Here is a 72,089-nt window from a genome sequence, read left to right on the forward strand (position 1 = left end):
GAGGCTCAAAAGGAGGATATATATATATATATATATATAGAAAGAGAAAGAGTAGTGCGTAGGTGCTTGACACCTACTTGAAAATGCTGGCCGTCCATTGCACTTGATGGATGGCCAGCATAAAAAATGAGAAATTTCACCCATATGAGCGCTGCTAATGGTCATTAATGGTGCTTTTTCATCGTCGCTAATGCTCATTTGGCGAAAAATGCATCATTTTGATGCTACTTTTTTTTTCCGCTTGCTGTCCATCAAGCGTCCCAAGGACGGCCAGCATGTTCAGGTAGGTGTTCAAGCTCCTTCTCACTACACTATATATATATATATATATATATATATATATATATATATATATATATATATATATATATATATATATATATATATATATATATATATATGGCCTCTAGCCTTCATGGAATTCTGTCTCTTGTGAAGGCAGCATAAGAAGCGAGGCACGATGTGGGTACCTCAATTTTGGATTGCTCGAGTCTTCTAGTCAAAATCTTTATGGTCTTTTGTTCCACATTAAAATAGTCGACTTTCTATAGAATAGGCTTGCTCTTGGTCTACTTATAACGCTGTCAATGGATTGGACCAATAAGGATCTGAGCCCAATGTGATCCTTATCCAAACCTAACCAGATCCACATTTGAGAATGAGGGTTTTGCGGTTGAACAAATCTTTTTGAGACAAAGGTTAAAATGATGTATCATATGGATCTTAAAGTCTAAACCATGAATTTAACTTCAGGTCTGGGCTAGGCAGACCCCTATACCAATTGCAAAGATCACATATTGTAACATACAATTTAAATTTGTAAACCAATCTTGTTGTTTATCTTTCCTGCTTATACCACAATCAACAAATTGCAAGTCTAACCAAACTATATGCCACATAATTACATTCTTTATCAACTAAATTACATTTAACATGCTTACAAGAAGAGCTTTGGATCAACAAGTGCAGGTCGTCCCTTCCTTAGCTCCTCTAGAATCTCTCTCCATTATGCACCATCTACATCGGATTAGATTGTGTTCCCAGATCAATCACGTCCCAAAGATGCGATTATGGTCTGACTTATAAAGCCAATTTGCGATTTAAGGTCACACATTATCGATGTTTTCTTTCATCCATTCTTCAGTTGGTGGAGTCTATGTCCCTGCAAAAGTTCCACATGAACTTGATTGTATGTTCACAGTCTCGCAAACAGTGCACTGACATGATGTCATGTTGCAACGGATTCGGGCTCAGAAACAAGAGAATTACATATTTCCGTCGGGTTCTGGAACGTCTTTACAGAAAACATGGGACTCTTTTTGAAATATAAAGTGTGAGGTAGATCATAATTTAGATAGAATTTTTTTTCTTAAAAGAATTAAGCCATTGGGGCTTGTTTGTTGCCTCGTCCAAGCTTGGACGGAATGAACGAACATAATAGACAAAATGCATGTTCTGTCTATTCTGTAACAACTGTACTCATCTATAAGGTTTGTTTTGACTGAACCAACGTTTGTTTTACGCTGTGTGGACAGCATGGACACGTGAAAAAACTCCAAATTCCATGGCAATTCTTGAAAGAAAATGCGATCAAAGGAGAATAACTACGAAATGGACAGACAAACCCCTTAATTTATGGCAGAAACCAGAAAAACATGAAGATCCTGTTGGATCACTTTTCGGATCACACAGTTTCACATTCGTCATCATGGTATAAAACACGAAATAAATCATGAAATACAACAGTGTAAATAGCATGATTAACAGACGACAGAAACAACAACAGGGTGCAGGCATGTCAATTTCCACAACAGACCAAAATCCAGACGGCAGCATATAAACACTACAAGAAAATTGTTAATTAGCGACGAAAATTAGCGACGGATTTTTTCCGTCGCTAATTAGCGACAGATTAGCTAGAGATAGAATCTGTCGCTAATTCACGACGGATTAGCGAAGAAACAAATTTTATCGCTAATCTGTCGCTACTTAGCGACGGATTAGCGACTAAATTTTTTGTCGCTACTTTTTATTACAAGAACACCATTTTAGCGATGGATTTAGAGAGGGAACTCTGTCGTCGCTAATCCGTCGCTAATTAGCGATGGATTAGCGACAGTATATATTTCGTCGCGGTTTTTGTATTTTGATTTAGCGACGGCTTAGCGACGGAATGTTTCCGTCGCTAAGCCGTCGCTAAATATCGCGTAAATCCCTAATCTCATCCCTCTTTCTCTTTTTCCTGTTTCGCTGTATTGCTCCCGCCCGCCGCCCTCTCCCTCCCGCCGCCCGTCGGCTCTCGCCACCGTCCGGCCGCCGCCGCCGCCGCCTCGCCGACGATCCTCGCTGCCGACCTCCCTGCTTGGCTAGCGGCTGCGCCAGGGACTCCGAGCATCGGCGACCCGCCGCCGACCTCTTCCTCCTCCCTGTTGTTCCTCTGTGGTTGCTGCCGGGAGGTGTTGTCTCCCCTTCGCCGGCGACTCGCAACCGGCGTCCTCAGCCGCCGACGACCGACGATCCTCCCTGCAGCCACCTCTTCGCCTCCGCTCTGAGTTCCGGCGACCCAGTGGCCCCCGAGCTTCGCTCCAGGTCTCCCCCTCTCTGCTGTCGACTGCGCCGGCCACCGGCGACCTCGCCAGCCGCCGCTCCCCGTGCTTTCCGGCAGGGGGGTCGACCCCCTGCGTTTCCGGCAGGGGGTGTCGACCCCCTGCCGGAAAGGCATGGGGGGTCGACCCCCTGCGTTTCCGGCAGGGGTGGTCGACCCCCTGCCGGAAAGGCATGGGTGGTCGACCCCCTGCCGAAAACGCAGGGGGTCAACCCCCCATGCCGGAACTGCCTTTCCGGCAGGGGGTTTAACCCCCTTCCCTGCCGGAAAGGCAGGTGGTTTAACTGGCTAGGTTGAGATTTAAAATTCAAAAAAAAATTTAATTATAAAAAAAAAAATCAAATCGAAATCAACTGGCTAGGTTGAGATTTAATCAACTGTGGTTAGTTAGAGTATTTCATAAATTTTTATCAATTTGTTAGTTTGTTCTAGTTAGAGTAGTTCATAAATTTTTATCAATTTGTTAGTTTGTTAATGTCTACTGGTAGTTAGTTTTACTTCAATTTGTTTTCTTGAAATCTGGTTAGTTAGAGTATTTCAATCTATTAGTCTTTTATAATTATATTTTTCTTAGATAGATTGGTATTTAATGTTCTAACAATCAGTTAGTTAGATTAGGGCTATTTGAATTCTTTATGATAGTGGTGGTTAAACGGAGTTCACATCTTTTCTAGTAAACTAATTGATTGATTTACTATTCCTTTGCTAAGTAGTTCAGATTAGAAATTGTCTATGACTTTATGTTAGTCGACTGGTTCAACATGTTATAGCTGGTTTGTTAAATTAGCATCTTCTAGTTAGATTTGGCTTAACATATATACTATTTTTCTTTTCTCTTCTTTCAATTAGTTAGAGTTGTTTTAATTTGTTTTAATTTTTTTAGTTAGTGTTTCATCTTGTTTCATGATTAGTTAGTTTGTAACTTAATTTGTTTTGTTTTTGTGCAGATTTTTCAACAGAACCAACTCGTGCTCGGCCACCTGTGGTAAGTAAATGACAAAAACAATGCAAATCGGGTAAATACCCGTGGTGAGTAAGTGATGCAAACGTATCACATGTTATTTAATTTATTGAATGCAACACTTTATTGTTCACACACTCACTTAGTTGTTGATATCTAGGACTGCTTTGTTGGAGTTCGGAGATCATGCTGAGCATGATTTTAATGTAGAAATATGGAAGTGTTCTTATTTTTGGAGTACGGAGTCCATGCTAAGCATGGTAGTAGTTAGTGAGATATTGAAGTGTGTTTGCTGCAGGTACATGTTTGTCATTTATTTGATATGAATGATTATGATGTATTGCAATGTTTGATGTAATTGTATCCATGCTTGCATGTAGTTACTTTCAATTTGATTTTGACTTCCATGTGAAATTTTATAATAAAAGCATGCTTCAAATGATTGTATCATGTCATTAATAGTTTGCACATGAAAATATTAAGTTATCAATGCATGCATCAAAATTCTTGTTATTGTTTGACATAGTATATTGCATGATAAATTTGATATTTTCTTCATCGTCGCATTCTGATTGTTTTTTTCTTAATTCGTTAGGATACTATTCGTAACATCATACGACAGAATGACTGCAAACCGTGAATGGATGTACCGTAGGATAGTGGACAATGAGTTATCGCATGAATATATGGATGGTGTCGATAGTTTTATTGAATTTGCAACAGCGAGTGTCAGTACGGTAGATCCCACAGGTCGGATTAGGTGTCCCTGCAAGATTTGTAAGAATAATCGATTTATAGAACCTCATGGCGTTAGACATCACCTATACAGGAAGGGTTTTGTGAGTGATTATCAGAACTGGGCATTTCATGGAGAAGAATTTAGAAACGATTTTGATGCACGGGTGAATGTGGTGCACGATAATCCATATACGAATTTGATATTTGATGTTGCAGGAACAGAACTAGGTTCTGTTATGAGTTCTAGTGATGTAAGAACTGTCGTAGATGAAGAATCACCAAACGATGCAGCTAGTAGATTTTATGATTTACTTAAAGATGCTGATGAGCCACTTTGGAACGGTTGTGAGAGTCACACTATCTTGTCTGCAGTTCTTCAACTAATGAATTTGAAGTCCGAGTATAATTTGAGTCAATCATGTTTTGACCGTTTGTGCATGATTGTGAAGAGTATGTTGCCTAAAGATGAGAAATTGCCACAAAATTTCTATCTTGCAAAAGTTATGGTCAACGCTCTAGGTATGGGTTACAAAAAGATTGATGCTTGTCCAAATCACTGCATGTTGTATTTCAAGGAGCAGGAAAACGACATATCATGCCCGTCATGTGGGCATCCTCGGTTCAAGCCAAAGACAAGAGGCAATGGTAGCACGAGATCAAAGGAAGTTTCATACAAGTCGCTCCGCTACTTTCCTATCACTCCTAGATTGCAGTGATTGTATATGTCTTCAAAGACAGCTAAACACATGAGATGGCATGCAAATAAAGTTCGCCATGGTGATGTTAAAGATCAAGGAATATGTGATTTAGAAAATGGTCCGACCAAAGTTGTGCAATGCTACAACGGGTATATCGTAAATGGTTATCGATTCCATACAAAAGACTACGGTATAAACAAATCAACGATAAATAGTGGATTGTGTGTCAAGGGTAGCAGCTACGGTGAAAATGAACATGATTACTACGGTGTTATAGAGGAAATAATGGAGTTGACTTACTTAGGCATGAATAACAGGGTTACGGTATTCAAGTGTCATTGGTTTGATCCAACTGCAACAAGACTCGACAAAGCTTCAGGCATTGTGGAGGTGAATCATAAATCCAGGTTTGGAACATATGAACCATTCATATTAGCCTCGCAAGCTCAACAAGTTTATTATACTTCATATCCGAGTATAAAAAAGTCAGATAGAAATGAATGGTGGGCAGTTTGCAAGGTGAAATCCAAACTATACCCCGAGTATGATCAGTTACAAGAAGATGAGTTAGCTGAAGACAGTGATTACTATCAATCAGATGATGTATATGACTTCGCTTATGGTCACGATGTTGCGCATGATATGCATGTCATATCTCCATTGGCTGATGAAACATTCATAGAGGAATGTGATCCAAATGATGTACCAAGTGGATGGGCAAACAATGAAGAAGAAGAAGAAGAAGAAGAAGAAGAAGAAGAAGAAAGTCAAACTAGTGACGAGGAAGAATTCTCAAGCTAGTGAGCAAAATCTTATACTACAAACCTCTATTTAAATGCATTGTAATACTTGATGTGAGTTGTATTGCAATACTTGGTGTGAATGATTAAAAATTTTATTTCAATGTATTGTAATACTTGATACGAATGATTCAAATGCATTGTAATACTTGATGTGAATGATTTCAATTATCTGAATGTATTATAATTTATGCAATTAACGAATGATTTAAATTAGTGCAATACTTGATGTCAATGATTTGAATTATTTGAATGCATTGCAATGCTTGATGTGAATGACTTGAATGCATTGTAATACTTGATGTGAATTATTTGAATGTATTGTATGACATATGTTATTTGTTAGAATATAGTTCGTGGAGGTTATAGTGGTCGCTCATCCAGTAGTAGCCAGGCTCAACCATCATCTTCACGGGCTCCTGTGATAGGTATATCATATAACTAATTAGATGCTTGATTAGTTCAAATGCACATTCTGAGAACTTGGTGTGTATTTTTTTACAGATGATGTTGCGTCTGTACACGACCCACCTACACCAGTTGATCGCACAAGTCAACAGCCAACACAGGAAACAGGGTCTTCTCAGGCTGGCACAAGAAGACTCATTCGAATAGTGTATATCGATAATCGACCGTAAGTATTTTGTTTTCAATTATTGCATATCTTTTAAATATTTTATAGTGAAAATATTTGTAGGCTTCGAATCGCTTTGCAACTACGGTGGAAGAAAATGATGCAAGGAAGGTGTGGCAGAAGGTGGCTGCCAATCGATTTGCAGACATGCTGCACACTATGAAGACTGCAGCAAAAAAAGCATCTGGCGTAGTAGATGATCCATTACTGTGGAAGGGCCATGGTCCTATTACTATCAGGAGAGATTACTGGGATGAAATGTGCGATATGTGGGCGGGAGATGCATTTAAAAATCGCTCTGCGAAGGCTTCACAAAATCGATCGAAGATGCCCGAAGCCCATCTACACATAGGTGGATCTAAGACATTTGGGAGCCACCTAAAGAAAATGGTAACTCATCAATATATAATATTAATTTTATAAGTATTGTTGCAAATTTGTGTACTAAATCTTTTGTCATTTAACTTCGCAGGAAGCAGAAAAAGGAGGCAGTGTACCATATAAGGATGTGTTTGTAGAAACACATAAACGGAAGACCACGGGAGTCTTCGTATCAGAGAAGGCGAGAACGACAACGGTATGTATTAATTCTATTAATAATCATTGCAATATATATGCAAGTCATCATAATGTTATCATTAATTATTAATGAATACTTTAAACATTATTTTGTAGGAGGCATATGAGCAACAAATGGTAGAGCGATATGGCGAAGACGCTACTCAGCATCCATCATTTGATCCTACAGCATGGGTGACTGCAGCAGGTGAACCCAAAAAAGGTCGCGTGTTCGGGTTTGGGAGTAATATGAACACTTCACCAGTTATTGGTTCTTCCAATTACGGCTCACCAACTTCTTGCGCCGACATAAGCTCCAAGCAGCCGACTATTCTTTCCGATGATGATGTACGCGAGATCATTAATGAATCACTGAATAACTACTTCCAATACACCGTCGCCCCCTTTCTCCGAAATGAGATCAAGGCCGCTGTTCAGGATAGGGGATCTTCGATTCCAGGTCCCTCTCAGGTATAATCACATATATAGTTTTTTTGACTGTCTTAAAGCACATCTGAGCATGGTAGAATCACATATAGAGTTTTTCTAGATGCCTTAGAACACATATGAACATGCTATAATCACATATTCAATTTTTTTACTGCCTTAGCACACATATGAGCATGATAGAATCACATATATATATATATATTTAACTTTTTGTCTGTCTTAGAGCACATATGAGCATGATAGAATCACATATAAAGTTTTTTTTATTGCATTAGAACACATAAGCATGCTATAATCACATATTCAGTTTTTTTACTGCCTAAGAACACATATGAGCATATTATAATCACATATTCTGTTTTTTGACTGCCTTAGCACACATATGAACATGCTATAATAACATATAGAGTTTTTTAACTGCCTTAGAACACATATGAACATGGTATATATCATTTATGATAGAATCACATATAAAATTTTTGGCTTTGCCTGCCTTAGAGCACATTTGAGCATGCTATATTCACATATTCAATTTTTTTACTGCCTTAGCACACATACGAGCATGATCGAATCACATATATAGTTTTTTGCCTGCCTTAAAGCACATCTGAGCATGGTAGAATCACATATAGAGTTTTTTTATATGCCTTAGAACACATATGAACATGCTATAATCACATATTCAATTTTTTGACTGCCTTAGCACACATATGAGCATGATAGAATCACATATAGAGTTTTTTTATTGCCTTAGATCACACATGAGCACATGATAGAATCACATATAGTGTGTAATTTATTTCATTATATTTTGTTTATCAATACTGACTGTTCTTTTCTTGTGTAGGCTGCTAGCGATAATCAGGGTAGTGGAGCTGAAGGGACAGATAAAGACAATGAACAAGAAGACGCACAAAATCTTGGCGATGATTAGAGGACTGTGTTGAAGAAATTCTATTTTTTTTATTTTTCCTAATTGTAATTGTTGAATTGTAAATAATTAAACTTCTTAGTTTTAAGGTGGAACGATTAATTATTATAGATACTTGTTATATGAATTTTTTTGTGTGGTTTGTTTTTTATTTACAGGAAATATAAATTGTACAGTTCTCGGTAATTAATTTTTAAATAATTTTTTTTTTATTTTTTTCGTTTTTGCGACGGATTAGCGACGAATGATTCCGTCGCTATTCATATTAATCTAGCGACGGCTTAGCGACGGAATTAAATCCGTCGCCACGCCGTGGTCGCCGTTTAGTACCGGCGGATTGGCGACGGAATATAGCGCTCGTTATTCCGTCGCAATTAGCGACAGACTTGGCGACGGAATTATTCCATCGCCAGTTAGCGTCGAAATATTCGCGACGTAAGCATACTGTCGCCGCGTTGTCGCTAATCCGTCGCTAACATGGTTAGCGACGGATTAGCGACGGAATGTGGTCGTCGCTAATCTACTGCTTTGTTGTAGTGAAACAAACATATGCACAGAAAATAAAGAAAACAACAGGAACATGTTTAGTTTATGTAATAGGCTAAGGCATACGAAAGTACTCCCCTTAGAGAAGATTCGCCCCCACATACTGTGCAGATCAGGGTCCGGCGTCCTTCCCCAGGATACAATAGCCACGACGAACCGAACAGTGCACTGCGGCGGATCGTCCTTCGAAAACAGCCTCTTCGAACCACAGTTGCAGAACAACCCCTTTCGGGATAACTCACAGGAAAAAGAGAGAAAGTGAAAAGGGAGATGGGAAATCGCAGAACTCTTCTTCAGAAAGTCTGTCTCAGCATATCCGTAACTCCACCCCTGACCACGCTTTTATAACCTACAAACGGTTATGAAACGTGGAAGGAGCCCGTTACAGAATCCGAGGGGACGTGATCCGTTAACGGACTTCGAAAGATCGAGATCCGTTACGGAATTCGAAGTACCATAACGGGCACGGAATCCGAGGAGTCGTGACCCGTTATCCATTCCCATAACCCATTACCGAATCCAAATCCAAAGAAACTTTGGGTAAAAAGGTACTTTGTCTTGATTGGATATGGCCCTAAAGGGCCAATTACCCGAACCCGAACCCGAGCCCGAGCCCGGCCCGGCCCGGCTCGGCATGGCACGACACGACACGGCACAACGGGTGCGCGCGCGCGCGTGTGTGTGTGTGGTGGTCATCCCACTCCCTTGTTCTCAGGAACAAGTGTATGAGTTCTCAAGTGGCTTATAAAGCCCACAGAAAACTCAAGCACAAGCAATGTGGGACTATTCCACCTCATCAAGACCACCTCTTTCAAAACAGGCCAGTTTCTCCTTTGAATTCTCTCTACCTTCCTTCTTACACCTAACAGATCCCACAGTCTAACAACAATTTTTGGGTTTCTTGAAGATCCCAGTGTGTGTGTGTGTGTGTGTATATATATATATATATATATATATATATATATATATATATATATATATATATATATATATAGAGAGAGAGAGAGAGAGAGAGAGAGAGGATCAACATTACCACTAATGAAGATCAACAAAATGTTGAACCCATGAACCTAACAATATAGAAAACAAAATTAAAATATAGAAAAATAAAAAGCTAAAGAAAAAGAAACTACAGATAGAACAAAGCCAAGCTCAACCAGGATCCGCTGGATTAGAAGAAACCACCTATGAGTGAACGTTGTTCAGAGGGAAGGAGGTCTCTAAGATGCATACGTAGAATCGCATATACATCAACCACGATTTTATGGACAAGATTATTAAGGACGACCAGAATTTGACGGAAAGTAGCATCATTGCGTGTCATCCAAACAAACCACCAAGTAGTAAGCAGCCACGTCTTCCAGATTCGTCTCCGCCGCTTGCATCGTCTAATTCCAATAGAGCCCAGGAGCAGATCAAGTGCAAAAGACTCCTCTTTGACAATTACGTTCAGAGATCTCTACGTCCTATCAAATAGGGCCACAAAGATAGGGTAGGACCAGAATAAATAAGTAGTTTCTTCAGCAGGTTGACAAAGCACACACCAGCTAGGAAATTGAAAGCCCAACTTCTTTAAATAAATATAAGTCTGAACACTATCATGCAAAATTAACCAAGCCAAGACCCGAGATCTTGGGGAAGGGCCCTTAGCCCATAACACACACTTACCAATCTGCCCCCAGGGGGAGCAATGATCTATACACTTTGTGGGTGTGGAACGCACCATTTGGCATAATCGCCCATTGCAACCACCAATCATAATTTTTCACATCCCCAATTTGATCTCTGAAGAAGGATAAGGCTCTCAGCCACATGCTTCGCAAGTGTGAGATCGCCAACCCCTGGGTTCCCTGACGAAAAGGAGATAAATCAGGAGCACCATATTTATTATGAAGCAAACGAGCACATGGAGAACCTGGTTGATGGGCCATCCAACATTGCTTGGCCACAAGAGCAATACTCCTCTGTCTTTAAGCAAAAATACCTAAGCCAACCATATGCCTAGGTAACACCATTGTTCGCCAACCGATCAAATGATGCTTACTTTGAAGTTGACACCCAGATCAAAGAAAATCCAGATCAAAGAAAATCCACCAATAAACGACAAATCTGCTTCTTCACACCCACAAGCATCACAAACATTGACATGAAGAATTCAAGAATAGAAGAAAGAACATGTCTGATTAAAGTTAGATGGCCAGCAATGCCTTTCACGAAAAAAGCTTGTTTTTCACTTTTTGAATAGTTAGAGCCTAAGCAGCGAAAGAGGGGCATTTTACTTGTAACGGCAGACCCAAATACGTCATCGGCAACTCAGAGATTGCACAATTAAAAATTTGTTGATCCGCTGCAAGCATAGAAGACTCAACATTGAACATAGTAAGAGAGCATTTGCTATCATTTAGGAAAAGCCCAGAAAGAGAAAGAAAAAATTGAAGAATAAGCTTGAATCTAAGCATCTGCTGCACGTTTGCTCACCCAAAAATAATCTTATCATCAACATAAATAAGAATATGATCCAAAAAAGCCAAAACATCTAAAGGATCTATTAGGCGCTTCTCCGCAGCACGTTTGAGCAACACCACGAGACCCTCAGCAATAGCATTGAACAACAAAGGCGAGAGAGGGCAACCTTGCCTTAATCCACTCTCCAACTTGATCTAGCCACCTCTATTGTTGTTAATCTTAATCATGGCTTGAGCATTAGAGACCAATTCCCTCACCTACCCAGAAAAATGATGAGCAATGCCAAAATTGGATAATATTTGAAATAAAAAGGGCCAATGCACATAATCAAAGGCTTTATGAAAATCTAATTTAAGAGAAAAATAGGTCTAACCACTAAGATGTAAGGAGTGAATGACTTCAGAGGCCAAGATGAATGAATGGTAAATCCTCTTATTGTGGATAAAAGCGAACTGAGAGTTCAAAAATATTTGGTGAGCTACAGCCTTCAACCTATTAGCCAACACCTTGGCGATCATCCGATAAAGGGCACTCATAACAAAAATCAGGTGAAACCTAGAGATATTAGTGGCAACATCATCTTTCAGAATTAAAGAAATAATTGTCAAGTGGGTTTGAATAGGCAATCTGAAGTTACGATAGAACTCATCAAACATGTTAATAACATCAAGCTTCACACAAGACCAAAATTTTTTGAAGAAATCCACATGAAACCCATCAGAACCTAAAGCTTTCCACCCCGACAAACCTTTGATAGCCCTAAAAATCTTATCTTTAGAGAATTTCATTTGCATAATTCTGGATTGATCTTGCTGAATCAAACCAACAGAAACAGGACCAATGACACCCTTTGCAATAAGTGAAACAGAGTATAAATCTTTAAAATACTGAGTGACCACTGAAATAATGTGTTGATTAAAGTACAAAACACTCCCAATGGTGATTGATGGGATGACATTCCTCCTATGACGATGAGAAGCATATGAGTGAAAAAATTTAGTATTATTGTCTTCAGCCGCAAGTCATTTCACCCTTACTTGCTGCTTCCATGTAATTTCCTCCTTGACCCTCCAGTTCTTCAAAAGCGTTGATAACTCAATAGATCTGGCCTGCAAACTCTGCAGGTGCAAATCAGATAGAGACTCTGAAGAAGACAGTTTGATACAACGATCAAATCTCTTGCTCTCAAGCAGCCATTTACTGAAATTTAACTATATCTCGATTATGGAGTAAAGCTTTGATATCCTCAGCGAGACGAGACCGCTTCTCATGACACCGGATAGCTGCCCACTGCTCATTGAAAGGATTGATCCAAGAGTTCGAAATAATTTTGTGAAAGTCTGGCTCCTGGAGCCATCATTGTTCAAACACAAAACGCCTGACAGATTTAAAATCATCCCCCCAAAGAGTGATTAACTGACCATGGTTCAAAATAGAAGGAGCTAGCAATACACACTTGACATCGGGAATGATATCAAGCAGATTTGGAGTGATAAAAACCCTATCAAGAACTCTGCAGCATGGGTTAATCTGCCTATTCGACCAAGAGAAACGCTCCCTGATAAAAGGAATTGGGTAAAGGTTATGCTGATGAACAAAATCTTGAAAACCTCGCATAGATGGATTGAGAAGCACAGGGTTATTAGAATCCTGAATAGACAAAAGGCAATTAAAGCCCCCCATAATAAAATGGTACTCTCTGTTTGAGACAACGATCATATTTAAGTTGTTCCAGAAAACAAGCCTCATGATGGTGTGATTAGGGTCATACACAACAGTGACCATGACTCTTCTGCCACTGTCTTACAAAGTGAAGGCAACAGACAATGAAAAAAGACCCATGTCCAGCTGAAAAATATTTAAAGACTACTTTCCCAAAATAAGGATACCACCGGCATGGCTGACCGCAAGCTTAAAAAAGTAGTCAGCACCCCTCCATATACCAGAGGCAACAAAATGAGAAACGTCGTCCATCTTAGTTTCACAAATAGTAATCAGGTCAGACTTCTCCTGTCTAACCCAATTAGCCAAAAACATACGCTTAGTGGGGCAATTCAAGCCCCTGATATTTCAATAAAGAGACTTTATAACACACAATCAGGAAAAATCTGGGGAGTGTGTGGCCTCACCGACCTTCATGGAGACCTGCCATCGAAAGTTGTAACATTGAGTGGGTTGCTCCTCCTGCTTCTACTACCACTGCTAACGTGTCGGTGCCAAACAACCCCCGCACGCTTAGTATCCCTCAAAGAACCAGAAGAATCACCCCTCAGACTGGAGACAACACCAGTTGAAGGACCTAGGGAGCTACCTAGGATAGTAGAGACTACCGAAATGGTAGATACCATATCGACAGTTATATGAAGCAGCTGCGACGAGGAGAGAGAGATATCAAGCATCTAGGTTGCCTCTTCAACCTCAACACCCAAACGTAATAGAGGAGGGCACTACCGAGGAAGGGATGGAGCGGAAGGGAGAGCCACACACCCCGAAAAACTACACACAGAATCAGTGACGGCAGGGGCAGTAGTAGTGGCCTCAATGACGACCGACGAGAAAAGAAAAGGAACTGATAGGCCAATAATCATGCATCTGTGAGCCTCAGTGGAACGAGCACTAAACATTATAATGTGAACCACCATATAATCAAAATGCCTGATTGGAAAAATAATGAAGGACGAGGGCAAAATTGACCATTTCCCACCTTTTATATGATTGTCCAACCGAGCCTCCAATCCACCTCGAGATGGGGCACTAGTCATGTAAAGCATAGAGTCACTGACAGAGAAACCATGATGGGCAGGAGCATGGGAAATAATGATGGACTTATCACTAGTAGGATAATAATCAAAATTAGCTGCGACAGATTTCTCAGCCCCCCCCCCCCAGCAGCACGTTCGACAGCTGTTGAAAGCGAGATACGAGAAGTCGAACAAATGTTCTGGGAGAGAGAAAGAGAGAGAGAGAGAGAGAGAGAGAGAGACCAGGGACTCTTGCCTCGACACCCGCGTGCAAGAGAGAGTGAGGAAGAGAGAGAAACAAAATATGAGAGAGTGTCGGGGGACACCTCTCCCCGACTTTTTTTTTTATATTACCATTCCCCGTCCCTGTTCTTTTCCGCCACGTCCAATGTTTGATGGCAACGGCCTCCCGCACACCGTGCGAGACAACCCCTTAGCCTACTTAAACCATGGATCACTGAACTATGTGAACCAGAGCTTTGTGCCAACTGTGCATTTGTGACACTCTTTTCACATACTTGACCAGCATCATCCATTTGCTAGGCATTGACTATTGAATCATGTTTTTTTTATTAAAAAATCTTACTTTTTTTAAGAGAACAGTATATAATATTAATATTAATAGGAACAATTTAGTTAGGTGGCATGTGATGAGGTATCACACCCCTACAAACTAAAAATAGAAATCAAAATGCAAATCAGAAAAAATGTTACAAGAGGACTAGTGTCCAACCTAACAGCGTCCAACACAACACGGGTTCAAAGATGCTGGATTTTTTATCCAAACCAAGACCATGAATCAGCCTCAACTCACAGTCCAATTTCCCCCTAACCATTTCGAAGAGCGATCTGACCATTTGTGGCATACCTTTTCCTTAACCTCCCAGCGCAGTTGGTATAAAATGCAATCTAGACTACAAGCCTCTAGAAGATTTGTTGATTCTTCTCTAGCCAAATGAGCCTCTAAGCTGTTAATATCCAAACATGCCACATGAACTTTCATCGGCCTTTGAAATTCATGTGGGCTTCAATCAATGCCTCCCTTGGAAAGGATATTTTATCCCAATCTATGAAATGATCTTTTCATGCTTGATGCAACAAGGAGCCAATACAAATGCAAATTCAAAAGAGGTGGGATGTGGTCTCTTTTTCACAATGACAAAGGGAACAACGCTTAGCAAGGTGAAAACCCTGGCTTTTGACTCTAATTTCTGTGTTAATCACAGCAGGGAGAAGCATTCAACCCATAAGAGATCCTTGAAGTGGGAGACCCGCAGCCCATAAGGCTTTCTTCAGAAGTCATGTTGGTGCCGGCGTGCCAAGGGACTGGTACATAGTTGATGTCTTAAGGTCACCATCACTAGCGAGTGACCAAATCACTGTCCTCTCATTGAGATAAAGATCTTTCAAACAATAAGTCCATGAGTGTTATTCATTCTTGAAAAACAGAACCCGATGGTTTCCTTCTAAGCATAATATCTCACATCTCCATTCTATTTGACCAAAAAACACACACTTTACCGAATTTTGGCTCAAGTTGCTTCATATAAGAGAGGAAATGAATCCTTTAGTTTGGATGTCACACCACACATCCTACCAAAATAAGGTTTTCACTATCATTTCTCACCTTTATCTCAATCATCATATTGAAGTGATCCATAGCCACCACCCATTCCTTCCAAATCCCAAAGCCTTTTTTCCATTTATGATTTTCGAACTAGTTCCACAACCAACCAATCAAGTCATATTTTTTCAAGAAGACTAAGCTAAGTTTGCCTTCTCTCCTACATAACCTCCATAGAGGGTGATGTTGAATCTTTTCAAATTGTGTATTCTCAAACCCTCAACATGTAAGGGTTGGGAAATAAGCGACCACTTAGATGAGTTCCTTAGACTTTCCTTCAATCGACCCATGCCAAATAAAATTTTGAAATAAAGTATTGAGACATTTTTCTACCTTCTTAGGTATCTTAAAAATTTGAAGAAAGTGTATCATTGTAGGAGAGATGTCAAAACGAATAAGATTAATTTTTCCCACTCTAAAGAGAAAATTGGAAGAGTAAGACTGATTTTTTGGCAAATCTTATCTTTCACCTTACTCCAATGTGATTTTTTAGAGACCCCCCCCCCCCCGAAATGAAGTGGAAGGCCCAAATATTTCATTGGTAAGGAGCCTTCCTGAAAATTAAAGATTGTCGAGGCAAGCCTTTATGAGTCTCCAATATGGTCATTGAATACTAAGATTTGGCTCTTACTTTCATTCATATGTAGGCCTAAAATCTTTGAAAAGCATTTAAGAATCACCCATAAAACTTACATATTTTCCTCTAAAGCCTCACCAAAAATCAACACGTCATCCGCGAAGAAAAGGCAAGAGATTTTTTATCAATTTTGACACTTTACATTCACGGAATTACACTCTCCTCCTTTGCACTAGATATCATCATTGTGAGTGCTTCCATAGCCATAATGAAAAGAAGAGAGAAAATTAGTCTCCTTACCTTTTTTTGTGTTTAAAAAAGTCATTGTTTTCCTCATTCATTGTTACCACAATCGAGGTTGAAAAAAGTAACTTGTCCGCCCATTGCCTCCACTTCTCACTTAACCCCATATATTGCATACAACATAATAAGAATCTCCAATCAAAGGAACCAAAAGCTTTTTCGAGGTCAATTTTTAAGACAGGATTTTGTACATGTATACTTGATTGAGTGGATAATCTTGTATGCTATAACATGCACATCATGAACCCATCGATCGGGAATAAATGCATTTTGTGATTCTGAGATGAGTTGTCATATAGCTCTCTTGATTTTTTTGGCCAAAATCTTAGAGATGATCTTAAAAATCATGCCCACCAAAGAAATTGATATAAAATTTTCAATCTCAGCAGCTTGTGGATCCTTAGGAATGAAAACAAGTGTTGTTTTACCCATGACTTCAGGGATCTTTGCATTGAAGTGAAAATCCATCATCATTTAAAGTAGATCGATTTTCACACTCGCAAATAAGTTTGAAGAATTCAATAGGAGAGTCATCAAAACCCGGGCTCTTTCTATTTGGAATTGATCAAATTGCATTCTTTATCTCATCTAAAGTAAAAGCTCTAGAGATGGACATCCTTTTCTCCTTTGTTAAGGATTTGAAAGTCAAGTCAAATATATCATATTCCACCATCACCACACTTAAAAAGCACATTTTGAAGAATTTGGTGGCACTAGGCAATATATATGAGCCTTCCTTTCACATCCTATCAATCATGAAGGATGAAATGCCATTCATTCTTCTTTTTATATAGGCACATTGGTGAAAGAAGTGGGTATCCAACTCTTTCGATTTGAGCTAATGAGCCTTCACTCTGAGCTTCCACTGAATGTATTCCCTCATCCTCCACTCTCCAATACGATTAACACGATTTTATCATTCTATTTTCATATTTGCACTACAAGAAAAATGTGGATTAGCGACAGACGCTATCCATCGCTAACGTGTTTAGCGATGGATTAGCAATGAATTTGCAACAGAAATCAGTTGTCGCATAATTCTAGTCGCTAAAATGCGACAGAATTTATCTATCGCCAATCCATCACTAATTAGCGATGGATCATGTTTGTCGCTAATCCATCACTAAATAAGGACTAATTTGGTTTTGCAAAGGAATATATTTCGTCGCTAATCCGTCGCTAAAATTTAATGACGAATACGTATCCATCACTAATGTCTATCGCCAATTTAGCAAGGGATTAGCGACAGATTAAATTCCATCATAAAACACTAACTGATTTAAATTGGCGATAAATATTAGCGACGGATAATATTCGTCGCTAATCTATTGCAAATTTAAAAAAAAAATAAATAAATATGAATATCAAGAAAAATTTCTCGTTATACAATTTATATAACCTGTGTATAAAAAACAAAGTACACATAAAAAATATATATACAAAGCAGGTGAAACAAATTTAACACAAGTTATAAGTTAAACAAATTTAACAATCCAGTACAGTCATTGCCAAGTTCTAATTAGTTACAAGTGAACATATACTAAGAGTTTCATTTGAAACAACAATCTTAGAGAAACAAAATAAACACATGAATCTAATCCTCGCCAAGATTCGAAGCATCACGATCTGCCCCTCCATCCATGCCTCCATCAGCTCCTCTACGCTGATCATCTCCAGCATCCTACAAGAGAACTGAAATATTAGTATTGATAAATAAAATATAATGAAATAAATTATATGCAATGCACCTAATCTAATGCAATCAAAGTAAATGGTTGAATGACACATAGACTAGCAATAAAGTGAAGGACAATAACAGAATTCAGATATGTGTTCTAAGACTGACAAAAAAAATTCATAGTGATTCAATCATGCAGATATGTGTTCTAAGGTTGTCAAAAAAATGTCACAGTGATTCACGCATGCATATAATGTTTATAAAGATGTCAAATAAATGTGTTATGTATCACAATCATGCATATATGTGTTATAAGGCAGTCAAAAAACTTTTATAGTGATGAAATCATGCTTATATGTGTTCTACAGTTGTCAAAAAACTTTTATAATGATTCAATCATGCATATATGTGTCCTAAAGAAGTAAAAAAAAATCATAGTGATTCAATAATGCATATATGTGTTCTAAGACAGTAAAACAATTTCATAGTGATAAAATCATGCCTATGTGTTCTAAGGTTGTCAAAAAACTTTCATAGTGATTCAATCATGCATATATGTGTTCTACGGTTGTCAAAAAACTTTCATATTGATTCAATCATGCATATATGTGTTATAAGGCAGTCAAAAAACTTTCAATATGCTAATATCATGCTCATATGTGTTCTAAGGTTGTCAAAAAACTTTCATAGTAATTCAATCATGCTCATATATGTTCTAAGGCAGTCAAAAAACTTTCATAGTTATTTAATTATGCATATATGTGTTTTAAGGTTGTCAAAAAGCTTTCATATTGATTCAATCATGCATATATGTATTATAAGGCAGTCAAAAAACTTTCATATATGCTAATATCATGCTCATATGTCTTCTAAAGTTGTCATAGTGATGAAAGAATGCTTGTCTATGTTTGAACTACAAAAATAAGAGCATATGAGAAAGTGATGCAGTATGTATTACAAGATGTATTTCAGTAGCTCGAGTATGCTTCCTCATCACTTGTTTGACTTTCATATTCTTCTTCTTCTTCTTCCTCCTCCTCTTCGTCATCTTCGTCTTCTTCTTCATTGGGCGCCCATCCACTTGATATATCATTTGGATCACATTCTTTCATACATGTGTCATCGGACAATGGAGATGTGACATGCAGACCATGTGTGACATCGTGACATAAGAGAAGTCAAACATATCATCTGATTGATAGTAATCACCCTCTTCAACAATCTTGTCTTCCTGTAACTAATCATACTCGGGGTGTAGTTTAGACTTCACCTTGCAAACAACCTACCATTCATTTCTATCTGACTTCCTTGTATTGATATATGAAGTATAGTAAACTTGTTGAGCTTGCAATGCTAATATGAATGATTCATATATTTCAAACATTGATTTATGATTCACCTTCACAATGCTTGAGGCTTTGTCAATTATTGTTGTTGTGGGATAAAACCAATGACACTTGAATAAAGTTTCATTTTTATTTAAGCCTAAGTAAGTCAACTCCATTATTTCTTCTACAACACTGTAGTAGTCAAGTTCATTTTCACCGTAACTGCTACCCTTGACACACATGCCACTATTCATCATTGACTTGTTTACATTGTAGTCTTTTATATGGAATTGATAACCATTTACGATGTATCGATTGTAACATTGCACAACTTTGGTTGGACCATTTTGTAAATCACATATTCCTTGGTCATTAACATCACCATAGCGAACCTACAAGCATAAACAATGACTGTAAACACGACCAATTAAGTAACATATTGTTGTTTGCATGGAAAGAATGCATGTCATCATCCTTACCAACTCTTTCAACCATGCCACAAACTTATTTTCACATTCTTTTTTTATTTCTGAATCAGTGAGATGAGAAAGTTCTCTTTGCAACTCCAGATCAAATTGTCTGCACTTAACAAATAATTATATTACTGAGCCACTTGCATAGAGAACTTAGTGTAACATATTATGTATACTTACTCGATGTAGGGGTTGATCTCTGAGCAGTTAAAAAGGATATAGATTTGTGTTACGTCTTGCTCTCAATCTTCCAAGAGTCTTGACCGACAACTGCCAAAGGCATTCCCAAGCGGTTTAAATATAGATAGTTTGTCAGCCACAATAACTTGTTCTCCATCATCATTATGATGTAGGCAAGTGTAACGTGTTGGAATGTGAGGCTCAAAGTACATAGATGAGAAATTTGAAATATCGCTTCTAAAGTAATATACAAGTTATCATAAGCATTGTAATTCTTAATTATTAATCCACATTATAATCATTACTTTGTAGGAGTCATACGAGCAATAGATGATAGAGCGATATGGAGATGACTCCACTCAGCATCTGCCTTTTGATCCTACAACATGGGTGATTGCGACAGGTGAACCCAAAAAGGGTCGTGTGTTCAGGTTTGAGAGTAATATGAACACCTCACCAGTCGTTGCCTCCTTCAGTCATGGCTCTCAGACTTCGCCCATCAGCATCAGCTCCAAGCATCCGACTGACCCGCCTAATTCTTGGGATGGTGTCTGTCAGCTTGTTAAGGATACAATGCATGACTATTTATCAAACACATTTTTTTCACATGTATCACATCCAGGTTATGTCGTATCAATAAGGTCGGCCAATATGGTAGTTCCCAAAATATAGATTTCTTTGTCCAATTGTGATCCTTCTCAAATCCAAGGAAAGGCCTCGCACTACAGACATTTGTCAGTCTATATGAAAAGTATTGCAATCGTCTTAAAATCTCTATGCCAGACAACCGTGTAGGTGGACCTTCTATTTCAGTTGTGCCTGCTTTGAACGCATTCCTTTGTCGTCGAAACGGATGGTCATTGGATAGAAATCGATGATGACAATCAAACCAACACAGCTTCCTTCCATGCATTAATCTAAAAGATTTTGTATCCTCCATGCACTACGGACATGCCAACCTCCCATGTGGGTTCCAACCAGATAACATACCATATGCAGGGAAATCGCTAATTGTCCATAGAACAACAACCATTATATTAAAATTTTGTTTTTTCTTTGGGCATCGTACGTGAGAACACTGTCATCCCATAGTATTTTCAGTTCATCAATCAATGGCCTTAAATATACAACCAGATTTTGGCCCGAAGACGTTAGGCCAGGGATCAATAGAGACAAGAAAAGATTTTGACGCTTTATACACAAGCCTCGAGGAAGGTTGTATGGGGTGACAAATACTGGCCAACACGAGTATGGGGTTGATCTATCCCCAAATAGATTAAATTCATTTGTACATAAACTAAGCCTAACATTTCTCACTTCCATTACAAATGTCTGATGAGTACGATCAAAGTGCTTCTAAGCTTCTGCGTCAACAAGATGCATGATCTTGTCTTCATCATGTCAAACTTTATTTGCATGTCATCTCATGTGTGTAGCTTTCCTCGAAGACATATACAATCGTTGCAATCTAGGGGTGAGAGGGAAGTAGTGGAGCGACTTGTATGATACTTTTTTTGACCTCGTGCTATCATTGCCTCTTGTCTTTGGCTTGAACCGAGGATGTCCATATGACGGACATGATCTACTATTTTCTTGATCTTTGAAATACAACATACAGTGATTTAGACAAGCATCTATCTTTTGATACCCCATACCTAAAGTGTTGACCATAACCTTCTCATGATAAAAATTTTATGGCAATTTCTTAGCTTTGGGCAATACACTCTTCACAACAGAGCACAGACAGTTAAAACATGATTGACTCAAATTATACTCGGACTTCAAATTCATTAGTTGAAGAACTGCAGAGAAGATAGTATGACCCTCGCAACCATTACACAGTGGCTCATCAACATCTCTAAGTAAATCATCAAATCTACTAGCTGCATCATTTGCTTCTTCTTCTTCTACCCCAGTTGGTACATCATTAGAACCCATAGCAGAACCCAGTTCTGATCCTGCAGTATCAAATATCAAATTCATATATGAATTATCGCGCACTACATCCACCCGTGCGTCAAAATTGTTCTAAAATTCTTTACCATGAAGCGTCCAATTCTGATAATCACTCACAAAACTCTTGCTATATAGGTGATGTCTAACGCCATGAGATTCTACAAATCGATTATTCTTACACATCGTGTAGGGGCACCTGATCCGACCTGTGGGATCCACTGTACTGACACTTGTCATTGCAAATTCAATAAAACTATCAACACCATTCATATATTCAAGCGATACCTCATTATCAACTAACTTACGATACATCCATTTCACGGTTTGCAGCCATTTTGTCCTGTGATATTACGGATATTATCCTAACCAGTTAAAAGAGAATCATAAGAATGCTATGATGAAGAAAATATCTAATTTTTCATGCATTTATGGTAAATGTAATGATTTGATATATCACACACACACACACACACACACACACACATATATATATATATATATATATATGATGTTATTCAATCACAAGAACTATGATGCATGCATTGATAACTTAATATTTTTATGTGCAAAATCATTCTTTTGAAGCATGTTTGAAGCATTGATAACTTATCATTCATTTTCATGTGCAAACTCATTCATAAGACAATATATTCATTTGAAGCATGTTTTCATGATACAATTTCACATGGAAGGCATAATCAAATTGAAAATAACTTTATGCAAGCATGGATACAGTCACATCAAACATTACAATACATTCAAATCATTTATATCAAAACAATGTCAAGCATGTACCTGCAGCAAACATACTCCAATATCCCGCTAACTACTACCATGACTAGCATGAAATCCGAACTTCAAAAATAAAAACACTTCTATTTTCATACATTAAAATCATGCTCAGCATGATCTCCGAACTCCATCAAAGCGGTCATAGATATCCACAACTAAGTGAGTGTGTGAACAAAAAAGTGTTGCATCCAAGAAATTAAATAACTTGTGATGTGCTTGCATCACTTATTTACCACGGGTATTTACCCGATTTGCATTGCTTTTGCCTTTGCATTTTTTTCTTATTTCTTTTTGCATTGCATTTTTAATTGCATGCGATGCTTAGAATTAAGCATCGCTCAATTAGCTCAACTACGTACTTGCAAAACACAAATATACAAAATAATACAATATAAAACAATTTACTCCCTCGCATCCCGTAAGACAGGGAGACAAGGAGGAGGCTTGGCCCCTCGCTAGCGAAAAAAGAATAGGGAGGGGGTGGAGCCCCTCCCTCGCATCCCGTAAGACAAGGAGACAGGGAGGGGACCCAGCCCCTCCCTAGCGAAAAAAGAACAGGGAGGGGGTCGAGCCCCTCCCTCACATCCCGTAAGACAGGGAGGGGGCTCGGCCCCTCCCTGGCGAAAAAGGAAATGGAGGGAAAGAAAGGGGCTCGTCGGCTGACAAAAAAGGAAAGAGAGATGGGAGTCAGGGGTTACCTGAAAGGAGCCGACGTTGGTGTCGGCAGACGAGAGAGATCGGAGTCAGGAGAGGGAGACGGGGTGAGGTCAAAAGGGGGTAGCCGGACGGGGCTCACCGGCCAAAAAAATGATGAGTGCGAAAGAGAGGGGAGCAGAGGTGAGAGTGGGACTGAGTCGAAGGGGGAGGTCGGCGGGCGATGGGCAATGGGCGATGGACGACAGGCGAGGGATGAAACTAAAAGGGAATGAAAGGGGCTCACATTAGGGTTTTACAGGAGAAATTAGTGATGGATTAGCGACAAAAAAAAATCTGTCATGAATTTGTCATGAATTTGTCACTAATTAGCGACGAAAAATTTTTGTTGTTGATCCGTCGCTAAGTTGCGACGGAGTTTGAGACAAAATTTTTCCATTGTGAATTCGTCGCTAATTAGCGATAGGTTCGCTACAAAAAAAAATTTGTCACTAATTTTGTAAATAATTTGAATGTTAGCGACATATAGTTTTCTCTAGCTAATCCATCGCAAATTTGTGATGGAAAAAATCCATCACAAATTTTTGTCTCTAATTAGAGTTTTTCTTGTAGTGTTGAGGCCACCTCCACGTCCATATTTTCTTCTTATCGATGTTGCATGATCTTCAATTGAGCCTCCCACTCATTAATATCTTTGAACTTAGCCAAATAATGCTTTATGTTCCATTCAATAAGCTTTACTTCTCACAAAACTAAGTTTTGCATTGATCATTTGCCCGACCCACCCACCCACATGAGGAGCCAAATTTCACCATTTGGACAAGAGCTCCAGGAAGCCCGACTCCCTTGTCTACCAAATCTCCATATGAAATCATCTATTTCGATATCCACTCCCCTCTCCTCAAGATAACCAAATGGTAGTGTGATCCAAGACCAAGATCAGGTCCACCGCAGCCCGGATGTCATGAAGTCATTGGAGCATTGTGCAGAGACCAAGAACTTATCAAACTTCCTGATTATCAGCACCACCCTCTTGTTTGGCTACGTGAAACATGACCCTTTCATGGGTAGGTCCGATAATTGGGACTCCTTCAAAAAATTGGCAAATTGACGCATATTCCTAGTATACAATTATGCGCAATTGGAGTCCTCTAAACAAATAATAGAATTAAAGTTGCCACCAACACACCATTCATTCATCATGGAGGGTTTCAATTCTTCTTTTATTTTGTGCAACTCTTTTCAAAATTCCTTTTTTAATGCACTTGTGCATGGCTCATATACCGTTGTTAGAAGAAACTCTTTATGCACTCCCAAGAGAGAAGAGTACAGATATGGAGAAGCTTTCAATATGAACTATGTTACCATCAAAGCCCTCCTTCCAAGTCATCAAAATACCCCCAAACCGGCCAACCGACGGATGATTGACAAAAGAACAATGCCTCCAAAAGTCATCCATGAATTATCTATCCATCTCTAGCATCTTTGTATCTTGAATGCAAATCATATCCGACTTTTTTTTTAGCAATCAAGTTTGATATATGTAGTTGTTTTTCTCACCCACACAACCCGTAGGTGTTCCACATCATGATCTTCATAATCAATAGAGCTTCTTATCGCCTCACCAGCTCAAGGTAAGGTGGATCTCGATCTTAAGGTCACCTGTCTTCTTGCTTCCTTCATATCCAATAAAATCAATGAACATGAGGGATGCGCCAATTTCAGCTTGATGGTGTCGAGGACCACCTTAAGCATGCAATCATCATCGAAATTGTCCATTTGTTCAGCCACATCCGACTCATGGGGCGGTAGCAGCCCTTCACCACAACCATGGACGATGGGAGAAGATGGATCAACATCCAACATGTGAGGCAGGTCTGGTCCGTTCGATCCAATGTTGATAATCAGGTCTAACCCATCAGATCCATTCTACAGGACCGGGTCCAGGCACTGGATCTAGCCCAAGTCAATCCAGATGTCTGAAACTAGAGTCATTTCAGGTTTTAGGTCCAGATCAGTAACGGCAACAGCAGGTCACAATGTTGATTTCACTACAAGAAATCTGTGAATTAGCGATGACCTCAATCCGTCGCTAAACAGTTTAGCGATGGATTAAAGTTGGCATAGCAACAGATAGCTTCCATCGCAAAATTATAGTCACTAATTAGTGACAAAAACTATCTTTGCAAATTTCATCACAAATTTGTGATGAATTAGCAAATGCCATGATTCGTCGCAAGGTTGTCGTTAATATATGAAGATTTTGGTTTTGCGACAGATTAAAATTTGTCGCTATTGTAGTGACGGACTTAGCGATGAATTAAAATCCGTTGCAAAAACATTGGCCGATTCACATTTGAGATGGATTAATATTCGTCCCTAATTCATCGCTAAATTGGACGCTGGTAGTAAATAGCGACGAAAAATATTTGTCGCTAATCCATCGCAAACAAAAAAAAATTTAAAAAATTGTTTAAAACATAAATATCAAAAAAATTTCTCGTGATACAATTTATATTTCCTGTGTATAAAAAACAAAGTACATATAAAAAGCAACTAAAACAATTTATTGATCCACTATAATTTTTGCCAAGTTCTAATTATTTATAAGTCAACATTTACATTTTTGAAACAACAAGAAGGTACAACAAATTCAACACATGAATCTAATCATCGCCAAGATTATGTGTGTCATCTTCTTCATTGTCTCGATCTGCCCCTTCAGCTCCTCTACGTTGATTATCTTCAGCAACCTACAAGAGAAAAGAAATGTTAGTATTGATAAATAAAATATAATGAAATAAATTATATGCAATGCACCTAAGTTAAGGCAATCAAAGTAACATGAAATCTAACGACATGCAATACATCACATGAAACTTTCATACCTGAGAGGCGCCTGCGGATGAAGTTCCCCTGTCCCAAAAAAAATTGAACAACTCATTACGGACAACGTCAAAAATTGCTTCATGTAAATAGTCACGCATTGTGTCCTTAACGAGTTGGCATACACCATCCCAAGATTTAGGCGGGTCAGTCGGATTCTTGGAGCTGATGCTGATGGGAGAACTCTGTGAGGCGTGACTGGAGGAAGCAACGACTGGTGAGGTGTTCATATTACTCTCAAACCCGAACACACGACCCTTTTTGGGTTCACCTATTGCAGTCACCCATGCTGCAGGATCAAAAGGTGGATGCTGAGTGAAGTCATCGTCATATCGCTCTACCATCTGTTGCTTATATGACTCCTACAAAGTAATGATTATAATATGATATAATAATTAAGAATTACAATATTTATGATAACTTGTATATTACAATATTTATTAATACAATAAATGCATACAGTTGTCATTCTCGCCTTCTCTGATACGAACTCCCTCGTGGTCTTATGTTTATGTGTTTCAACAAACACATTCTTGTATGGCACAATGTCCCCTTTTTCTACTTCCTGTGAAGTTAAATGATAAAAGAGTTATTTAACAGGTTTGCAACAATACTTATAAAATTGACAATATATAGATTGATGAGTTATCATTTTCTTCAGGTGGCTCCCAAAAGTTATAGATTCACCTATGTGTAGATGGGCATCAGGCATTTTTGCTCAGTTTTGTGCAATCTTTGCTGAGCGGTTTCGAAATTCATGCCCCACCCACTTGTCGCACATTGCATCCCAAACATCTGACCTGATAGTAGGAGGTCCATGGCCCTTCCACTGCAGTGGATCATTTATCCTGTCAGATGTTTTTCTTGCTGCAGTCTTCATATTATGCAGCATATCTGCAAATCGATTGGCAGCCACCTTCTGTCATACCTTCCTCGCATCATGCTCCTCCATCGTAGTCGCGAAGCGATTCGAAGCCTATAAATATTTTCAGAAAGTTAGTAGACATAATTATAACAAAAAATTAAATATGAAACACATTAACTATGAAAAACAATTATATACCATGAATGAGGACCACAATCTGTCCAACACCTTCTTCAAGTACTCTTTTCATTGAGCGACCGGTCTTGGTAGATGTTGAACTAGTGAATTCCTAATCTCTCGTATTACTTTTTGTTGCTCAAACCTTGCACTGCACATGAATTGGTATACATTAACTATCAATATACAATATTTATAAGATAAGTATAGGATAAGTGAAAATGAAATACTTACGGTCGATTAGCGATATACACTATTTGAATGAGTCTTTTTGTGTCAGACTGAAAAGACCCTACATCCAACGTTGTCTCATGACTTATATGAAAAGCTGATGTAGGCGGGTCATGTGCAGGCGAAACATCATCTGTAGAAAAATGAGTTAAAAATTCACAGAACGCGCATTTAAACTAATCAAGTATATAATTAGTTAAATGATATACCTATCAAAGTAGCCCATGAAGATAAAGGCTGAGACTGGATACCACTGGGTGATCGACCACTGTAACCTCCACGAATCATATTCTAACAAATAAAAAATGTCATGCAATATATTCAAACATTGCAATACATTCAAATCATTCAAATCATTGCAATAAATTTCAATACATTCAAATCATTCAAATCATTCACATCAAATATTGCAATACATTCAAATCATTCAAACACATTACAATACATTCAAATCAAATCATTCACATCAAATAGAAGTTTGTATTACAAAATTTATTTTACTAGCTCAAGAATTCTTCTTCATCACTTGTTTGACTTTCATATTCTTCTTCTTCCTCCTCCTCTTCTTCATCTTCTTCTTCTTCTTCATTGTCCGTCCATCCACTTGGTATATCATTTGGATCACATTCTTCCATGAATGTTCTATCGACCAATGGAGATATGACATGCATACAATGTACAACATCGTGACCATAAGGGAAGTCATACATATCATTTGATTGATAGTAATCACTCGCTTGTGTTAACTTGTTTTCCTGTAACTGATTATACTCAGGGTATAGTTTGGGCTTCACCTTGCAAAATGCTCACCATTCATTTCTAACTGACTTCTTTGTATTTGGATATGAAGTATAGTAAACTTGTTGAACTTGCGAGGCTAATATGAATGGTTCATATGTTTCAAACCTTGATTTATGGTTTACCTCCATAATGCCTGAGACTTTGTCGACTCTTGTTGTAGTGGGATCAAACCAATGACACTTGAATAAAGTTACCCTATTATTTATGCCTAAGTAAGTCAACTCTATTATTTCTTCTATAACACTGTAGTAATCATGTTCATTTTCACCGTAGTTGCTACCCTTGACACACACGCCACTATTCATCGTTGATTTGTTTACACCGTAGTCTTTTGTATGGAATCAATAACCATTTACGATGTACCAATTGTAATATTGCACAACTTTGGTCAGACCATTTTGTAAATCACATATTCCTTGATCTTTAACATCACCATGGTGGACCTATAAACATAAACAATGATTGTGATCACGACCAATTACGTAACTTATTGTTGTTTACACAGAGACAATTTATGTCATCATCTTTACCAACTCTTTCAAGCATGTCACAAACTTAGTTTCACGTTCTTTTTGTACTTCTGCATCAGTGAGATGTGAAAGTTCTCTTCACAACTCCAGATCAAATTGTCTGCACTTATCAAATATTTATATTACCGAACCATATATGCACGTCTAGAACATAAAAGGATATAGATTTATGTTGTGTCTACATATACTTACTCGATGTATGGATCGATCGCTGAGCAATTAAAAAGGATATAGATTTGTACTGCATCTTGCTCTCAATTTTTCAAGAGTCTTGACCGACAACTGCCAAAGGCATGCCCAAGTGGTTGAAATATCGACAGTCTGTCAGCTACAGTAAATTGTTCTTCATCATCGTTACAAGGTGAGCATGTATAACATGTTGGAATATGAGGTTCAAAGTATATAGATGAGAAATTTGAAATCTCTTCTAAAGCATACGCCTCACAAATAGAGCCCTCTTTTTTTTTAGGTCAAACATGCATCTGTCAAAAATATACATCTCGGATTACAATAAATTTCTCAATAGCATTAAAGAGACAAATATAAGAAAACATATACCTTTCAAATGGGTACATCCATCGATATTGCACAAGACCACCAATCCTTAGTTTATATGGCAAATGTATGATCAAATGTTTCATAACATCGAAAAATACTGGTAGAAATATATTTTTTAGTTGGCAAATAGTAGTGACGACAGAATCCTCGAGATTCTTTACCTCATATACTACAACTTCTAGTGCGCACAATGTTCTAAAAAATCTACTCAACTCGGATAATACCCCCTATATAGGTTTGTCTAACATATCATGGAATGCTAGGAGAATCAACCATTGCATGATAACATAACAATCATGGCTCTTCAACCCATATAATGTTAGAGACGTATTCATCTGGAAATCTCAACTGTCTCAACGATTGGTATACTTGCTTTACTTGATCTGGTCCAAGCACATACCTTGCCTTTGGTTTCAGTGCTTTGCCATTATACTCTTTGAGTTCCAATTTTGGTCTTTTACATATTACTTTTAAATCCATACGAGCCTTCGGATTATCCTTCATTTTTTCTTTGGCATTCATTACCGTATTGAATACATTATCAAACACATTTTTCTCCACATGCATCACATCCAAATTATGTTGTATCAATAAGGTTGGCCAATATGGTAGTTCTCAAAATATAGATTTCTTTGTCCAATTGTGATCCTTTTCAAATCCAAGGAAGGGCTTCGCACTACGAACATCTGTCAGTCCATATGGAAAGTATCGCAATTGTCTTAAAATCTCTATGCTAGACAACGGGAGCTCGACGGTCGACGGGCGGGCGATAGCAGAAAAAGAAAGGAAAAAAGGGCTCGCATTAGGGATTTACGAGAAATTTAGTGACGGATTAGCGACGGCCAAATTCCGTTGCATACTTCATCGCAACTTTGTGATGGAGTAGCGACATAAAATTTCTGTTGCTGAGCCATCGCTCATTTGCGACGGAGTTTGAGATAGAATTTGGTCGTCGCTAATCTGCCGCTACCTCGAGACAGATTCATGACGACATGTTTTCTGTCACTAATTCTACAAATAATTTGAATGTTAGCAACGAATATTTTTCTCTCGCTAATCCATCGCAAATATCTGTCGCTAATTGGAGTTTTTCTTGTGGCGTTTGTTCATCCACTCGTAAGGTGCCATTTGAATTGAAGGAGTTTGGAACTGTTGGTGAGAGGGAGAGACGAGCAAGGAACAGTCCCACATGCCTTCCATAAGTAAAGTTGTGATTGGCCTTCCCCAACTGCTAATAATGTGCATGGAATCCAAAGAGTTCCAAATAATGGAACCGCTTTTCAAGGGATTGTCTTAAACGTGATTGGCTCCCAAAAAAGGGAGGAGGTTATGCATGTTATTCCCTCAAGGAGTAATGACCAATGTCTGGTCATTGAGAAGGGTGAACCGCCCCCGTCCAATTATGGTGGCTCCTTATATGACGCACCACCATAGAGGTCCCAATTCTGGTCGGACCAACGATTGGCTCAGGAATCCGACTGGTGGGATTCACTGGCAAACCAGGAGAAGACATTGTTCTTATTGGAAACACTTGATCTAACCAAAATAGATGATTGTGTTGGATTATAAATCTACCAAAACAACATAAAATAGGTGAACCAAACGATCGATAGCCCTCTCCATGGGTCCGACGAGCAAAAAAATTAGGGAAGGGCCAACGGTCCCTTCCGTCTGATTAGCAGGTAAAGGATGGGCTTGACGGCCCTCCTGTTCGGCAAGCCGAATGGGGGGTGAACCTCTTTGTCACCCGACAGTGATCTGGCATTCAGAAGTGGGAGGGTGGACCGGTCGTCCCGCCTATCTGAAAACCCCCTAAGGAAAGGGTCGAATGACCCTCCCTGTGTCTGGGCAGATCCAAATGGCACGAGAAGGTTCAAGTGACCCTCTTCTGCCTGCACCCGATGTCGATCATGACGGATCGTCGTCCCAAACAAAAAAATGCAAAATAAATCATAAGATTGTATCTTTCAACGATTCATCGAGAACAGGTAGCTTTGATACCAATTGTTGGATTATAAATCCATCAAAAACTGAAGTAGGATCGAATCTATGTTTTTGCAGAGCTGTTGAAATAAAAAACAGAAATTAAACTTAAAGCGGAAGCTATACCTGAATCCATAGTGCTCTGGTTGATTGTTGATGGGTATGATCTTACATAACCTGTATATTTGGCCAAGATTTGGGGACCATAACCTAATGTATTTAGGAGTCTGTCTCCAACTCAACCCATTATAGAGTTGTAGATAGAGCATGTCTCAACATAGTGTTTTATACCATTTGAGATACCACAGGGTTTATCCGGATTAGACCAGATGAATCGGGCCTAAACCTAAGACAGACTTACGATGTGTGGTTCAGCGTATATAGGCCCACACGATTTTCAAACATATTGCACTTTCTTCTTCCTTGTGAGGGGCCTCATCGCCATTGCCGATGTCATGTACTTCTTCATGACAGGCCCTGCTATCATTGTCTGCCCCTTCGTCTTCATGATGACAATCATAGCTTAGCCATGTTCGCATAAATATTCATAGTAGGGTTGTCGAGCTGATCTGCTGCAGGTGTCTAATCCAGCAGGTGTCCAGATAAGAGAGGAGGCCCCTTGTTTTGGTTTATTGCAGACACAACACTGTTGTCGTCTTTGAAAGTTACCTATTGGCACATTCCTCCAAACATTTTCTGGAATTGGTGCTCTAACAAAGACTTTTCCTTGAAATACGACTTCATTTTGCTTTCTCTATCTAACACATGAATTGAAGAGTTTTTTGGAAAAGAACTAAACTGCAGCATAGATTCTATCAATGGCTTTTTCTAAGAATCCTCATACTTCATCCCCACTTCAGAAAACCTCTCATCCATCATTGGCATGAGGTCTTTAGCAGACCCCAGAAACAGAGAACTGAATACAACTGTAACAGCTATCTTCCCATTGTTCCCTTGAGTGCCCAGCAGGACCACTCTAATTGTGAGATTCTCATCCAGCTTGTGATAAATGTTTTCCCAACTATGAACAAGTTTGATTTCTTATGTCTCCTTAGACTTAAACACAATGCACATAGTAACAAGTTCAAAAACATAGACCAACCTGATCTTCCATGAAGTGATCACACAAAAACTTTGAGCTCCCACCTCCTCTGATAGCCCAAAATAGATCCTCACCCATTGAAACTCTATCAAGAACCCTTTCAAGGATGTCGACGATTAGAGCATCGACGACATGATCAAACGTGAGGCCAAACTTCTTCGACATCATGTTGATCCCACCTCTGATGATGTGCTCGCCGACACCAATCATGGAGTAAAGGCGATCAGGGAATCCATGGGCTCTGCTGTTGATTTTAATCTTGTAATATAGCTCACCCAGAGTTTCAACACTTTCTACCCATGCAGTGTAGTCCACTTTATCAACTTGAATGTTTATGAGGTCCATTATAACAAATGGAGTTTCTGAGGCATAGGAAAGGCCCTCATAGTCATGACCACCACTTCTAACTCTAGTCTGGATGTTGTGCTCTTGGCAACACAAGACAGAGGCTCGGATCTGAGACTCAATTTGGGGTGGCTTAAGTGTTGCAGATGATGAGAAGCGAAGGTTATGAATGGAAATGTTTAGAAGAGATGAGTAGGGAGTGTTGGGGGTGTGGAGGATGCCATCAATGAAAGTTGGTGGGATGGGGTTCTTGTGGATGAAGCAGGAGAGGAATGATTCTGTGTCTAGGCTTGTTGATACAGAGAAGAGAAGGAAGACAAAGAAGATGGCAATTGCTAAGGATGTCATCTTGTACACAGTGAACAAATGGCCCCTAAGACTTTAAAATGAAGGTATTATTATATATATGGAGGTAGGAGAGGAAGGAGACTTTGTCTAGTATTTAACAGGAGGAACAGAGAAGAAGAGGAAGCCAGAGAGGGTGACAATTGTTGTTGCGAACTTTTCCCTATCATATATATATATATATATATATATATATATATATATATATATATATATATATATATATATATATATATATATATATATATATACCGGGAGAAAGTGTAGCTACACAACATAGAGTCTTAATTTTAGATCTTAGAATTAGACAATGCCGCAAAAGGGATAGACATAGGATAGATCCTAGAATTAAGTTGTGGGCACTGAAAGGAGCTAAACAAGGAATGTTTGTAGAGCGGGTAGTTAAGGAAGTTGATTGGTGTCTCGAGGAGGATTCAGAATCTATGTGGAATAAGATAGCGGGTGGCATGAGAAAGGTGGCTAAGGAGGTATTGGGTGAGTCTAAAGGCGGTGCACCGCTAGGTAAGGATACTTCGTGGTGGAACGAGGATGTCAAATTAGCTATTAAGGTTAAAAGAGAGTGTTATAGAAATCTAAGTAAAAGTCGTGATAATGAGAATTTGGAGAAGTATATGACAGCAAAGAAGGAAGCTAAAAAAGTAGTTCGGAACGCAAGGGATAAGGTATATAAGGAGGTTTATGACAAGTTGGATACCAAAGAGGGTGAGAAGGATATTTATAGGATTGCAAAAATGAGAGATAGAAAATCGAGGGATCTGGGTATGGTTAGATGTATCAAAGATGAAACGCAAAGGGTTTTAGTCAAAGATGAGGAGATTAAGTAGAGATGGAAAGATTATTTTGATAAGCTATTTAATGAAAGTCATGCTCAGGATCTTGAAGACTTTTTCATTCCTTTTCATGAGATGAATCGTGACTTCATGTGCAAGATTCAAAAGAAAGAAATTGCAGAGGCTTTGAAGAAAATGAAATCAAGAAGGGCAGTTGGCCCAGATGGTATACCTACCGAGACTTGGAAATGCTTGGGAGAGAAAGGTTTAGAATGGTTGACAAATCTTTTTAACAAGAGTTGGTGGACAAATAAGATGCCTAATGAGTGGAGGAAGAGTACTTTGGTGCCTCTATATAAGAATAAGGGTGATATACAAGATTGCACAAACTATCGTGGTATAAAACTCATGAGTCATACTATGAAACTTTGGGAGAGGGTGATTGAGTCTAGGTTGAGAAAGGTTGTCATGATATCGGAGAATCAATTTGGTTTTATGCCTGAAAGATCTACTATGGAAGCTATACATCTTCTTAGACAACTTATTGAGAGAAATAGAGAGAGGAACAAAGATTAGCATATGGTTTTTATTGATTTGGAGAAGGCTTACGATAGAGTACTTAGGGACGTTCTCTAGTGAACAATAATGAAGAAAGGTGTTTCTCTCAAGTACATTAGTATAATTAAAGATATGTATGAAGGAGTAGTAACCAATGTCCGCACTTGTGGAGGGGTGACAACCAATTTTCCTATAACGGTTGGGTTACATCAAGGATCTGCTTTAAGCCCTTTTCTATTTGCTATAGTGATGGATGAGCTTACGAGATCAATTCAAGAAAATGTGTCGTGGTGTATGTTGTTTGCTGATGATATTGTTTTGATTGATGAGTCTAGAGCTGGGGTTAATGCTAAGTTAGAATTATGGAGACAGACATTGGAAGCAAGAGGTTTTAAGTTGAGTAAGAGTAAGACAGAATACATGGAATGTCGATTTAGTAAGCAACGAAATAGAGATGGGAGTGTAGTGAAGCTTGGTGAGCAAGAAATACCGGTGGATGATTCTTTCAAATATTTGGGATCTATCATTCAAAAGTATGGAGAAATTGATGGAGATGTAAATCATAGGATAAAGGTTGGGTGGATGAAATGGAAGAGTGCAACTGGAGTGTTGTGCGATCGTAGAATGTCATTGCGGTTGAAGGAAAAGTTTTATAGGACGACTATTAGGCCCGCTTTACTATATGGTACGGAATGTTGGGCTGCCAAGAGACATCATATTCAAAAAATGAGTGTAGCTGAGATGTGTATGCTGAGATGGATGTGTGGAAATACAATAAAAGATAAGATTCGGAACGAGGAGATACGTAAGAAGGTAGGCGTTGCACCCATTGAAAATAAGATGAGAGAGAATCGTTTACGGTGGTTTGGACATATTCGACGAAGGCCTAATGATGCTCCAATTAGAAGGATGGAGAAATGAGAAAATATATTAGTTAAAAGAGGTCGGGGTAGGCCTAGGAAGACATGGATGAAGGTGATAGGAAAGGATATGAATGCTTTGAACCTCACCGAGGACATGGCATTGGATAGAAATGAATGGAGGACAAGGATTCATGTGGAAGACCCAGAATGATTTTCTTTGTTGGTTCATATCGCCGACCCCAATTGTTTTGGGATGAAGGCATAGTTGTTGTTGTTGTTTTGTTGTATATATATATATATATATATTATGGGATCCATACTACACTCGATCCTAGTCGTCCAAGCAACAAGTAGGATCATTCCAAATTCTCATATTTATGTGGATTAATCCCAGCCGTCAAGATGCATCAGTTGGAGGGCTAGAATCAGCATATATAAATCCTCTGACATCATATGTCAGAGTACAGGGTTCTTTTTTGCCACCTTATATGCGTACACAGATCTGGTCATCCAGGGTCATTCGACGATATGCATCGTCCATCTGTACGTTCTGATGCTCGTCATGTGGCGAGCATCAGAAAGGGTTGACGGTGTTAACCCTATTTCATTAAAAAAAAACTTCGCCTGAACCTCCTCCCCCACCTCTCCAGCACCTCCTCCGCCACCGCGTCCACCTCCTCATCACCGACGTCAGGGAAAGCTCCTCCATCGCTACTGACGAACTCTCCGCCCTCTTCGCTCTGGACGCCTTCTCCCCCTCTCCTGCCACCGCACTCGATGATTCTCCTTCCTCCTCCTGCTCTTTCTCTTCCTCCTTGCACGATCGACAGAACGTCGGGATTACGACGTCAAAGAAGCGATCGTCAGTGGCTTCCTGGCAATAGGAGCATACCGGCCGCCAGAGGTGCCAGGCGACGAGGAAGTTGGCGTTCTGGACCCTCGCATCACAGGACCAACAAAGGAAGGCAGAGTCTGGGCGACAGAACACCGCAGCCTTGCCGAAAAGCCCCGTTCGTCACTAGATCCGTCGGGAAACCGGGTTCCGCGGTCGTGGCTGTTGCGATAAACCGGAGAGCAGTTTCTCGGCCAGGAAATTTTCGGGTAAGGGTTTTTTCCTCCAGCCACCACACAGCCCGTCCAGGCCACGCTTGGCCCGAGCACAGCAGTGGCCTTGCCGTCCGGGCCTCCGGCACCCACCTCGCCGACTCACAGGAGCTCGCCGTCATGGGCGGCACCGGCAGGGTGGGACGTATTTTTTTTAAACCAAATAGGGTGAACAACGTGATTTGCGCTGTTATCCCTTTCTCAATCAGACCGTACAGATCGACTGTCGTATTCGTCTAATGACCAATGACCTGATCTGTAATATTGTATACAACAGAGGCAGGGGCGGCTCAGGAGAAGTTGAGGCCTTAGGCAAGCTTCCAAATGAGCCCCTAATTTTTTTTATTATTATTCTTGTTTGAAAAATCTACAAAATCAGTTCTTGCTCACAGAAGAAGCAAATTTAAATTGTAGACTATATACGAATAAGATTACAAATTAAAGAATAAGTAAAGATAGCGTGATGCAAGCATGCTAAATGAAACATGTTAAATGGGTTCTTCGGTTTTTTTTTTTTAATTCTGACCATAAGATGCAATCCACATACTTGATTTTCCAGGGATCAGCTCTTGGAGCATCTCAAAAACGTAAATTTTTAATGTTTCAAATATTATTTTTTTCATTGAAAACACATAATTCAGGTACAAATTCCTAGTAAATTGGCTATGCCAAACACATCTAGGGTCTTAGAATCACCAAAAAAAAGCACAGGGAAAGCCGAGAAAACCATTTACAATGTTTAGTTTGGCATGTTTGCATCACTCAGTAAAGATATACAAAAAGTGTCATTCTCCTGATTTAGTTGACTACAAAACTGTAATATTCTCGTTAAAACAAATCATCAAAATATTTTCAGAACATCACTTTAAGGACACGTGTGAAAGTGATAAAAATGTAGGAAAAGCGAAGGTAAGAAGAAAAAATGTACTGATTTTTTTTACTGTTTCAAATGAGAATTTTTTTTAGAAGTACAATTTTTTATAATAAACATTTCTCTACCTGGGGAGTCGAGGAATGTCTTACGAAAGAAAACATTTCACGTTTGTAGAGGGATTGATTCAAGCACTGTGATGCTGGCCGAACTGAGCGAGGAGGGAAGGGGTTGGTGGTAGAGGGATTGTTTCAAGCACTGTGATGCTTGTCGAACGAAGCTAGGAGGTAAGGGGTTGGATCACCAATTTGAAATCATTGCAACTCAAGTTTGAAAACTTGACAGGCATCTTGAGTCATGAGGCAAACAACTTGCCTTAGGCGATGAGCTACATAAACCTAGCGAAAGTCTATTCAAGGCACTGCATATCTTCATACATGCTTAGCACAATGAAATATAGAAGCGACAGTATCGAATGGGCCAAAAGCAGGGCGATACCAAAGTCTTTGGCGATCCAAGTCAACGACGGACAGGTGCATTGCCTTCCTGTGTCAAGGGTCGATAGAGCCAGCTACACGTTTGAATAAGTATCACATAAATTGAAATAAGAATCAAGTTCTTAAGATCCACCAAACGAATGGTATATCGATTTTTTATACTTGTGGGCCGCTCAGAGCGCAGTATACGCTTCCATAGGTAACCCTCCAGATGGAGAAGATCTATGGGCTCTCAGCCTAAGCCTGTTGCTAATATAACATACTGAAGCTCTCTAGCCTAGAAGAATCATTGTCGCTCGAAATATACTTGTCGAGCCTCTCGCAAGGGTTGGGCGACAAGAGCAGCGTCCCACACATGGTTGACATGCCCATGAAGAATTTGCATACTCATGAGCACTTTTGTACCGTTCGATGAAATACTCACGAGATATAGGGGTTGCCACTCTGGACCGCACGGTGGTGCACTAATAGAAGTTAAGAGAAAAGTCTCCTATATAGGTGTTATGGGTGTTGACCCTCTGCCAATAGGAGGAACCCTAATATCCCTTTGAAACACATTGTTTTTGTTCTCAATGAAGTTTTTCAATATAAACTTCGTATTTCGTCGAAACAACTACAACGAGGTTTTCCTCACATATGAATGTGTGAATGAGATTTCGATTTTGACTTGGTAATTCTCAAAGTACAAGAAAATGTGCGAATCCAAAGTTCGGGTGGGCTCGCATAGGCATCGGCATGGCACCTCTAGATGAAGTCGCTCCTTTCTGTGTTTTTATTTCACGACGTGTTTCTCACCTATGATTGAGAGGAAGAATACTTGATTGTGGCACATGATTCTGCATGGAAGGCTTCTGTTTGCGGATATGAAGTTGAAATTGGCCACAGGTGACGTAGCACCCTTGAAGTGTGACACATGGCTGCGGGTGGCCGAAAAGGCTTCTATAGCACGGAGTATGAAGCTGAGCAGATGCACTTGAGAAGTGATGCACATTAAGGCTTGCTTGCTGAACTGCTAACGAGCAATATAGCGTTACCTCGTGTTACCGCCATATGCTATAACCAAGGCATGGGCTTTTCACTTAGCAACACACATATCACCGTAAGCTCCACCGCACCCCCACACACGTATACCACTTTCGGCCGGTGATGAATAAAGTTTGGCACAGATCGGTAGAGGCACTTGTGGTGGCCCGCCAATCGCCGCTATGCTTATTCCTCCTATTCAGCTGTCACTCGGATTCTCAGTCTCTTTGCCAAACCTTCATCCCATTTGGCGATCTATTGCCATCGTCGTGGTAGGTGTTTGTTTTTTTGGGTGTGTTTGTTGTGGAGATTATCTTCGTCTAATCTTAGATGGGTGGTGGTGCTTCATTTTAAGGATTTCTGCTGGTGTTTTTCTATTCCAATGCAATGGTTGTTGGTTATTTTGTTTTGCTTCTTTTATTGATTTGCCATCTTGAAGAAGTCTCCTTTGGTGTTTGTAACATGCTTAATCGAGATCGCCCAATTTGTCTGATCGGATCATTACTGTGTGAGAAAATCATTGTGTGAGGTATGTTATAAACGGTGGCCATCATGCTTCAAATTTACTTTAAACATTGGGTGGCACTTTTGGTCCCATTGATAGTGGCATTCTTCATATCTGACGGTTCGGGTTACGTTAAATGATTTCTTCCTATTCGGCATCCTTTTTTTCTTTTCTTTTTTTCTTCTTCTTGGAATTTGTTGCTTTCTACTATTTGCAATGGTAGGCTGGGTGGTGTTTTTTGAAGTTTTATGGCGAACCGGTGCTGCGGCCTGGACGTGTCTGCCGTCAAGGTCTCTGCAGCCATATAGTGGAGAAGCTCCCAAACAGAGCATAACAGAGTTCAGACCACAACCACATTTGTTTGGAGCAATAAACACAAATGGTTTGTCCAAAGTAGATCAGAATCAATTCAAATTAGCCCAACTTATTCTGGGTCTACAAATATTGATTCCTTGCATAAATCATATCAGAACCGATTGGATGTACTCTTGTCAACCCTTAAAGCATGATCAAATTCTCCTAGGATTGGCAAAATGCAACAGGATATGCAGTTTCTAGCATCTTTCAACTCAATCCATCTTCTTTCCTATTTTGTACACAACAAAGACTCCATTTGGGAGACTTGCATTGAGGTAGAAATCCCATTTCTCTGTATTCTCAAAATATAGTGTTAAGGATGGAGTTGCCAAATACATCTTGTGAATGGCATTGAAATGTGGTCGGGAGCTGCCAATTTGATTCCCAAGGGAGTGTTTTGGCAACACGACTGCTCCCAAACAGACGAGAGAATGAGAGAATCGGAGGAAACTGCAACACACCTCTATTTCAATCCTCCAAAACAGAGAGCCTAAAAGGCAAAATGATCAACCATTCATGCTGAACAAAACCATCGATCATTTATTCATATCTTGCCCAATTGTTACCAACATTTGGACCTTCATCATGCTAAGATCTACTTTCACTACTGTTATTAGTGTATTTAAATGGTGGTTTAGCTGCGGGCACAGTGAGAGATGGTTTTAGCAGTGTTGGAATGTTGTGTTACACTTGATCATATGGAAGACATGGGCTGTCCATAACAAGGTCTTACGCTAAGATCTGCATGTAAACTCTTAGGTGCTGAGAATAATCCTTCGGCACTCACGTACTGATAACTTCAGAAAATTTAATTGGAGTATGGAAGACAAAGTGTTACTCAGATTATGGGTCGAGGGTGGCCCTTTGCCTGAGAGAGTTATCTATCCTGTGTGCAATGAAATTGTAATAGGTTTCGCACGCAAATAAAATTGGAACAGCAGTGGGGTTGTCATTCTGCATGCTTCTGGTATCACACATGAGGTTGCAGTTCTACATGGTTTAAACAGGTCACTTCCAAGTTTCTTAGGCCGTAAATGCAGGTCACTGTTATGTCTAAAAGGAGTTGGCTGACTGCAGTGAAAGAAGGTCTAGAAAGAAGAGGTCCTGTAATTTTAGAGCTGTCTGTGTTTGTGAATCTGTTCATATCAGATGGTTGCCTTGTATGAGCAGTGTGCTATGTTCAACCTGCGCATTGATCAGGGAGACGTGGTATTGGAAAGACAAGCGGGATTGGAAACCAATCGACATTAATGATGCTCGTAACCAGTTCGTGTAACCACTTCATGTATTGCCATGATAATAGGAACCACTCGGAAAGATGCGCTCTTTAGCATTAACAAATTGAAGAAAAAAGGAAAAAGATTGGGCCAATAAATAAATATGAGATTCAGTATAAACAGAAGAGTCTTCTACAATGTGACCCATTAAACCCATTCCATAACTGAAATTTTGCCCCACAATAATTTGCCAAAACTCACAGGGAAGCAACATGAGAGAAGAAAAGAATGGATACAAACTAAAAAGTGTGAAAAAGTCCACCTGGACAAGACCTTGAGTTGTCATCGTGAAAATCAATCGTTTAGCTGCAAGTTATCTATAATCGGTCATCTCTTCTTGTCTGCCGATTTTGTTGTAGGCAGAGTTCCAAAGACCCTATCCCACAATGTAGAAGTGATTCCAAATCCCCGGTTCTGAATTCTAAAATGATGATTCAAATGATATTTCTGCAACACCAACAAAATTTGACAGATCAACACAGTGTCTCTTTTCCTTGTTTTTTCATAATATACTACAATGAAAATCAACAAAAGTTCAGAACTTTTAAAATGAAACACAATCTAGATTGCTTGGTGTTGGTCCAGGTTGGTTGCAAAACATTAACTGCAAAATTTGGTTAAAGGCTGTGACAAGAACGACAGAATGCAGTCAATCATAAAAAACCCAAATGGGAAACAAATTACGATAGACCAAACAAGGCTGGGAATTGGTTCCTTGAATCTAAATTCACAACTTATTATGATTCAGAATTCAGTCCTCGAGTCACCAAGTCAGATTAAACCAGTAGAACTAAACGGTGATACAAGAAACAGAATCCATTTGCTTGTTGTTTTTCAATTATTTTGTCTCCAAAACCCATGTCTATTGAATAAAATCTACTATGTAAGATATGAATTTGTGAAACACCACATAATTATTATGTACCTTCAGATTTTTTACCAACTCATTTGAAGGCTGACCATGGTGTAGGTAGTAGTGAGTGATATCATACATGACATAACCAAGGAGACCGCCTCCGAATAAACCAGGATGAGTGGTAGGAGTTGATATAAGCTTAATCAGGTTCCAGAACTAAGAAACAAGAGAAGCAAGTAGGTTAGTGAAGAATAAAAGCGAATAAAGAATGAAAAATGGAAAGAGAAAAATGGTATGCACCGGGAAAAGTAGGATAGCTGTTGCTGCTGGAGGGAAAACGAGGCGAAGACCATCCATGGGGTGCTTGTGATGGCAACCATGGATAAGATAATGTAGAGTGTTTGCCCTGCGTGCAGAACAAATTTCAAATAAAAGGACCTCCATATAAAATTTAAGCCATTGCATGATACAAAGAACAATACTCACCAGTAGCTTTTTGTCTTGATGTGGAAAAGGAAGCGGTGCAGTGTATACTCCATAAAAGTCCACAGAAATACTCCGGCGATCACCAACGAAGCTACTTGTAATAGTGTGTGCCCCATCCAAATTAACTTCATTATAAAATAACATACAAATGGAAGCCAGACAACTGGGATCACCCACCATACTGTCCTTGTCAAGGACTGTTTTCAAATGCCAATACGTTAATGAAAACATTAGTCCACTAAAGTGCAGTCCTATATTATTAGAGAGAGAGAGAGAAGCACCTCCATGATATCATTTTCAAAAAACCGAGGGCCTTCTGCACTAACAATTGGCTGGTGAACCCATTCCTCGTAAGCATCTCCAAGATGGCCAACCTTCGAAAGATTGAATGGGGAGCTTAACAGTGTATACAGTAAGAGTATCTTGAACAATAACAGAGACAAGTCTCTCTAAGCATATCAGTAAAAGTGCAACTGATAATAGATTAAAAGAAACAAAGCAGGACCAGAGGCGGAGCCAGAAATCCAAATTAGGGTGGGCACAAATGTGTGTGTGCACGTGCAGTGTATATATATATATATATATATATATATATATATAGAGAGAGAGAGAGAGATAGATAGATAGATAGAGAAAGAGAGAGAGAGAGTGGGTTTCGGGGAGGCACACCATTCGGGTCAGGGTGGGCACCAGGCCAGTATGTGGCTCCACCACTGAGCAGGACACACACACATAAAAGCTGCTGTGCAAATTTCATGGCCAAATGGCCAAACAGAACAGGTTTAAGATCTAGGCACATAAAAGAACAGACGATTATCTGTTGATAATAGTTACGTACAAAAATTAGCACTTTGGGAAACAAGACAAGCAATTATTTGTGAGTCCAAACATCCTGGAGAAAGGAGCATGCTGATTTGGAGAGTATACTCTGCATAATGAATAGCCTGTTCAGTATGATGGATTATACTCAAGATGGAGAAGTAAAGCTACTGTTGTGTGAATTGTTTTTTTACATGCAAACATCAATATCATAGTCTCCCAAATTGCTATTCCAAAGAAATGAGCCCGCCCAGAAGCAAGCAGCCATGATTATTTCCCCCCTTTTTCTTTCATGAATTTTGAGATGTCAAATGTGTTAAAAACATCAGGTGTTTAACATGGATAGTGAAGGTGCAGGTTGAAGGGATTTGATGGGAAAGAACTAGCTTATGGAATCATAAGATTGGGAGAAAGAAACATACATGTACAGGAAAAAGAAACTTGGACACTGTAAACTCTAAAAGAAAATTGTTGGTTGTAGTTACTGGAACATATAGGGAAAAAGTCAACACCATCTAGTGCAAAAACCAAAGAGGATGAATGTAATTAAAAAAACTAGCAGATGACATGTACATTTAAACAAGCTATAGATACTAAGATATTATGTTTATGCAAAAGCTTCAATCTTCAGGTGACAAATCTTAAGCCTTGTCACTTTTGTCCTTGTTTGGAATTGTTCTTTTTGCTTTCAGAAGGAAAGTTGGAAGAGACAGAATCCCATGGGTCAAATGCTTTAACACATCGAGGCAGTATAAAAGTCTCTAAAAGGAACATCATCTAAATAGCAGGCAACTGACGGAATAACAAAAATATATTTGGCAAATATATATTCTTACCTGGAAGACAAGAGGCTTATTCAAATCTACAGTGAATCCCTGCGCAACCATCCTCTGAACCTTGTTATGTTTCTGGAGCCATGTAGAAAATTAGACAAAGTTATGCACAGCAAAGGTGCACAAATCCAATGCAGAATTTAAATAAAACTGCAGCAGGAATACAACATGCTTATTAGGATACATGACTATGTGGGTGGATTACATAAATAACATTATAGAGTTAGGTTTATTGTAGTTGGAAGGGACATAATTTTAGAGTTAGCATGGATGTTGTTATTGACTTATAGTGTCACTTATCCTTCACCTAAAACACGGAGCCACATAACAAAACCCAAAACTAGTTTTGGATTGATGTTTTTCTTTTCTGTTTTAAGGATCCTTGCATCTTGGGTTGGTCTAAAATCATAAAGAACAGAAAATGCTTTCCAAAGTTTGCCTTAACTATGAAGATTAACCAGTTCTAAAAGTTGTTCTTGAGTTGGTCCAACTACCACTTTGACAAGCTAAAATAAAGTCTTTAGGATGGTAAAGTTCATTATCTAACTGGTTACACCATTGTAAATTATTTGGTTCATTTGCATCCTTTTCAGCATTGGCCTCAAACCCTACTTGACTCCATTCTAGCCTCAGGAAAATGAATCCTGTAGATTGCCCACATCAGTTTCTGTGAGATGTGGTATGTCATTTAAGATCACGTTCATGAACATGCCTTGCAACCACACTATAATATACTTGCTCTTATGCATGTGTGAATGTGCCTGCACATTTAGCTACAGTGACATGTCATGCAGACAGGTTTCCAGTCTAGGAGTGCGCAAAGCTTGGGTTGGCTCGGGGTTCAGCATGAGACAAGCCCAGGTACCAAGCCTAATGTATAACACTAACAAGAAACTGAAACAACTTGGGGGCCCTTTCCCGTTGTATAGGGCTGCAGCTTGTCTGTCAAGGCAGCCCACATGCACATGTGCCCCCAAAATAAATTTGTACCAAAACCAGAATAAGAAATCTAGTCAATCTAAATGAATCACCCCACAATAAATTGGCAAAAGGGTTGAGTGCGATAGTGAAAAATATCACACCACAGGGCACAACAATTTCCCGCTGGAGCAGTTATTTACAGGCATATAAAACAATTGAATTTGACATGATAGCAGCTTTCAGACAAAGAGAAACACTACCAAACGCATGGCCTGAAAGTCAGAATGCCAGTCCTCCCTATCCTGGCCGAATGTATTCAAGATATTTACCATGAAAGAGTATATATAATAACCAAAAATAAATGCTGCCACTTTAACAGAATTCTCAAGCTACACAGATTTTCTCTTTATTCCTTCTTCTTCTTCCTTTTTCCACCCTCTTTGTGGTGGGCATGTAATTGAAGATCCACACCAACAAAAATATATTATGGAAAAAAATGTCAATCTTACAACGCACAATCGTAACGCTTGAAATTTGAAATTTGCAGAGCGTGTTGTTCCAAATACATTCTGATTTTACATGAAACAAGCGGAAACCTTTTGCCAATAATGAAGCAGAGACGCCTAAATTTTAACAGATGGAGTTTCAATCAAAATTGAAGACAACATTCTTTCGTCTTAGAGAAAGAAAACTGATTTAAAATAACAATAAACAAACAAAGAGGAAGAATGCAACCATTACATAACGAAACCTAACAAAAACATAAGGGAAAACTCCTTAAATTTCACAAAAAAGGTGGAGAAAACGTTCATACTTCGTAGATCAGCACCATGCACAACTTTGCACATTTCTCATGCCAAATCCCCATACAAAACCTAACAAACCCATCCACATTGTCGAGATACACCGAAAACCTAATCCCTAAACACAAAATCCACCCAAAAGCCCAAAGAAAAAAAAAACTCAAAAACGCTCGATTTCAGGGAACAAAGCTCCGATCTACAGAGGAAACACGTATTTTGGGAAAGACGTACAACTTTCCGATTAGAATTCCATACATGCAATCAATTTTCACAAAAAAAAAAACGTGCATTTCCACCATGAATCCACCTAAAAACGAAGAAAAAACACAGATTTCGGGGATTCTGGCAGGGAAACCCCGAAAAAATGGCAAGAGAGAGAGAGGAAGAGGTAAGACGAGCAATGCAGAGGGACTAGTACCGACCTAGAAGAAGGGTTTCTTCCGGTGACCCGTCCGGAACTCCGGCAGATCTGAGGAAGGGAAGCGGAGAAGAATCGAAGACGTCGTCCTCTCCTCTTCTTCTTCTTCTTCCCTCCCCCACGAGCTCCACCGAAGAAGAAGAGGACCCGGTTAACGATAACCAACGATTCCTTTGGAGAATTGTAGGAGAGCGGCCTCTTCGTATCATATATAAGCACTACTAATTTACGAAAAAGCTGCCTGCCGTTGCATCGGATACGGCTCCAATGATTACGCATCCATTGTCGGTAGATGACCAAAATACCCTTATTTTGCCGTTCATGCTAGCTACTTTTTTCCGAAAATGCCGCTCAACTTTACAGAAATGACAGTCATCTCCAACGCCGTGCGAAAGTAGAAAACCAAAACCCGGACCACCGCGGGTTCGCCTGCGTGTGGTTGTCAACAGGGATGACAGTGGACCAGGAAAAACCGGGGCCGTGCTCGTTAAAAAAATTACTATTATACCTTTATACATATTATAAAATCTTATATAAATATATATATATAAATATATATATTCTTAACCCTAATATAAACTCTTTCTTAAATCTCTATGACAAAATGATTGAAGAAATGAGACTTCACTGAGGATAGAGGGCATAAAAAACCATGCATCGATTAAGGCGAGAATGAAGGGCAAAATTTTAAAATGGAGTAGAGGTGGAGATCTTGCCCCCACCTTTGCCCGGGTTCACTGTCATCCTTAGTTGTAAAGGTGCCGAGATGAAGGCACCGAATCAAACCCAACTGGCGCATGGGTGTATTCATCGCTTTCAAAAGTGAGTCTCGTAAGGCAGGATGGTCACGAGGACCCCTACCCAAGGGGTTTTCTCGCTTCAACGAAGATTCTTCATCATACAACAACTACACCTTCATCCCAAAACAATTGGGGCATTTTTGTCATTATGTCATATGAGATAAAGTATATTCACTATATCAATAGGGGCATTTTTGTCATTATGAAAACTCAGATTTTGGTCTAGTAAACCAACATTTGGATATTTAGGTAATTCCACCAATGAAATCTTCTCTTGCGGTCTTGCCACTTCGACGGACTAGGAATCCGGGCAGCGCCAGGTTGAACAACGGCTATTTTTGGTATCACCGGGTCGGGTCCAGGAGGGAACCATATGAGTTAGTATCTGGATCCAAATTCTACACGTTAACAGTCGAGTTAAGGGTGAAAATGGATTCGCTCGATGTGGCTAGTCCGAGTCCGATTATGAATTTTAAATAGCAATCCAGATCCAATTGAGAAATAGATCTATTAAAATGGATTTGCAACTTGATCCGAATTTCATATGGTGGTATCAGATCCGGTGAATATAAAGTTCAAGGGTCTATGGTACGTGTAAGAAAATTAAACAAACATGTCAGCTTTGGACTGGATTCAAATATAGATCCGAGAATTTGACAATTCGGATCTGAATCCTCATACAGATATTGTCCGACCAGATAAGCCTGAATTGGATACAAAATTGCATTGGAGTTCTATTCAAAATCCATATTGAAAAAACTATACATCGGATTTGAATCCAAGATTTGGGAGTATCCAACCCACGAATGGTGCCACCACTTTTTAAAATGAACCGAATATCTTTTTAATCGCTGTCAACTACCCATCCTCCATTGGTTCTGACCATATCCACCTAGCTACGTCAACTGCTCGGATCTAACCATTACCAAATCTGATCTGATCATATCTAACCTAATCGGATTTGGATTCAGATTCAGATTCAGAGATGAATGAGAAAAAGTAAAACCAAATCCAGATCCAGCTAGTCTAAAACCTGATATTTACACATAATCAAATTCAAATCTTAGTCAGATTCAGGTTTTAATCTTACTTGGATTCAGATTTCAATAAAAAATAATACTGAATCTGAATATGATTTTTATCATATCCGAATCTGACTACCAAATCCGACTAATTAGATTCTGATTCGGGTCGGATATTGAGTTACATCTCACCGGTTGACATCCCTATATCTACCCATTTTCATTAAGGAGTGCATATCCTTCAAAGCTTGCTGTGATCTGTATCTTCCAGATGGATCCCACGTTTTGTTTTTTAGAGCTGTTGATGCCCCAGAAGAACGGCATCTAAAGCTTGCAAAATAAATGACTGAAAAAATAGAACTTGGAATCGGATCTCCCTTTTGCAAAAAGGTGACTCGGACGAGTCAAGGTTTTTATTTATTTATTAAAAATATATAACAAAATCATATATTATGATTTTATGCCAAAAAATCAAATAACCTAAGGTCTCAAATCAATCATAAAGTCTAAAAAAAAATAAATTTTGCTAAATATAATTCATACTTAGCTAATTTTAATATCTAAAATACAATATCATATATTTATTGCATATGCATTCATAATAAAGAATCAATCAACTTTCTTAGAAACAGGCAAAGCAAGAAAAACAAACATAAAACCCATAAATTTAACATGAATCGGACGAGTTATGGCTCATTACGAGTTAACCTCATTTAAGCTCGATCTGAGTTGACTCGACCGAGTCCCGAGTCAACTCGTTGAGAAATCCAACTATGGATCATGAACGGCATTAGAGCGAACGCTCATAGATTACCTTCAGGGCTTGCTCTGACCTGATACGCATGGATCATATTCAATTGGTCTATAGAGCAGACCTTGACCAGGCTATGGGCTGCGAGAGTGCCTATAGTCGTCTTAGGTAGGGCTGTCAATGGGTTGAGTTTATAGTGGGGTACCGATCCGATCCGAATTCAAATTCCTGGGTATGGGCGCATATGCCAGTCGAGTTTGAGTTATATTTTTTGTTGGGTACCGGACCTGGCCCAAGTGTTTTATATCTATGTTAAGTAAAAGTAAACTTATGAAATTATATGGATCCAGGTCTGAGATTTTATTTTCATGACTTGACTAAACCGATCTGAACACAACACTTTGTTATTTGGGTGTGTTGCTATACAACCCATGGTGACAAATATCGCGCTATTTATGAAAATCTCGTAAGAAAAACTGTAAAAGTTTTAAACGGCTAAATCTTATGAGATTTACAAAATCTCATGAGATTTTTTTTTGACAATTTCTCGCAAAAATATCGCAAGATTTAGTAAATCTTGAGATATTTTTGCCGATGTTTTTGTCACACTTTTTGTTCTCTTTTTTTTTCACGATTCTTTCAAAATGCACAAAGCAAAACTTAATGTTAGAAACCCTAGTTACTAACTTACGAATACAATTCATGAATTTTGCAACCAGCGAGGGGTGACTGCAACCGGCGACTATCGAAAACTGGCCGGTGCATCTCTCTATCACACTCTGTCAACCGGTCACTGCAACAAGGGGTATCTTGTTCCCATTATACTTTGACAAACCATAGAAGACCACCCTCCCAATATTCAGATTCAAACTCATTCTCACAACATGACTGGCAGATCATGTTAGATAAATCGTGTGGGCTATATGACATCTCATGTGTTGGGCTATATGACATATGTTTAATCACACATTATAAATTATCTAAGGTTAAGGCTTATATAAAGTGATCTTATACGGTTGAGCTATATGACATCTCATAGAGTATGGTTATATTATGTGTACAGACCTCAAGTGCCCTCATTTGTCAATTTTTTATTTTATGATGGGCTAAATTAGAAATAGATTATAAGCTTATTGCAATTAGGTTATGGTTTCCAAAACCATATGAAGTGATTGTTCTTTTTTGCCTTCTCATCAAGAAAGAAAATTGTTCCTCTCTCATCAAGTTTAGAGAAGAAAATGCCGCATATAGAGGTTCTAGAAGATCAAACCCGTGAAAGATCCACCAAAGCATCAATGGATTCAGGTACTCTTCTGCATCAAGTTCTGTTTCTGATCTTTTCAATAATTTGGCACGAGCAAGTTTAACGATCAAATAAAGTCTTTTCTTATATTTTAAATCCAACAATTGGTATCAAAGCACCTTGTTCTTATTGAATCGTTGAAATATTTAGTTTTACCATTGTTTTTCTCATTGGGATCAACGATCTATTACGGATGATTTTTGTCATAGACACTGTTGGGTGCCTACACGGTTCTTGAGGAAATGAGAGGGACCCGATCCCTTTTTCCTGAGTTTTCCTTTTCGATCAGTGGTAGGCCATGGGCGGAGAAGGGTCGATCGACCTTCCTCATGCCATTCGGATACTCTCGAGCGGGAGGGAGGGTCATTTGGCCCTTCCCTTTTTGGGTCACCGAACATGATGGGAAGAAGGGTTGTTTGGCCTTCCCCTTTGGGTCGCAGGACAGGCAGAAGGGCCGATTGGCCCTCTCACCTCTTTTGGATCGTCAGATAGGACCGAAGAGGAGGGCTGACCAGCCCTCCCCCTTTTGTTTGTTGGACAGGATGGTTTCAAACCCTCCCTCTTCTAGTTCATCAGATGGGGGTGGTTGCCCATTCAGATCGTCGGACGAAAGGGGTCACCAATTCAATTTGTCAGACGAAAGAGGTCACCCCAGTTCATCAGACAGGGGTGGTGACCCATTCAGATCGTCGAACAAAAGGGGTCACCCATTCAGTTTGTCAGACGAGCTGGGTCACCCATTCAGATCATCGAACGGAGGGGGTTCGCTCATTCAGTTCGTTGGATGGGGTGGCCCTTTTCAGATCTTTAGATGGGGGGTATCACCACTAGCTAGTCGAAAATCAATGGTGGTTTGGGGCATCCGATTCACCCCAGCCACCGTCGTCGGGTGGTTTGGGGCCGACGATAGCTGGGATCTTGTGCAGCCTCCACTCAGGTTTTAGGTCGAGTTTGGCCTTCTGGGTGGTGTCAGGCCATGTTCGGCCTCTCGGGTGCCTGGTCGAGATCGCCCTCTTCCCATGGGTCAGGATGGCTTTGGCTCCCCAAGAGGGCAGAGGGGCCGACCCGGTTCAGTCCCCATCAGGTTGAGGGGACCGAACTGGCTCAGATAGGGTCCAAATCCATGTCGGGTCAAGTTTGACCTGACTCGCGGGTCAGACCTAGTTAGACCCAACTCGATGTCCTAGCCCTATACTCGTTTGATCTAAGTTGAGGTCTGACTTGTACCAGGTCAGGCATGTTTTGACCCACCAATTGGGTATGGCCCCATCTCGTGGGCTGGAACCTCGCATATGCCTTAAAACTCGTAATAAAAAAATTTTAAGGATATTTTTTTGATTATTGGATTCAGGGCCATTAAGTATGCATTTTGGGTCTCTTTAAAGGGTTGACTTCAATTATTTTTTAACCTTATATGGATTATGGCTATATTTTTTTGTTCATATGCATGTATTTACATATTTGAACGGTAGTATTCTTTTTAGAATAAGAGTCTGATATTCTAAAATGAGTTGATTGAAACAACATATTACCAATGTAGATTAACTTGTTTGGGATATTGAGATGTTATTTAGGTTTCATACGAATAGTGATCGCTCCAAAGGAAGATTACTATTTGGTCGAGCTCAAATATATATATTTTCAGTAATAAATATGGGATGATTATTAGTTTTTTTATGTGAATAACGAGTTGGTCCAAAGAAAGGCTTGTTGCTTGACAAGATTAATTGTTTATATTTGATTACTGTGATAAAGAGTATCACTTACAAGTTGACATTTCTGTCTAAAGATTAAATATCAATGTTGTGTTGGGTATCTTGTGATGGGGTTTACCATAATTTAAATATGTCAGTTTATGTTAATGCATGTGGATTTGTATGTTAATTGTGAGCTTATTATGGTTTGTTTTGTTCTTAATTCTGTTAATACTTCTGCTTCTATGATATCTGCAAATATCAATTCAATCTATTTTTTAATCGCTCTAATTTCAAAAACTTGAAAGAGAATGTTATGATTGTTCTTGGGTGTATGGATTTGGACCTTGCAATTCGAGAGGATCAACCATCTGCTCTTATAGATAGAAGTTTCATTGAAGATAAAAAAAACTATGAGCTATGAGATTGATCCAATCGCATGAGTATTATGATCATGAAACGTGCAATTCCATAAACCTTTAGGGGCACTATGTCTGAAGAGGTTAATACTAGGAAGTTCTTTAAGAAAATTTAAAAAAATTGTTTTGCTAAAAATGAAAAGGCTGAGACAAGCACCCTTCTTTTGAGTCTTGTTTCAATAAGGTATAAAGGCAAAAAGAATATAAGGGAGTACATTATGGAAACGTCTCATCTTGCTTCAAAACTAATGGCACTAAAGTTAGAGTTGTTTGAAGACTTACTCGTGCATTTAGTTATGATATTCATTTTCATACAATACAGTCAAGTTAAGGTAAGTTATAACTACCAAATGAATAAATGAACTCTTAATTATCTTATTTCATATTGTGTGCAAGAAGAAGAAAGGATGAAGCAAGAAAAGACAAAAAATGCTCACTTGGCAGTTACCTTTAAAGACGAATTTAAGAAAAGAGAAAAGAATAAAGAAGCTAAAGTAGGCCCTCAATCGCAGAAGAAACAGAAGAGACATCAGAATACAAAGTCCAATTGTTTCTTTTGCAAAGATGAGGGTTACATGAAAAAGAACTATACCAAATATCATGCTTGGCGTGAAAAGAAAGGTATCCTCCTTACTTTGGTTTGTTTTAAGGTTAATTTAACTTCTTTACCCAAACACACTTGGTGGATGAATTCTAGTGCTACCAATCACATAAGTGTATCTATGCGGAGTTGCCTAAGTTGTTGAACGTCAATTGATGCTGAAAGATTCATATATGTGGGTGATGACAAAAGTTGAGACAATAAGGACCTTTAGGTTATTATTAAAGGCTGGTTGTTATTTGGATTTGAAAGAAACATATATTGTATTGTCATTTATATAGAATTTGGTTTCTATTTTTGCATTAGACAAATCTGGTTATTCTTATTTATTTAAAAATAGTCAGTTTAAATTATTTCTTGATTCAAATCTTATTGGGACTAATTTTTTATCTGTGGTTGATAACATATATTTACTTAATATTGTTGCCTCATATCATAAAACCTTACATTCAAGTTCACGTGGTACATAACAAAAATTAGCCAATGAGAATTTTGCTTTATTATGACACAAGCACTTAGGTCACACATCTAAACAAAGAATTGAAAGGCTTGTGACAAATGAAATTTTTGATTCTCTTGATTTCACCGACTTTCAGGTTTGTGTTGAGTATATAAAAGAAAAATAAATAAACATAAGGAATATAGGTGCCAAGAGAAGAAAAAACGTCTTAGAACTAATTCATACAGATACTTGTAGGTCATTTCCTATGGCTTCTTAGAATGATCAATAATATTTTATTACTTTCATAGACGACCATTCACATTATGGGTACCTATATTTAATTCATAAAAAGTTTCAATCACTGAATATGTTCAAATCATTTAAGGCTGAAGTTGAAACCCAACTTGACAAAAGGATTAAGGCCGGCAGATCTGACCATGGTGTTGAATACTATGGTAGATATGATAGATCAGGTAAATAACGTCAAAGATCCGTTGCTAAATTCTTAGAAGAATATGGTATTGTTCTATAGTACACCATGTTAGGCACTTCTAGCATGAATGGTGTTGCTGAGAGATGAAACAGAACCTTAAAGAATATGGTAAGGAGTATGATTTCTTATTCTACCTTACTAGAGTCCCTCTAGGGAGAGGCACTAAAGACTGCAGCTTATGTACTGAACATGATACCAACTAAAGCAGTAACCAAGACCCCATATGAAATATAGACAGACAAAAAGCCTAGTATGAAGCATTTTCATATTTGGGAATGTTCAGCTGAGACTAGGCCATATAGGTCACATGTAAAGAAACTGGATTCAAGAATGGTTAATTGCTATTTTGTTGGGTATTCTGAAAGATTTAGGGGTTATAAATTTTATAATCATTTGAGTAAGTCATTTTTTGAGATAGAAAACACTTGTTTCTTTGAGGATGTTGAGTTTGGGGGGAGTGATAAGGTAAAAGATATTGCTTTTGAAGAAGAATTTATTTTTCTTCCTACAATTGTTGTTGACAGTGATTAGATTTCAATTTCTGACATTGTTCAAACAAATCCAGAAAAAGGCAATGTTCATAATGTCCTTATCCAAAATCAAGTTTTTTTCTCTTGGAATACAAACTCAACAACCTCAAGAAACACCTCAAGTAATACCAAAAGTAACTCAAGAACAAGTGTTATTAAGGAAATCCACTAGAGAGAGGAGAAGGGCAATTACAGATGATTATATTGTTTTTCTCCAAGAAAATGAGGGTGATATTGGCTTAAGGAAAGATGATCTAATCAACTTCTATCAAGGTATACATAGTTCTAACTCTCAAAAGTAGATAGATGTCATGCATAAGGAGATTAAATCCATGAAAGATAATGGCGTATGCGATCTTGTCACATTACCTAAAAGTGTAAAAGACATTGGTTGCAAATAGATATTTAAAACCAAGAGGAATTCAATGAGTAATATGAAAATATATAAGGCCCGCCTTGTTACAAAAGGATTTACTCAAAGGGTAGGTGGTGTGAGTTTTGGAAAATGATTTTTAAAACAATATTTTATGTAAAAAACAAGTGTGAAAGCCATACATCAAACAATAAAAACCAGCTCGCACGAGTGGTGGAGTCTGGGTCGATCTCAGGGAACGAAAAATACTCATATTCAAACACACAACTAAGCTACTTTTTATTGCCAAAATAAGAAAAAGAATTAATTAAGTAAATAAATCACTAAAGAGTACTTCCCTACGCAGAGGGCTTAAACGAATAAAAGAATAAAAAGGCTTTATTACAAACCCAATGAATTAAATTAACTAAAATGAAAGCCTATTCTAAAAGAAAAAGAGAAAAATAGTCTTCAGTGTCGAGGTATTCTTGCCCCCCTTTGAGACTTTGTTTTTCTTATTTGCATATCACTTTGTGGTCTCTTAAGGGGTTCCTTGAGGGGCCTTTCTGAGGGTTGGAGAGTCCCTTGAGGGAACCTTTAAGAAACCTTAGAGGGTTTCTCAAGAGCACGAAGAGGGTTTTACTACACATTTATCCACTTCCTAGCAAAACAAAAGAACAAAACACACAGCAGAAACAATAAATCTACGTGAAAATCAACAGGAAACATGACCAAAAATCACAAAAACAGGAATTAATAACAACTATCTATGAAATAACTAATAACAACCAATACTAAATGACAAAATAGCAAAACAGATTTAACTAACTAGAATTCAAGAACTACTTTTAACAAACTAACAAGCTAACTAATGAATAATCTAACTAACTCAAGAAATTTAGAATTCAAGAAACAAAAGTGAATTAAAGAAGCCAAGAAAGTACCCAGCCGAACCCGATAACTAAGTAATTAAACTAGCATTAACAAGTGAATCTTATGAACAAGAACTAACAAGGTCGGCTAAATGAAACTATAAAATCGGCTAATTTAAATCCATTAAAACTAATGCTAATTTTCAAGAAAGAAAAGAAAGAACAAGAAACTAACTAATAAATAATAGAGTAACCAACAAACTGTTGAAACTCAATAAAACACGTTACATAACTACGTTTCTAATGAACTAAATAAAGGACTTAAGCAAAAAGCAAGAATCAGCTAATGATTAAACAAACTATTAAAAACAAACCACCAAAACAACTAACGTCTAATGTAGGAGACTACTCACAAAAAAAAAAACTTAATAAACTAAAACTAAAACAACCAAAATAAATGCTGAATACAATAACAGGCCGACTAATAGAGAAATAACCAAAGCAACAGATGTTGATTCAGAAAAAGTTAACATGCTATACGCACAAGATTAAACCGACAAAAAAAAAACGATTAACAAAACCAACAGAAAACACTATATGCTGGAAACGACTAACATGCTGAACAAAAACCAGAATCGGCTGATAAAAACTATGCACTCAACTACCTAACTGGCAATAACACTATCCTAAATAAATTAATCTAACACTGCAGCCAAACGCAATGGAAATCACCCACCTGTGTAAAAGAAATTCAAATGAAATAGCAAACCAAAAACCGGCTATTCTAATTCACTGCATGTGCATGATAAATAATAAATAATAATCCTAAAGCAGATCACGTGAATTCAATATAATGTAAACTAACTAAATAAAAAACTATCCTAAGCTACAGCTACACACACTTTATGAAATAAAGTTAACTACCAAACAAACTGAAACTTAGGAAAAGATGGAAATGGGATAATGTTTAATAAACTATTAAAATAAACAACTCAAGCAATTGACGTCTCATGTCATCAGACCTAATGCAATAATTTAAACAACTATTTGCTGAATACGTCTAAGAAACTAATGACTAAATTTTTTTTTTAAAACAAAGCCACGTGCAATAAGCAACCTAGCTAACAAAGAATGACTTACCAAAAGAAGACAAAGACACTAACAGACGATATATGCAAGATTTAAAAAAAAAAAATTAAAACATTGTTGAGATTATTAACCTAATGCTACAACACGATTCAAAGAACCGGAATTAAACTCTATCTAACTATGACCCACATGTTAACCCTAAAACAAAAACGCAGAACTTAGGATAAATATTTTTTTTATTTTTTTTCAGCAACAACAAAATATTAACACGTAAAGAGAAAAGGGAAGAAGAAGAAGATCACTTATAAGTGCTTTCGATGGATTGGTTGAGAAGAGATATGGCTCTTCCCCTTGTGCGACACCTCTTGGCGAGAGAAAAAGGCTACCGGCGAAAAGAGAGACAAGAAGAAGAGGAGGAAAAGGACAAGATGGTGGCAAACCGGTGGAGCGAGTGAGGGAGAAGAGAAAGGGGAAGGAGAGGAGAGAGAAAACAAGGGGGCATCAACTCCAAGAAAAGGAAAAATGTGTTCTCAGCCCTCAACATAAACTATTTATATTAACTAATTAGGTTAAACACATTTTTCAAAAAGAGTTGGATAATTTTTCAATATTTTTAAAAAAGGGTCTTTTGAAAAACGTGTTTCCTAAAACACACATCCCTAAACTAATTAAAACTTTTACTTAAACCTTTCTAAACTAATTCAAACATTAATTAAAAGTTCCTAAACTAAATAAAACATTGAAAAATGCAGGGCAAGTTTTGAAAAACATAATTTTCTGATAAATTCAATTTCAATATGATTTATCGAAACTAATGATAAAAATGAGTTTTTAAAGTGATTTTAACACAGATCATGCATAAAATAAGATGAATAAAATGCAAATATATATGCATGATCAGTAGGCATTGATTATACAGAGACTTTTTCTCCAATTTCTACGAAAGACTCTTTCAGAATAATGATGGCATATGTGGCTCATTTTGATTTAGAGCTGCATTAGATGGATGCAAAGATTGCATTCCTTAATGGTGACATTAATAAGATAATATATGTGGTGTAACCAGAATATTTTATTGCAGGCGATGCAAAGAAAATGGTTTGCAAATTAAAGAAATCCATCTATGGACTTAAGCAGGCTTCTCGTCAATAGTATCATAAATTTCATAAAGTTGTGCTCTTATTTGGTTTTGAGATTAATGTGGTTGATGAATGCATATACAATAAGTTCAGTGGAGGTAAATATATTTTTTTAGTTTTATATGTCCATGACATATTATTTGCTAGTAATGATACGGGCACATTCCACGAAACCAAGATATTTTTGACAAAGAAATTTGAAATGAAAGACTTGGTGATGCCTCTTTTGTATTAGGGATTCAGATACATCAAGATCGTTCTCGGGTATTCTTGCATTATCAGAAAATAACTATATCAAAAGGATTCTTGACAGATTTAACATGAAGGATTGTAAACCAGGTGACACCTCTGTTGCTATGGGAGACAAGTTTAGTCTTGATCAGTGCCCTAAAAACTAGTTTGAAGTTAAGGATATCAAAAAGATTCTCTATGCATCTGTTGTTGGGAGTCATATGTATGCTTAAGTGTGTACACGTCCGGATATAGCATACATTATTGGGATGTTAGGCAGATATCTAAGTAACTCTGGTATGAATCATTAGAAAGCAGCCAAACGGGTTATGTGATACTTGTAAAGAACAAATGATTACATGCTCACATACAAGAAGTCAAATTAGTTAGAGATTATTGGGTATTCTGATTCTGACTTTGCCGGATGCCAAGACAGTTGCAGATCCATGTCAGATTATGTTTTTTTATTTGTCGAAGAAGTTATTTCTTATAAGAGTGCCAAGTAGACACTCATTGCATCTTCTATTATGGTAGTAGAGTTTGTAGCCTGTTATGAGGCATCCAATCATAGAATATGGTTACACAATTTTGTCACTAGGCTGCGAATTTTAGATAATGTTGAAAGACCGCTAAAGTTATTTTATAGCAATAATTCGACAGCACTATATTTCAATAACAACTGGAGCTCGTCGAAGTCAAAGCATATTGACATCAAGTTCCTTGTTGTTAAAGAAAAAGTGCAAAAAGGTCAGATATCTATAGAATATATTGGCACAAACTCCATGATTGTGGATTTGCTTACCAAAGGTTTATCACCCAAGGTCTTTCACGAGCATACTGCTCGAATGGGTATTATATCATGTAATGATATGTTGGTTTAGTGAGAGTTTGTATTTGGATGTTTTATGATATAATAAAGTTTTATTTTACTACTTCAATATAAAGTTCATGTTTCAGTTTCATTTTGTGCTCATTTATTATAATCTCACTAAATAATAAGGTAGGACCAGTTGAAAATAGGCATGTTTGGATCACATTACATATAATTTTTATGTTTCACATCCATACTTGAACTATGTTGTTGGTTATGTCAATATACATGATCATTGATGGGTCTAATTGCGATGTTTGTAATGAGGACCGCTTTGGTCATATATTGACATGATCAATGGACCAGATTATTAGAGATGTCATCTAATAAGATAGTGTTTTTGATCTCATAAGATTATAATGTGTGATTGTAAGGTAACATATGTGGCTCAAGTGGGAGGTTGTTAGATAAATTGTGTGGGCCTGCATATGTTTAATCACACATTATAAACAGTTTAAGGTTAAGACCCATATAAAGTGATCTTACATAGCATAGAGTATGATTATATTATGTGTAGAGACCTCATGTGCCCTCATTTGTTAATTTTTAATTTTATAATGGGCTAAATTGAAAATAGATTATAAGGTGGTTACAATTAGGTTATGGTCTCCAAAATTATATATAGTGCTTGTTCTCTTTTGTCTCCTCATCAAGAAAGAAAATTGTCTCTCTCTCGTTAGGTTTAGAGAACAAGGAAAGACCACATATAGAGGTTCTGGAAGATCAAACCCGTAAAAGATCTACCGAAGTATCAATGGATTCAGGTACGCTTCCGCATCAAGTTTCGTTTCTGATCTTTTCAAATTTTTTATCATGAACGAGTTTAACGATCAAATAAAGTTTTTTCTCAGATCTTAAATTCAACACATCATACTCATTATCCTGATTATTGAACATACTGGCCTGGAGCCTCCTTGTCTCCTGTGGCAGAGCTCAATAGATAACACAACATTGATGACTTGTAAACTTCTCAATCACCAATTTCACCTCAAATATCTCTCTCCTTAGAATGCTACCACACAATCCCCACATTCCGGAGATCCCCTTGAAGGGTCTTTGCCTCCACCACCAAAGGCTTATACCGGTCATAATGGTGCTTAACCAATTCATCACCTGTCTCTGAACAAATCTTCCTTACAATCTTCATAGCACTAGGATCCCCGAACTGGTGAATCTCATTTGATTTCGGGTTTCTGGCAACACATTTTAGCAAATTTAAGATAATTAGTGCATGCAAAATGTTCTGTTTTGATGCATTGTTAAATATTTGATTTGTTTTGATGTGTTTTAATGGTGGATTCAATAATATTTGATGTGTTTTGATGACAAGGAAAGTGAATTTTCGTAACCCCACTTTTCTCATTTTTCTGATGAATTGAGTAAATAAAAGAACTGTGTGCAATAGTGTAGTAAATGGTAGAACTAATTTTCAGGACTTTTAGCCTTGTAAATGACAGAAAAGAGAAACTTTTAATTTCCACTGTGGGACCAATGTAAACTGTGTGCAATATTTCTCATTTTCAGGAGTTAAGCTCTTTCTCGATTGCCAGTTTTATGCTTATCATGTTTCCTAAATAATGGACTGAAAAAAACCCATAGTTGCATACAAATTCTATTTTGCCCTAAATATCCCAGTTCAGGCATATTAGTAATTTAGTACTTGGTACTTTTATGAAACTGGTTTAAAAAATATTGAAGCCAGTTTTATAAATGTAAATAAACTCTTAAGTTCATCATTGTAAGTGGATATCTAGTAAATAAAACAAAATCCAATAAGAACTGGTTTTATTGTCTCTTAACAGATTGATTGATGAAAATTTCAAGTATAGGAAATGAAAGAAATTTGTTCTGAAACAGCGCATGCCCCATTGTCTTTTTGTATAAACTTGAATATGTTTGTTTTCTCATGAACTTGTGATCATTTTTTTTTTGTTTCGGATACTTCATTATTGATACTTAATTTATGATGATTTAGTTGATGTTTGATACTTATTTTGAGTGGAAGTACATTTGCTTGATACTTATTTGATGTTTGATAGTTCTTAGATATGGTTAGTGGGATTGAAAATAGATTTTATATTTTTTTGCATGTAAAATTAAATTATTTTATTTTATTTTTTATTTTGTATATTTTTGAAATTTTATTTGATTTTTTAATTTTTCCCCCAAGATTTTTGCCAAAAAAACTTGAGAAATATTCAAAAAATTAAAAATCTCCCAAGAAATTCAATGGCAAGAAATTGCCGTTTTAAACTTTTGTTACCATGATACAACCTGATGGGTTTGGGTACCCGACCAATAACAGCCCTGCTCGCTTAATCATTTTTCATATGCTTTGGCATAAATGAGACAATAATTTTAAGTCGACAGTGGATTTGGGTTCGGGTTATGTTAGGTTCAGGAAATAAGATCTCAAACCCATGTGTATAATCATAGGGTATCTAAAATATGTGTTTTTAGTCAAAGGCACATATAAAATGCATGGGTGGGGTCCAATGAATCAGAATCGGATATCCTATAAAACTTGCAGCTCAAATTTAAACTGAATATTATCCCAGATCGACTTGAATACGATCCAAATAACTTTTATACCCATATCCATATTCTGGAGAAGGTTATCCAGCATGGATCCAGCTTATTGTGGGGGTTAACGTGGCTGAATGGTTTGATTTGACACAGACCCAGATGCAACCTAGATCTCTAAATACGCCACGAATTGACTTTAGCTAAGATTGGGGTTCCTATCATGTATCATCCATGGTTTGATATGGACCCATTCCCACCTAGATCCGATCCATTCGGGTCACGTTAATGACACTCATGGTTCACATGCTCATTTTTTAGCAGGGACCAACGTTTGTGCCTAAGGAATATGATAATTGAAGTTGGGATTAACATTAACAATATTATTTGTAATCTTGCCCCATCTTTCCTAAAGAAGACCATTAGAAATTGTTATTGGATCTTGCAAAGAGTGGGTCAAGCCCCACATGACTTGCATGTGATGCATGATCATCTGAGGTTAAATTCTTCCTGATGCTGTGGGTCTCACTGAGCATGTGGCAGCCGTTGGATTTCTGAAACTCCTGTCGACATACCACGGCGACCACAGAAACCATGGGGCTGCAATGACTCCGGACCCTGACCCGAGTCCAACCTAAAAAGATTGGGTCCAATTGTCATATTGCATCGATCAGATACAAAGATCCACCAAGTCCAACGATAGTTAATAAATGCCCGATCCGGATGAAGCTTGCCCTTTGTCTTGTTGCCCTTTATGCACAGTCCTCATCAATGTGGAGCAGGATCAGATTTGAACACGCGAGAGTGGCAATTAATTATTCAGTTACCGGGCCCTTTACCTGGATCCAAACATGAACTGCACCTGGATCCAACCAGGTACAGCCCTATAACATGGTTAAACTTACTCTGCCACTTTGTTGGCTAGTAATATTTGGACGTTAGTCTATGATTATTCGTACTCTTTTGAACATCTCATGTCCCTTGAAGTATTAGGTTACCATTTAAAAACTAAATGCTTGAAAATGAAAAGAAATTGAAAAAAATTTATTTATTCAAGCATTTTTTTCCTATGGGAAAAATGCTTGAATACACAAAGTTTAATTTTTTATTTTCATAATATCTTCACAAAAATAAAACAACTTTAAAAAAATAACATGAGAAAAAAAATTACGTGAAAAAACTAAATAAAGATTTTTTGATGTTTTAGCCAATAAAAAATAAAACATACAAAAATAAACCACAAGGAAATTCTCAGAATTTCTCCAACGCTTGGGTAGCACTAGGGGTGGCAAAATCTGACCCGACCCGCCAACCCGCTTCTTAGCCGGGTTAGGGTTTGGCTTAAACGGATTCATGTCGTAAACGGGTCGACCCGCCTAACTCGTTTATTAAACGGGTCGTGTTCGTGTTAGGGGTATGCCAACCCGCCAACCCGTTTAATAAACGGGTTAGGTGGGCGGATCAACCCGTTTACACGAACCCATCAACCCGCAACCCGTTTATATATATATATATATATATATATATATATATATATATATATATATATATATATATATATATATATAAACTTATCTAACCCTAACTCCTAACTTTACACTTTAGTCACCCACCTAACTCCTTCCTACCCAGCTGCAGCCGAGAGCCCGCGACCTCTCCTCTCTAGTGGTGGTGTGCGCCTGTGTGGTTATCATGTCTATGTTATCGGGTCGACCCGTTTAATAAACAGGTCATTGTGTCGTGTAATCGTGTCGTGTCGACCCGACCCGTTTATTAAATGGATTAACTGTGTCATGTCGGGTTACTTGTTTAATAAATGGGTCGTGTTCGTGTTTGCCACATCTGACCCATTTAATAAACGGGTCGTGTTTGTGTTGAGGTATTCTGACCCGCCGACCCGGCCTGATTGCCACCCCTAGGTAGCACCACTACCACTTTTTTTTAAAAGTCCCGCTAAGACCTTTAGTGGCACCGCTAAAGGTGTTTTGGCAAAAAAATGATGCTGAGCGTCCATCCTGCCATGCGATGGACACTCAGCATTGTTCTGCTGGTAGTGTATATATATACACCTCAAATGCAACGGTGTTGGACACCATTTTTCTAGTGATTGAACCATAATGATGTGTTTGGCATGTTCCATTTCTTAGGAAACAAATTTTTTTATTCAAACTGGGGATTAAGGCCCCCTCCTGTGATTTTCAGTAATGGGGCTACTGAAGATCAGATAGTAAATTTCAACCTGATGGTTTATCTTTCCACTGTATATGTTCATCGTTTTTAGAAATAGGAAAAAGCATGGAGCATACAGATAAATCAGGACTACCAAATTGGAAATGACAGTAGGGAAGAAAGGCTAGTATGTTTCTCAACCCAGACTGAACCATAGCACATCCTTTAACTGTTGGGATAAACCACCACGTTGGTGGTGGTTACCCACGATGTGGATAACGTTTTCCCACGAAAGGTGTTCCTTCTGTTAAACCCGCACAGAATCAGGGGTGAATGGTTGCACAAACCGTTCCCACTTTGTGCCTATAAAGAGGTATCATGAGCGACCCCTGATAATCGGCAAATACAGAGTACAAAAATTAGTTTTTCATATACAGGAAAATACGTGAGAGAGTTTAGAGTCTTACCTCTCTATTCAGAGTATTTCCATCCGATCGCAGGAATCGGTCCTGCTCACCGACTGCATCCAGCAACCTGCGCTTGTGGAGGGTCGTAGTCCGGCTAAGGAGAAACCACTCCTTGCTTCGATCAACCTCTGCTTCAGCCGACCTCCACCACCAGCAGAAGTACTCTTATGGCTGCCTTAGGTACGCAATCCTCTCCAGTTGATTTGTTGTTTCAACAATGTTTTCCTTGTTGTGTTTTCTCTGTCTCAACGCAGGGCCACCGCCATTAAGGGGAGGCAATCCCAGACGACCCTACAATGGGTTATGGGCCCACGCCATGCCTCCACAGAGAGGGCTCAATGGTGTTTTTTTGACAATTATCACCATTGAGCGACAGTGTTTTTCGGCAGAGCGGAGTTGCCCTGGGGCGACATTGTAGGTTGTCGACAGCAGGTCGTCGTGGGGCGACATGGTGATGCCGGCAGCCGGCGACTATCGCCGTAGGGCGACAGAGTAAAAAAAAAATCAATTTGGACCGACTTACCTCCAGATTTAGGGGTTTTAGTCAGGAAGGGCGCGCTGACTGCTCCAGTTGCCTTTTTCTCCTTCATCATGGTTCCGTAGAGTCGATGATGCTATCGTCGGCAACTATCGAGTCGTCGAAGCATGACAGTGGGTCCTTTCATGGCTGGTTTCTCCCCACCGTCGAAAGCAAGTGACCATTGGGTCACTAACGGTGGCAACAACCCTGCCTTTGTCGTCGAATCGTCGGCAATCGTCGGATTGTCGGATCGCCGCGGTCAATGACGGAAATCTTTATCTGCATCCGGAGGAGAAAGAGCGAAATAGGGTTTCAGAAAACCCTATTTCGTATTTCAAGTTCTTTTAAAACCCGTTTTGGTTCCTAGGTCCCGGTTTGGGTCCGGATCCGCCCCACCCGAATCCGATCCATAAGGTTATGTGGATCGAATTCGGGTGGGGGACCCATTCTGATTCGATCCATGACCCATATATTTTTAATCCAGATCGGATCCATAATTAGACCTGATCCATATTACCCGACATGATCCATAAAAGCTTCTTCGGATCGGATCTGGTTCTCGGGTAATGGATCCAAAATCCTTTTGACCCTGGCCCGTTATGATTTAGGATTCGGATCGGGTCTGAGAGATTCATTTTGGATCTCTAAAACCACACTCGATCCATCAAGATCCTTCGGATCGGGTTGCGGTTTAGACTCGGATCTGATGACTACTATGGATCCATGAAATTGATTTGGATCGGATCCGAATACAGGTCATCGGGTCTCAGATCCTGAATCCGAACTTTATTCTCTGGATTGGATCCGAGTCAGCCGGATCTGGTTCTTTCAGTAGTAGATCCAGAATTCGGTTAAAAGCGGATTATACGGTTCTGGATCAGCTTGACAGAACCGATTCAATCGGCCAGTAACAGAGACATAACTGGTTTAACCGGTTTGGCCTATTTCTGAACTGATCTGGATCTCTCTAGAACCGATTCTTAGATAACTGAGATCGGTTCACTGTTGCAGAGACCGGTTCAGATTATTACAGACCCGGTTCGGTACTTTTTGAATCGATTTAGAGCTTTGTATGACAAGTTCATTCAGTTTTTGGACCAATTTGTGGGTCATATGACCGGTTCTTTGCGTTTTAATACCGGTTTGTGGGTCATATGACCGGTTCATCCAGTTTTTAGACCGTTTCGTGGGTCATATGACCGGTTCATCCAGTTTTCAGACCGGTTCATGGGTCATATGACCGGTTCATCCAGTTTTCGGACTGGTTCATTCAGTTTTGAACTATTTGAGGGGTTATGTGATTGGTTCTTTGCATTTTAAGACCGGTTCAAGGCATTATTTCATATTGGCATTTAAGGATAGTTAGATGACTTAGTGTATTCGCATCACCAAAGTGACTAAATACACATATATCATCAAAGAATTTCAGTACTATCATACAGTTTAAGCCAATATTAACATTGTACTTAAATTCGTGAAACGATAAACAACCCAAAGGTAGTTTTATCGTGTTTTGAATTTAGGTAGGGTAAAATAAGGTAAATGTGTTGAGATACATCACACATGTGTATCCAAAGGTACCTTGTGTCAATGGTCTAACTTCACAAGAACCTTAGTTTTATCAAATATGGTCGATAGGCAAAGTGGTTTTGCGTGTCGGAGCTCTTACCAAAGTAGGACTCCGATGACCCCCTTCACTCGCCTAGAAATAAGCATATTAAGGGTCTTTATTCTTTTGCTTTTTCCATTAAAGTTTTAGTCTTGTACGAATGTTTCTTGATACATGTCTTTTCTCATGCAGCTTCTAGTTCTGTGATTTTAGATGGCTCTAGCTGTATACCTTTTCTAGATGGATCAAATTTTAGTGATTGGAAAGAGACTGTACTGATCAAAGTTGAACCCGTTGCTCAAATTTTAGTGATATAGATCTAGCTCTAAGTATAGATAAACCCGTTGCTCTAACTGATCAAAGCACTATTGAACAAAAGAGTGCTTTTGAGAAGTGAGAGCGCTCGAATAGACTTAGCCTGTTGCTTTTGTAATCTAAGGTGGCTAAGAATATTCGTAGTGTCATACCACAATGCAAGACAATTAGAGAGTTTTTAAGTGCTATTGAAGCATAATTTGTGAGTTCAAACAAGGCCAGAGCCAGTACCCTAATGTCTAAACTCATATCTATGAAATATACTGGAGGAAGAAACATTCGCCAACACATTTTGGAGATGAGGAACATAGCGACTCAGCTAAATGACATGAAGCTCACCATCTCTGATTCTTTCCTAGTGCATTTAGTTCTAGCATCCTTACCCTTGGAATACGGACCTTTCAAAATCTTTTACTACACACATAATGATGAATGGACATTCAATGAACTTATGTCCAAGTATGTTGAAGAAGAAGAAAGGTTGAAAGGGGAGAAGGTGCATAGTGCATATATGGCTTTTCATGCACCCAAGGTAGGACCAAGGAAGAATGCATTTAAAAGAAATGCTATGAAGAAACCAACTGGGGATAAGTCATCCCAAGACAAGCAATCCGATTCTGCTCCCATAAAGTGCTTTTTTTACAAGAAGAAGGGACACAAGAAGGCAGATTGCATAAAGTACAGGAAGTGGTTGGAAAAGAGAGGTAATTTCTCATTTGTTTCTCATGAATGTAATTTAGTACAAATTCCTAAAAAATAGCTAGTGGATTGATTCTGGTGCTACTATTCATATTTCCAACTGTTTACAGTTGTTCTTGAGCAGAAGAGAATCAACAATGCATGAGAAGAGCATCTATTCAGAAAACAAGATGTGTTCACATGTGAAGGGTGTTGGAATCTGAATGATTACTCTAGATACATGCATAGTTTTAGATCTTCATGATGTCTTTTATATTTTATCATATAGTAGAAACTTAATTTCAATTTCAAAATTGGATAAATTTGGATATTGTTTTAAGTTTAAAAATTCTAAATTGTTCATTTATAGAAATTCAATTGAAATTGGTTCTGCATCAGTTTATGATGATTTATATAGATTGAACGTGAAGATCTAAACTCAGGAGTCCATAACTTTTGAATACGTATTGGTTAGAAATAAACGTATCTTGATAAATGATAAATCTTACATGCTTTGGCATCAAAGGTTGGGTCATATCTCTGAAAAGAGAATGAAGAGACTCATAAATGAAGGGATCTTGAAATCTCTAGATTTTACCGACAATGACTCATGTGTTGATTGCATAAAGGCTAAGCATACAAACACATATAAAGAGAGTGTCAAACGCAGTAGTGAGATATTAGAGATAATTCACATAGATGAATATGGACCTTTTACCCCCTGTTACACAGGCGAGAAATATGTTGTCACCTTTATTGATGACTATTCACAGTATATGTATCTCTACTTGATTTTTGAAAAATCTGATGTTTTTATATGTTTAAGGAATTTAAGAAAGAAGTAGAGAAACAAACTGATAAAGTTATTAAAATAGTCAGGTCTGATAGAGGTGACGAATATTATGGTAGGTTTACTGAGATGAGGCAAAGGGAAGGACCATTAGCGTGATTTTTCAAAGAGGAAGGCATTGTGCTTCAATATACCATGCCTGGTAGTATCTATCAGAATGATGTAGCTGAAAGGAGAAATTATACGCTTAAAGAAATGGTCAGAGCTATGTTGGATTATTCAACACTTCTCATGAAGTTGTGGGGTGAAGCCTTAAGGACTGTTGTGAATATTTTGAATAAGGTACCTACAAAATCTCTGCCTAAAACTCCTTACGAGTTATGGACAGGTAGAAAACCATCTTTGTCTTATATGCACATATGGGGATGTCCTGCAGAGGCTAAGTTATATAACCCCCACATTAAAGCCTTTGATCCAAGAACAACCAGTGGATATTTCATTGGTTATCCAGAAAGATCAAAAGGGTTGAGGTTTTATTGTCCATCTCACTCACCACAAATTGTTGAAACGGATAAGGCAAAATTTTTTGAAGGTTTAGTAGGATTAAAACCTTGGTTTTGAAGAAGTATAGGATCCAGTTTTGTCACCTGTTAAGAAAAATACCGAAAGATATCGCATTATTATTCATAATGATGATGTGGTTGATCATTCGATTGTTGATGCACAAATCCAAAATGAACCTATTGTGGACAATGCAGAACAACATGAATAGGATGATCAGGTTCAATCTGAACCTGAAGAATGACCTGTTTGGAGATCCACAAGGATTAGGAGATCTGCCATACATTTTGATTATGTGGTGTACCTTCAGGAGCCTGGTGATTTCATAGATATGGATAATGACCCGTTGACTTTTATAGAAGTTGTGGAATGCAAACAATCTACACACTGGATGTAAGTCATGAAAGAAGAGTTAGACTTTATGGCTAAAAATCAAGTGTGGGATCTTGTTGAGTTATCTAAGGGAGTGAAGCTTGTAGGGTGTAAATGGGTCTTTAAGACCAAGAAGGACTCCAAAGGTAATATAGAGAGACATGAAGCAAGATTGGTTGCTAAAGGATTCACCCAGATGAAGGGCATTGACTATAATGAGACATTTTCTTCTGTCTCAACTAAGGAGTCAATGAAGATAATTTTGACCCTCGTAGCTCATTATGACTTAGAGCTACACCAGATGGATGTGTAAACAATGTTTCTCAACGGGGATCTGAATGAAGAGGTATATATGGATCAACCTCTTGGTTTCTCTTGAAACAATCATCTGGTTTGCAAGCTCAACAAATCAATATATGGACTTAAACAGGCCTCCCGACAGTGGTATATTAAATTTTTTTAAGTCATTGTGACTTTCGGGTTTACAGAAAACAATATTGATTAATGTATATACCTTAAGGAAAGTGGGAGTAAGTTCATTATATTGATATTGTATGTGGATGACATTTTACTTACAACCAACGATATAAAGTTGCTTTCAGAGACAAAACAGTTTCTTGCATCACATTTTGATATGAAAGATATGGGTGAGGCTGCTTATGTTCTTGGCATTGAGATCCATCGAGAAAGAACAAAAGGTTTTATAGGCCTCTCTTAGAGATCCTATATAGATAAGGTATTAAAGCGATATGGGATGGAGAAATTTTCTCCTAGTTCAACACCCATATCAAAAGGTGACAAGCTGAGCCTAAAAGATTGTCCACAAGATGATATTGACAAAGCACAGATGAGTGTTTATCCATATGCATCAGTTGTTGGCAGCTTGCACTATGCAGAGACATGTTCTTGACCAGATATTTCTTTTGCAGTAGGGGTGCTTGGCAGATTTTAGTCTAACCCAGGTATACCACATTGGAAGGTTGTCAAGAAAGTCTTGCGGTACTTGCAAGGGACAAAAGACTATATGTTGACATATCATAAATTTGATCACATTGAGGTCATTGGCTACTCAGATTCGGACTTAGGAGAATGCCTTGATAGTAGAAAGTCTACTACTGGGTACGTCTTCTTACTTGCTGGGGGAGCGATCTCTTGGAGGAGTGGGAAGTAGACGACTACTGCTGCTCACACCACAGAGGCAGAATTCATAGCATTGTATGTGACTACCTCGCAGGCTATATGGTTAAAGATTTTTATATAACAATTAAAGCCCATTGGGACGCTACTGAAGGTCTACTGTGATAATGAAGTTGCAGTGTCCTTTTCAAACAACAACAAAAGTACTATGTCATGTAAGCATATGAAATTGAAGTATTTTGTTGTTAAAGAAAGGACGAAGAATCATTTAGTGCATATTGTTAATATTGGTACCAAAGAGATGATCGTTGACCCTCTTACTAAAGGGCTAGCACCAGGATTATATTCCAAACATGTAATGAGGATGAGCTTGTTAAACTCTTTTTGACATATGCATATAAATAAGTGATCACTTTCAGTTCATTATTCTCATTTTTTTTTGTTAATCTCATAAGGATTAGAGATTCAACTAAAAACATATAGAATAGAATAAAAAGGTCATTTTATTCATCAAGTTATTCCCATAAGTTTTTCTGGTTAAGGGTTTATCGTCGGAACAAGTGGGAGAATGTTGGGATAAACCACCACGTTGGTGGTGGTTACCCACGATGTGGATAACGCTCCCCCACGGAAGGTGTTCATTCTATTAAACCCACACAGAATCAGGGGAGAACGGTTACACAAATCGTTCCCACTTTGTGCCTATAAAGAGGTATCATGAGCGACCCCCTGATAATCAGCGAATACAGAGTAGAAAAATTAGTTTTTCATATACAGGAAAATATGAGAGAGGGTTTAGAGCCTTACCTCTCCATTCAGAGTATTTCCATTCGGTCGTGGGAATCGGTCCTGCTCACCGACTGCTTCCGGCAGTCTGCGCTTGTGGAGGGCCGCAGTCCGGCTGAGGAGAAACCACTCCTTGCTTCGATCAACCTCTGCTCCAGTCGACTTCCACCACCATCAGAAGTACTCTTATGGTTGCCTTAGGTACGCAGTCCTCTCCTGTTGATTTGTTGTTTTAACACAGTGTTTGCCTTGCTGTGTTTTCTCTGTCTCAGCGTAGGGCCACCGCCATTAAGAGGAGGTGATCCCGACGACCCTGCAATTAACAAGATCATTCATCTGATTAATCCATGCTCGATTGTGGGTTGTCACTAGGTGTTATGTAAACCACAATCGAAATGAAGCAAATCAGAAGATGAAGAAAAGAAAAGAACAAGAGAAGACACAAGATTTATGTGGTTCAACACTTGAGCCTATGTCCACGGGCGAAAGAAAAATTTAAATCCACTAGCAAGATATGGTTCCAAACTCAAGCCTACTGAAGCAAGATACAGAGCTCTCAAAATCTTAATCTCTAATACAACTGAAATCTCATCCCCAGCTCTAAAAAAGAGACAGTTATGAATATGACAAAGGGCATAAAAGCCTAACTGGTGCAAAAGAAAAAATTACAAAACTGGATAGGTCCATACAACGGGCTCCCAGACATCCGAAGGAGTTAATGTTGCACTTCGGTCTTTGCTACCACCACAAACCCTTATTGAAAACCCCATTATGTGTCATCGGGTGGTCGATCCTGAGGCATGAGAAGGTCAAAAGATCTCTGTTCCACCCATGCTATTATGAATCTCCCAGTTGCCTATCTAACAACATAAGCAACATGAGTGCTCCCATGTCAATGAAAAGAGAGAATTTGAATGACCCACCAACCCCAAGGAGGTGGTTGCCACAGAACAACAAAAATACCAAATGTGTCCCAACAAGAGATTATATTTGGGATGTCATCTTGCCACTTAATTTTTCGGTAATGCTCCTTCCTTACATAATTGCCAAAGTTC

At 38.5% G+C, this 72,089-nt stretch overlaps 2 protein-coding genes across 2 annotated transcripts; both read right to left on the reverse strand.

Annotated features, from left to right (window-relative positions):
• Positions 1-32,765: 32,765 nt before the first annotated feature.
• LOC149834471 (O-acetylstemmadenine oxidase-like) lies at positions 32,766-33,519 on the reverse strand. Its single transcript, XM_090009373.1, is given in 2 exon segments — positions 32,766-32,858; positions 32,860-33,519. Coding segments are annotated over 2 exon segments (753 nt in total).
• Positions 33,520-41,447: 7,928 nt separating this feature from the next.
• LOC149834472 (dihydroceramide fatty acyl 2-hydroxylase FAH1-like) lies at positions 41,448-46,680 on the reverse strand. Its single transcript, XM_090010141.1, has 7 exons — positions 46,503-46,680; positions 44,360-44,431; positions 42,986-43,078; positions 42,705-42,901; positions 42,519-42,624; positions 42,288-42,434; positions 41,448-41,809 (listed from the first exon to the last, which is right to left on the reverse strand). Exons 2-7 carry the CDS (start codon positions 44,408-44,410, stop codon positions 41,690-41,692), a joined length of 714 nt encoding a protein of 237 aa, XP_089866267.1. The 5' UTR covers positions 44,411-44,431; positions 46,503-46,680; the 3' UTR covers positions 41,448-41,689.
• Between the last annotated feature and the right edge of the window lie 25,409 nt (positions 46,681-72,089).

Source organism: Nuphar pumila, chromosome 6 (genome assembly GCF_984573655.1).
Source record: "Nuphar pumila chromosome 6, dmNupPumi1.hap1.1, whole genome shotgun sequence".
NCBI lineage: Eukaryota > Viridiplantae > Streptophyta > Magnoliopsida > Nymphaeales > Nymphaeaceae > Nuphar > Nuphar pumila.

What these genes read in the sequence shown, in the direction of transcription:
- LOC149834472 (XM_090010141.1), bottom strand. Translation starts at nt 44,410, where the DNA reads ATGGTTGCGCAGGGATTCACTGTAGATTTGAATAAGCCTCTTGTCTTC. An exon ending in ATCAAGACAAAAAGCTACTG is followed by an intron (nt 42,625 to 42,704) that starts GTGAGTATTGTT and finishes TTCTGCACGCAG; the next exon opens with GGCAAACACTCTACATTATC. An exon ending in AGTTGGTAAAAAATCTGAAG is followed by an intron (nt 41,810 to 42,287) that starts GTACATAATAAT and finishes TTGGTGTTGCAG; the next exon opens with AAATATCATTTGAATCATCA.